General features: G+C 43.3%; 1 protein-coding gene across 1 annotated transcript; it reads right to left on the minus strand.

Moving 5' to 3' along the window:
* Nucleotides 1-23,184: 23,184 nt before the first annotated feature.
* Nucleotides 23,185-55,258, minus strand: LOC306916348 (uncharacterized protein; the record flags this gene model as incomplete). Its single annotated transcript, XM_079494182.1, has 5 exons — nt 55,136-55,258; nt 50,189-50,414; nt 49,484-49,978; nt 23,592-23,607; nt 23,185-23,227 (listed from the first exon to the last, which is right to left on the minus strand). The coding sequence occupies exons 2-5, from the start codon at nt 50,352-50,354 to the stop codon at nt 23,185-23,187; spliced, it is 720 nt and encodes a 239-aa protein (XP_079350308.1). The 5' UTR covers nt 50,355-50,414; nt 55,136-55,258.
* Nucleotides 55,259-72,089: the final 16,831 nt, after the last annotated feature.

The raw sequence follows: 72,089 nt of genomic DNA on the forward strand, positions 1-72,089 counted from the left end.
GTAGACGTGCTGCGGCGCGACAGCTTGGCTAACAACACTGCAGAGCTCAAGAACCTGATGTTGGATAGGAATTTGTGGAGGGCAGCGATCCAGGAATCCCGAGTTGGTGTTGGCTAGACCTCACTCTCGCAGCAACTAACTACTATACTTATATTGCATTTAAAATGCATGAAGTTGTTGGTAAGTATGTATAAATATGTTGGTTTCAGATGTCTTTGTTTGGCACGAGCCACCATTGACTCCCTTTTTTTCCTTTTTTTTAACTCACAAAATGGCCTCTTGAAAATTGCAAAGTTGCAATTTAACATCCGTTTCAAAATAGATCACAAATGTGGATTTCCCCAGAGACTGCTAAGAAATCAAAACCACAATTTTCTAAGCCTAATAAGGAAGGCCTCCCTTTTCCTTTAAGGGGGAGGACAAAGGATCCTTTGAGCACAAACTCTTGTCCACATACCTATGAAGTATTGTATGACAAGATACTAAAGCCTATTTACAAGATATATTGGATTTTTGGTTACACTTATACCACATATCTAGGATTAGTTGAATGAAACTTCCTTTCTGAAATGAAAAACGTACATGTGTGCGCACGCAAGACACACACACACACACACACGCACACACACAGGTTCCAATCCGCTCAGTGGGCTAGAAACGTATACAGTCTGAGTCTAACCTTCTATTCGACATTGCGGTGAAGACAGGATCACATGGATGACTAGATTTAAGTGACACATCCCCCGCAGTGCCTCTGTATCATAAATGTTTCTAACACCATGGTCTTGCTGTAGCTACTGTACATAGTAGGGCTGAAACTATCGATCGTCTCACCGATTATCCTATTGATAACGGTAAATGGTAAATTTATATAGCGCCTTTATCCAAGGCGCTTTACATAGATTGTGCATTACATTCACCCATTCACACACACATTCATACACTGATTGCAGCGGAAGCCATGCAAGGTACCAACCAGCACATCGGGAGCAATTTGGGGTTCAGTATCTTGCCCAAGGACACAACATGTAGACAGGAGGAGCCGGGATTCGAACCGCCGACCCATGGATCATTGGATGACCTGCTCTACCTCTTGAGCCACATGGTCGCCCCGTTTTTGATTAATTGAATTATCAAGAATATATACACACACACACACACACACACACACACACACACACACACACACACACACACACACACACACACACACACACACACACACACACACACACACACACACACACACACACACACACACACACCTATTTTGACACTATTTAAAATGTATCTAATGGTCTCATGTTTGAGGCATTTGTGACCATTGTTTTAGTTGGTGGGGCTTTTCCCGTGTGACTGGGAGGCTATTCCATCATATAGGTTTCCGTTGATGGAGAGGGCATTCTGTCCAAAAGTGGACCTCAATCCCACAGTTTGTTTTACAGCTGCAGTTCCAAAGTTATATTATATTTCCAACTGATTTTGATTGTCCATGGGCTATATAACAACCATTATGTCTTGATTTTAAAAATGTACATTCTTTCACATCAAGATGTAATAATACCGTAATGACCAACAATCTCCTAGACTCTCTCCCAGTCCCCAGTCAGAGTTAGGATTTTGAATGAATGTAGAATTATTATGCAGGACGTGAGGGGGACTTAATTTAACTGACTATAAAACTTTTTTGAATACTTCATTTAAAAAGAAAAACCTCTCTCACACACTTATGCCAGTGTGCCAGTGATCACCCTTCCCTGTGCCAATGTTGGCACCCGTGCCTAAGGTTGCTTACCCCTACTGATTGATTACATGATTACATGTATACGGACGGTACCAGGTCGTCTCGCCCCTTTTCCAACTCGCCCCCGCGAAAAGTGAAGACGGCTCGCCACAGAATTTCGAAAAGTGAAGACGGCTCGCCACAGAATTTCGAAAAGTGATGACGGCTCGCCCCGAGCCGTGGAGACAGGTGGATTTTTGAAAATGACTCAAATCATGAAGGCAGCGTGCAATTTACGTGGAATCTTTCGGCTACTATTGTGAATCAGTGGACCATGACAGCTTAAACACAACTCTTCTTTACTTTCAAAACTCAGTCAATAATAAGGCAAAGCAACATCATCACACATCATGTTGTATGTATGTCAAGACTGAAGGGCGACCGCTCTTCCCGTTGGAGCGACCGATCTTCCCGTTGGAGCGACCGATCTTCCCGTTGAGGCGACCGAAAAAGGGGCGAGCCGTCTCGTATTCATACGGACCACGGTAAGGAAGTAACCACATGGATATAGGAGCCAGCTTATAGGTGGTTCGGGCATCTGGTTAGGATGCCTCTCGAGCTGGGAGGTCCTCGATGCACGTCCCACTGGAAGGAGACCCCGGAGGGATCACATCGACTCACTGGCCTTGGAACGCCTCGGGATCCCCCTAGGAGGAGGTTATTCTAATGTTGCTCTTGGAGAGGGAGCTCTCTGGTAGAGCTGTTTCCCCCACGACCCGATAAGCGGTTGAAGATGGATGGATGGATGGATGGATGTATACGGTACGCCTAATCATGTATGATTATTCTACCATACTGATTAGTGATTCGTTCAAATATCATTTCTTCGTTCAAAGAAGTTCTGGACTGCAGCTTTAAACACATTTTAGAAGTGACAGCTCAAAGTGAGTCTTAACTTTAATGAGTCTTACTCTTAACTTTATAGTCTTAGCAGCAGTGGTGGAAAGTAACTAAGTACGCTTACATAAGTACAATATTGAGGTATTTGTACTTTACTTGAGTGTTTCCAATACTTTTACTTTTAATCCACTACATCTCAGATCCAAATATTGTACTTTTACTACATTTATTTGACAGCTTTTAGTTACTAGTTATTTTGTAGATTTGGATTATTATTACAAAACATGCATTACCCACTTCATCCATATTCAGTATTTTAGCCGTGACGTGAGCGCCCCCTCCAGAGATACTTCCAGGTCCCACTTTTGTGTCGCTTTTGTGTCCCCATAGAGTTATACTGTGTCCCTCCGTCGGACTAAATCTGAGACGAAAACAACCACGAAAGACTAATTTTACCGCTTTCCTTTCAACAACAAAGCTACTGGTCTCCCAAATCTGTCTGTGACAGGCCGTCTGCCCCACACTGAATACTATCGGCGTTTTATTTCATTGTGTCAACTAAATCCTCCATTAGAGATCGTATTAATGCAAACTAGATTCAACATACTCAACCCTGCACACATTCTAAATATGCCCCCAAAATATTGTACTAGGCAAATGGACTGGTACCACCTTCAATAATAATGATAATAATAGTCTTTATTGTCTCCACATCATATATTTTCTTTGTCATGGACACTTGTACAGAACATTAATAATTCTACTCGAGTTGGAAGCATTAAGACGCATTTTAACCATAGAGTATAAAGAAGGAGGGATTTTAACCCTCAATGGGTTAAAATCTGATCTGATCCAAAATGCCGCAGCTCGCTTGGTCTTCAACCAGCCAAAATTCTCACATGTCTCCCCCCTGCTCCGCTCCCTGCACTGGCTCCCGGTCGCTGCCCGCACAGAATACAAAACTCTGATGTTGGCATTTAAAGCAACCAAAGGTATGGCTCCCCCATATCTTGCCAGCATGATTGAACCCTACAAACCCTCCCGCGCACTCAGATCAGCCAACGCAGGGAAGCTGGAAGTACCCTCACTAAAAACGCCGGGACAACGCTCCACACGTCCCAAACTCTTCTCCCTTCTGGCCCCAAAACTGTGGAATGCACTTCCCGTTGCAATCAGAACTGCAGCATCACTCCCGATCTTCCGCCGTAGTCTGAAAACCCACCTTTTCAGACTCCATCATGGCCCATAGCACTTACCCTACCCCCCTTAGACAGCACTTCTTAGACTTATATAGCATTTGAAACAGACTTATAGCATGTCATGTAGACAGCACAATAAGTGCATTGTATGTAGTCATAGCACTTCATAGTATATATGTACAGCATAGTATAGCATATATGTATAGTTTATATGTATAGTGTCATTATATAGATATGTTCTAGTTATAGTTTATATGTATAGTGTCATTATATAGATATGTTCTAGTCACGTTCTTAGCTTACGCATGTTTCGCGATAAATGCATTTTACATATGTGATGTATTCCCATGCTTTTTGTTCTTGCTTAATGTAAGTCGCTCTGGATTAAGAGCGTCTGCTAAATGCCTAAATTGTAATTGTAATGGCTTCCTTGCTGAAAAATAACGTCATTGTGAAAAGATTCACGCGTTTAGATATTCTATTTACAATGAGATGCGGACGGGAGCTGGTGCTACTTCACCCGGACGTATATAGGACTACAAAATGACGTCGGACTTAAATACAGAATATGCATTTCGGCCATTTGACAATAGCCTACAAGCTCACAATGCGTTGCTATGCAACACATTGTGAGCTTGTAGATCTGCTATTTCCAAAAGATTTTTGTACATTTGAAAACTTCAAATGAGCACTTTCTACTTTTGGTACTTTAAGTACATTTTGATATTGTACTTTAACTCAAGCAAATTTTAAATACAGGACTTTTACTTGTAACAGAGTATTTCTATAATGCAATTTTGATACTTTTTGTCGAGTATTTTTCCCACCACTGCTTAGCAGTCCTAACTTTTAGAGATATCGAACAATAGAGGGTATGCGCGTGACATCATCATCATACCCGGAAGTTACGCGGGAATGCCTACACGAGTGGAAAAAAACTACTTTCTGGCCTTGACAGCCCATACATACAAACTGAAAAGTCCTATTTGATTGCATGAATTGACTTTAAACAACATTAAATTAACTTCACCACTCGATTTGCCACTAGATCTTCCATATGCATGTGCATATATACCCTCTATTCACCCTGGATCAGTGAGTGAGATGAAGGTACTGTAACTAACCACAACATGAAGGTGGTTCGCCAAAATACATTGGCATGTTTGATGTTCGTGCCCAAGGGCCTTCGTCCTTTTGAAATCAGGATCAATGCTTAGTACATATCCCTCAAGCTCTGATTCTCGGTTACCTCGCTGGTCAAGGAATTGGGATGCCGTCTGACATACGGTTGCTATCTGATGTTACAGATATAGGGTGGCATACTAACCGAAACGCCATAAGAAATGCTCTACATTCTAGGTTTACTTGCAATATTCATTCAACATGCCCCCCAGCCCAACAGAAGGTAAATTGGGGAAGTGTGCCGTTGAATGTTGCTTCAAAGAGGGAGGGGGGCTAGCTCCTCTTCTCCCTCCACTGCTTCTCCCTTGGGCTCGGAGCTGTCCTCCCTCTCTATATTTACATTGACAGAACACAGCACAAGGTACCGTAGAAAACGCGCACGGTCGCACGCGCACAGAAAATCAGGGAGCCGGAACATGTAAACACACCAGGGGGAAAGATACCTGTCTAGAAATCCCACATGAGCTACTTTTAAGCACAAGTACCCTACTTTTACACTTTATAGTTTAGGCATTTTGCTGATATTCATAGAGAGATCCACAGTGAATGGGCATATTAATGGTTAGATAGATGTTTTGCTCAATACCCTGTGGAGGGTGTGTATAGAGGGTATGCGCATGCATAAAGTGAATGAAAAATCGAGTGGCGAATCGAGTGGCAAAGTGACAGGCAAAGTGAGTTTAACATTGTTTAATGTCGTTTAATGCAATTAGATATGACTTTTCTGTTTTGTATGTATGGGCTGTCAAGGCCAGAAAGTAGTTTTTAGCCACTCAGTAGGCATTCCTGCATAACTTCCTGGTTTGATGATGATGTCACACGCATACCCTCTATTGGTATAGGGTTGTTTGACCTCTTGGTTATGGGTCACTGTGGTTTGACGGTGTGTGTCATGGGGTTCACCGTTGCACTCCCATGTGGGAGGGATGGCGTTCTGGCCAGCAAGACCAAAACAACTTTAGTCATTTCCTGAAACAGCCAAGTCAAGTTTGTCCACCAACCACCAACAGTCATGTGTCCTGATACACATGACACAAATGATACTGCCTGCATGGAATCTAGTCTGATTTGCTACTGTACGTTCTGCAGACTTTTTTTCTCACCTGTAAAAAAAAAAAAAAGAAAGAAAAAAGAAAACGGAACGGAACAGAACATATAAAATCAGTCTGGATTCCAGGCTACACTATAGCCCTATTTTCGTACTATTTCTACTTATTTATATTATTGGATAGCAATTATTGTTAGAGCAATCGCTCATACGTTTTCTTTTTGCAATCATTTTAAGTGTTAATAATTAATAATTATAGATAAACTACTCATCATTTAGCTTGGGACCCCATGGAACCCCCAGGTCCTCTCGTTGTCCCTGGACCCCACTTTGAAAACCACAGCTCTATTAACGTATAGGCTACGGCACCATGGAACAAGACACCGTTTTGGCGGTTACTTTGTATTTAATGACACTCCAAATTGATGGCTCCCAATTTGCACTTTAACCTCATAATCATGGTCGCATGGTCAGTGTTCAAAGATAGGAGAGGGTCAACTTTCAACTTGAGTCAATATACATGTCAATATACAGGATGGAAATAGTGTGGGAACAGATTTAACTTAAAGAGGGACCACTACACCCTCCTTGCAGTAAACTATTGTTGCCTCGGTCTCTAGGTTCAAACATTAAAATTAGGTTGCACTCCAAGTCAGTGTTTTTGGCAGTAAATTTAGATTTTAGTTGTAGTCATAGTCTCTTAAATAGTTTTCATTTAGTCTAAGTCACATTTTAGTCACCTGGAATGTTTTAGTGGTAGTCTAGTTTTAGTCGACTAAATATCATAAGATTAAAGTCGACTAAATCTACAGGTGATTTAGTCGACTAAAATGTATTTTGGCGGGCCTTGATGCCGTCGTAATGACTGATTTTACACTTGCTGAAAATAGCCGATCTATAAGCTTGCGGCGCGTTGTGAGCTTGTAGATCTGCTATTTTCAGCATGTAACCAAGTGTAAAATGACTTATACTGGATCTCTTGTCCACTAGTCCCTTCCTAACATTTTAGTCTAGTTTTTATTTGTTGACGAAATTATCAGTATATTTAGTCATAGTTTTAGTCATCATGGCTTAGTTTTTATTTAGTTTTTATGTAGTTTCTGTCAGTGAAAAAAGGTAGTCGACGAACATTTTTCGTCATAGTATTAGTCGACGAAATCAATCACCACACCCTAATCGTGATAAAATAGTACCTATATTTTTAACATGAAACCTGCTGAAAAAGAATTGAAGGTTTCAATCTGTGGGATGCCAGTTCTCTGCAATATGTGCTAGGGTGCATTTACTCTTAAAAAGAAAGATGTAATTTGTGGGGTGTTGTCTGCTATAGCTCCACATACATCATAAGCAACCTTGAAATTGTAATTATTGTACATTGTTCACCTGTCATATTCGTAATCTCTGGTCTCACCTGTGTCAAAGGGAGCTGCATTGGTGTATTTTAATTTAGCTTTATCAATTATCAAGTTGACAACCAAAGACACCAACACACTTGCATGACAGAAATGTAAATAGCTGAACTTGCAAAATCCCGACTGAATTGATCTGTGACATGTAGTTTAATTGTGTTTGTTCTGGGCGTCAAAAGATTTGCCCACCTCTGCAGAGAGCCTGCTGTTTAACCACACTAATTAAAACGTCCCTATTATTCCCCCCCCCCCCCATCCACACACACACACACACACACACACACACACACACACACACACACACACACACACACACACACACACACACACACACACACACACACACACACACACACACACACACACACACACACACACACACGTAATTATCATAGTGTATTACAGTATGAATCTATTACTCATATAATGTCATTTTGACAATTTCATTTAAACCTAAATGTATCAAGCATAGCATCATGTCAGGGTCCCTAGCACATGAACAGGTTTGAACACCACTGGCTTTGCTGTATGCCTTACATGAATCTTGAATAGAACTTTTCATTTCATTCCTTTCATATTTAACCAATAATGTGAGGTGACAGGGGACAGCACCGGTCTAGTTATAAGCCACCTATTTATAGTCCTGGCTCCCACTCACTGTAACCAGACCCATGTCTGAAGTCACGTCCTCTGCCCTCGTCTACTGCATTACTGCAGCCAGGCAAGAGGCACTCTGCTCTGGGGCGGACAGACTGTCGGACAGGCATACATACTTGAGTGTATACTCTTGGTTTGCAAACACTGGCCTTGTAGGGCCTCGAACATCATGGAGGCTCTTTACCCCCGCATCTGGGAGAGGGATGGGGTGCTGGCAGTGGAAGAGATGGAGGAGGACGAGGGTGGGAAGGAGGAGGAAGAGCGGGAGGAACGCGAGACCCTTTCCTCGGCCATGGGCTCCGAGGAGGAATCGGACGACGATTTGGAGCGACCACGAGTGGTACGCAGGAAGGTGTCGTTTGCTGACGCGTTCGGCTTTGACCTGGTGTCCGTCAAGGAGTTTGACGCGTCAGCCGCAGAGGGCGGCAAGCCCGCCAACGTGGAGGTTATCCAGAAAGAGTTCTACATCTCATGCCTGTTCACGGTGCCCTCCGATCCCGAAGAGCTGGAGCAGCGCGTGCAGGAGCAGATGGCGGAGCTGGAGCACATCGAGCTCCTGCCCGGAACCGCCATCCTCCGAGGTATCGTACGGGTGCTCAACCTCTGCTTCAACAAGTCCGTCTATGTGCGGACCACGCTGGACGGCTGGAAGAGCCATGTCGACCTGCTGGCCGAGTACGTGACAGGCTCCAGCGATAGGAAAACGGACCGGTTCAAATTCCAGTACACGCTCGTGCCTCCTTTCGACAGAGAGGGCACCAGGGTGGAGTTCTGCATCCGGTACGAGACGGAGGTGGGGGTTTTCTGGGTGAACAACCAGGATTTTAACTACGTGCTGTTCTGTCAGCAGAAAAGCCACGTGAAGGAGGGCAGGGAGAAGGAACAGGAACCTGTCTGCAAAGAGAGTCACAACCAGAGGGGGAAGAGGAGCTCTCTCAGATGCTCGTACAGGTGAGACTGCTGACACCAGTCAGTACAACAGAACCTCCATCCAATCTAAACTGTGCAATTATGCCACTGGCATTACAAACAACATTATAATCCTATAGACAAAGTGCAATAAATACTCAGCTGAAATAAGTTCTGATATAAAGCAGCACATCTGGAACTTGTTACAGATTTTCTTTTTCCACCAAATAAGTTGAAATCTGAAATGTAAAAAAAAAAAAAAAAGATATAGCAAACAGCGCCAAGAGGTCTTTGTTGTGGAAGGAAAAGGTTTACATGTTAGGGTAATATTAATTCTTGGCTCAGATGGTAATACCAACTCGATTATATAACACTAAAATGACCATTTGGACCACGACACATTATGATCAACTGGGGTTGGTACAGTAGAGGCATGATAGAGCTACTGTGTAGGCTCCTGTGAAACTCTGTTTATCGGCTCCCGGCCTGACTCCAGGACGATGCTGTTATTCCTATATCAGGACGCTCACTTTTTGCATTTCAACTACAGGAAGGACAGTGCAGAAGAACATGCTAATGACAGCTCAGCCATAACAACCGATGTTTCAGGTGTGTATTGGTGTGCGCGCGCATGTGTGTGTGTGCAGTGGCGTGCACAGATAGACACTAGGTGCACCTGCCCTTTGCCCTCTGGACAGCAATGTGCCCTCTTTGTTTTTGTATGTGGACCATGGTGACATTGGTCCTTTTTTTTGGCGCTTTTTTCACTTGAGCACCTGCCCCTTGAAATGTCTGTGCACGCCACTGCGTGTGTGTGTGTGTGTGTGTGTGTGTGTGTGTGTGTGTGTGTGTGTGTGTGTGTGTGTGTGTGTGTGTGTGTGTGTGTGTGTGTGTGTGTGTGCGTGCGTGCGTGTGTGTGTGTGTTCACTTGTCTGTCTGCATGATTGCACAACATACTTACATGCATTAGTGTGACTGTCTGTGTCTGCTAGGGTGGTTATAGTCTCAAACCGGTACTCTGCTCTGAAGTCTGTGCTTGCAAATCTGAGTGCACACTTTATTTTCCAGAGGCTGTGCATAAAGCTGAGGACAGTGGCAGAAAGACTGTGGACAACAAAGAGATACATTCTATTTTACACCATGAAGGGCACAATGCCTTGGTGAGCATTCATTGTTTTATCTCAAGTCGGATGAAGTGAATCTATTTAAAAGTATACATGAACCTAAGAAAGCATACTCTTTGATTTGACGTGACGCTGAACATAACGGTGCACTGCTCACAAACAATATACACACACAAGCAAGTATGTGCAGTAAAATGTTGCTGTGACATGCTCTGCACAAGGTGTAATAAAAATGATTCACTTAATGAAACAAAGTAAAAGCTAAAACAACTAGAAGCAGCACTACAGAAAGAATATAGCCTACATCTAATAATTAAAAAAAAGAAAATAAAGAAGAATAAAAATTAAAAAAAATAAGAAAGTGTACTCTTTAGTATTTACAGATTGAAGACATTTGACCTGGCAGTTTTGTCATTTTTCCAGGTTTATGATAGCCCGAGGAAATTCAATTCAAATGGCCGAAATGGTTAATGTATGTTTATTTTTTTGTGGCTTTCGCCTTTAGTAAAGGCCGTCGGGATCGGGAGTCGTACCCGCGGCATACTGCCAGACTGGATTACCAGCCAAGGTGCCTGGACCACTGAGCCATGGCCCAGGCCGGTTAATGTATGTTTTGTAATAATAATCCAAATGTACAAAGTAACTAGCAACTAAAGTTTTCAAATAATTGTAGTGGAGTTGAAAGAGATGCCTCTTGATGTATTAGTAAGTATTGGAAATTGGAATTACTCAATTAAAGTACAAATACCTCAGAATTGTACTTAAGTACAGTGCTTAAGTAAATGTACTTAGTTACACTGTTGATTTCGTCTACTAATACTATGACAAAAATGTTCGTCGACTACCTTTTTTCACTGACGAAAACTAAATGGAAACTAAATGAAAACTAAGCTATATGATGACTAAAACTAAGACTAAATATATTGACAATTTCGTCAACAAATAAAAACTAAAGACTGTTACTGAAATGTTAGGGACTGAGAGATCCAGTATAAGTCAATTTACACTTGGTTGCATGCTGAAAATAGCAGATCCACAAGCTCACAACATTTAGTCGACTAAATCAACTGTAGATTTAGTCAACTAAAATCTTATGATATTTTACACTAAAACACTAAAACATTCCAGGGGACTAAAATGTGACTAAAACAAAATGAAAACAATCCGAGGGACTATACTATAAAACTAAAATCAAAATTCGCTGTTAAAATCAACACTGCTTATAGTTGCTTCCCACCACTGTACAGTTCCCTTCAGAACGGCAGCGCTAAGGCAGCTCCCGTGATACGTGAGAACATGCCATACACACTCCAGAAGCAGCCACGTGCAAACTATTAATACTAGGAGATCAGAGAGCCTATGGCTTGTGAGTGTGCAGGAGGGCAGTGATGTAAACAAAATAAGAGTATGGGCTGTGGTTGCAACAGCATTGCAATGTGTTGCATCACACACACACACACACACACACACACACACACACACACACACACACACACACACACACACACACACACACACACACACACACACACACACACACACACACACACACACACACACAAACATTGTATATCAAAAGAATGGATATATATATATATATATATATATTTTTTAGGAACCTCACAGATATGATAATCGGATGTGCTTCTTATGCATAATGTACGATACCGAGGCGGATTTTCGGATGCAACGTACCTGAGATGGCTTTGAAAGATCCTATGTATCATTATCCTCTTAGCTTGACACCCGCCCCTTTCTTTCTGATTGACAGATGGACAGAAGCCAGCGAGGGGCGGCGCGCTTGCTGCACATGCAGGACCACTTCTACCAGATGAAGCCGGGCGCCTGTTTGGTTGACTCGGCGGCACGTGGCCCGCCGGACACCCTCTCCCGAAAATCACACGATCATCATCAGCATAACTATCATCAGCGCCAACCCGGGTCAAACTCATCATATGGCTTTTGCCGCATCCGCCACAAGAAACCAGCCAATGAGAGCCCACGGATCCTCACCTACCATCAGATTCCTTTACTGCCACTGGATTGGAGTGATGATGACAGAACACAGTGGAGGGGCGTGGCAGATGAGAATGACAGTTGGACTAGGGGAAAGAAAAAAACGTTGTCCAAATCTGCAGAGGAAAATGCGGACAATGCGCCCACTGTGAGTGACCTGTGGGAGACCTTTCTCAATGGCAATAACAAGAACACCAATGACAACTCATCTGTGTGCGACGTGTGGCAGGACTTCCTCAGTGGGCCAGATCGAAGAGATCATTCCTCCGTTTCAGAGTCGGATTGGCTGCAGTCAGCCGCTTTGGTGTCACCCTCAAACCACATGTCGCTTCGAACCCCTCCCGCCACTCAGAGGGTCTCAGACACGCCTGCCCGTAGACATGCACACAGCTTAGCTGAGTACCGACTGGTGTCGGGCCCCCATGAAACATCAGCGGCAAACACCAAAGGGTCAGTGCCCACGGGGGGCGGACCAACCGCCTCCCTGAGAGATGACGGCACGTCCCGAAATTCAGAGGGGAGCCCCGTAACAGACACTCTGTGCAAATTCAGCCCCACGGGGCCAACGTCTGTTTCCGGGGGCTCCACTGACAGTCGGTGTTGCCAACACGTGGTGGGGCAGGGGACGGGGAGAGGAAGGGAAATTGTGAAAGGTGGAGGAGATGAGGAAGAGGGGGATCTCACACTCCACACGGCAGTCTCGGTAACAAGCTCTGGGGAGACGGGGACAACAGAGATGACAGCAATAGCGGAATCTCAGAATGCCAGCGCCATTGATAGGATCTCTCAGGGAGCAAGGCCAGACGAGGGTCTTTCTTCCAGTGGGGAAAGGGAGGTTGCAGGTAGCACACACAATGTGGCGTGTGACACGGTGGCATTTAGGGAGACAATCAGACTAGGGACAAAGGATGAGAGGAGGTCTGTGTTATTCACATTCAGACAAGCAGGGGATGAAGGGCAGGCACTGAGCTACACAGAAACGAAAGCACACGCAGGAAAAGGAATATTTAGGCCACGGGAAAGTGGGGAGGCGGCGGCAACATCCCAGGGGCGTGCGGATGTAAAGAAATGTGAGGAATTCAGGCCGAAACAAAACAGTGAAAATGCATTAAAGCGCAACGAGGAGGGAGATCTTGGACATTTGCGTTCAGATGAATTTGGTACAACAGAAGGCGAGTCTAGGCAGGGCCCGCCGAATGTGGCTGCATGCAAATCCAATGAAGCTGAATGGGAAAACGTCATGTCAGATCACTCAGACTCTGACAAATTGAGGGAGGCAAAAGAGGAGGAAGCTGCGTGTGACACAGCAGGTGACAACGCAACCGGTCAGAGTAGTGTCGAGGTTGAATTTAACCAGGACATGTTCAAGGAGGTTATGAATGATGGGGAACAGGGGTGGGGCCAGCCACTAGTGGACGCTGATCTCAGACGAAGGGAGGATGATGCAGGTGGCAACAGTAGACATCAAGAATGCATGAAAGAGACAGTCGCAGAGAAAGACATTTCATGTGAACTCCGGCAGACGCCCGAGACGTCAGAAGGGATGGGGGGCGATATGAGTCAGAGAGACACGGGTGCCGAGGTGAGTATCGGAAAGCAAATTGAAGCGTTGGGGGAGGGGATGTGTGATGCAGAGGACACCCCAGATCAGTGGAAGAAATTGCCCAAAGCGCTGACGGAACAAGACATGTCAGCAGAAAGAGTTGAGTGCCCCCGACAAGTCCAATGTGAGAAATTGTCAGAGGGAACAAAATACCCTATCATCTGCAGTGATATTACAGTCCTCAAAATGGGAGTGAAGTTAGGTGTGGAGGAGGAATTCACAGATATAATCGATCAGGGTATGGATGAGGTGTCAGATTGGAAGGATACTCCAACTGCCTTTGAGAGCACAGGGCATATAGCAGGGGAAATGGGAGGCCTGCTAACAGACACACCTGACCATAATCACAGTAAACAATTGAACAGAGCCGAAGAGCAATTTGACTCAGGTGTATTTTCCCTCGTAGAATTAGCTACAGCTCTAAAGCCTGCTGCAAGTCTCAACGAAGACCTACATCTAAGTTCAGCAGGTTGCAGTGATTATGACACTGCTCAGTGTAGTCAGCTGTTGACTGAAACCGCGCAAAGTCTCATACTCGACGGAAATATAAATTATAATATAGCCACATGTAGCAATGAATACAGCACAGTTGAGAGCAGTTGGTCATTCGTTGAAACAGCACACAGCTCTATCATCTCAACACCTGAGCTAATTTCCGATGTTAAACCTGCCGAGAAGGGTGCCACTGAGTCAGCTATTGGACTCAGGTTGCATCACAGCCCACTGTTGCTGTCTGCGGATCAGGAAAGTGCCAACCAAATCAAACACAGACCCCTCTCCCACCAGGAGATAGGTATACTGTCAGAAGGCTGTTTAGTCACACACCAGGAAATCAATAACCGATCAGCTCCCCCATCTGAGGAGAGTCTCCCTTCCTCCTCAGAACAGGACAATGCCAGCAGAAATGTTCTAGCATGGCGTAATGTGCTCTTCTCAATCAGCCAAGTGCTTCTAATTGCCGCATTAGTTGTCACCACCCTGATATATGACTTCCCTTCATGCTTTGTCTTCTATGTGGTTTCATTGTGCTGGTGGTTTGGCCAGTTCTGGAAGCATCGAGGGAGCAATGCGACAAAGGGATAGGCCATGATTCCTGGGGGGAAGGGGGGAATCACGTGTACCTGTGATTGGAGTTGATATGATTGGTATTTTGTTTTCTGACAGCTTAGATGATTTTCTCAAACTAGTGGCCCATAAGAGGTTTTGTTTTAGAAATGGAAATGGAAATGGAAGTTTGTTGCAAATTGGTTTGCTGCACAATTAAATAACCTCAGCGCCCTTTGGTGGACAAATGTGTGGAGAGACAGACAGACAGACAGACAGACAGACAGACAGACAGACAGACAGACAGACAGACAGACAGACAGACAGACAGACAGACAGACAAAGGTGACCTTCACACCAGAAAGCGTTACTGTGATTAAAATGAATCCTGCTGCACATTGTCAGAAAGTGTGCTTCGTTTGGCAGGTGTGAAGCCTCATTCCAATCCTAATTCGAATGCGGTTCAAAAACCGCATTCTACTCTGACCAAAAACGGGGGTTTCGCTTCGCTTCCAATCGCACTTGATTACGATTCAGTGCAGGTGTGAATACAATCCGCAGCAAATAAAGGAAATGAAGCAAACAATGTGGCGGGTGAGGAGCTAAACACAGTTGGAGACGGAGAAGGCATAATTTACGCATCCACGTGGATACACGTGGTCGAATGAGGACGAGTACATTAATCAATTGCTTAAGGAAACACATAAAAACACTGCAGTGTAGCCTACATAATATTCTGTCTGTCTGTCTGTGCGTGCCGTAAACATGGAGTGCTGTCACTGTGTGGGACTGGGGAGTAGGGACTTTGTCTGTCTTTGCTCAGTGCGCTGAGCGCGCCTCTATGCCCAAAGGAACAGTGCGTGCGGAGAGAGAGAGAGAGAGAGGGAGAGAGAGAGAGAGAGAGAGAGAGAGAGAGAGAGAGAGAGAGAGAGAGAGAGAGAGAGCTGAGTGGTCAAGTATATCTGGATTACACAAATATACAGTTTTTACAATCACATGCCATTAAGTTAATGGACCTCTTGTGGAATACAAGACTACACTCATGTTTAGAGCAAGAAAAAAGCTATTGCCCCTGGGTAACATACAAAAATCACACCTGTGTGAAGTGAGTGGTGCAACTCCGTGTGGGGGTCCCCGGAAGTTCCAGTCCCACAGGACCACGGCCAGGGTGCCAACCCGGTTCCGGTGAGCCGCCCCACGTAGAGAAATGAGAGAGTTACCATGTGGGGATCTCCGGGGGTCCCCAGGAATGCGCCCATGTGGCCGGGCCGGTTCCGGCGAGCCGCCCCACGTCCGAAACGGTTGAGAAATTAAAGAGTTACCGTGTGGGGGTCCATCTAATGTACCCTGTACTGTACTGTACTGTACTGTACTGTACTGTACTGTACTGTACTGTACTGTACTGTACTGTACTGTACTGGCACACCCGCAATCATCATATATACAGTTAATATATGCGTGTGTGTTTGTGTGTGTGTGCTGTTTTCGTGCTCAGACCCACCCACCCAGCCACCCAGCCACCCACACACACACACACATAGCTCCGTAAGGGAGTGGTTGCACCACTCAAAAAATGTCCGGTGATATAGAGAGAGGGGGGGTTACAAAGACGAGAGCTTAATTTCATAGTATGTTGCGTTAACTCAACATTGAAAAGTATGTGCATTTCAGTTCAGTTTGTGGAGTGAATGTGTGGACTGGACCGAGTATGGAGGTGGAACTCGACTCCTGGGAGGTACTTGGACGATGAGGGGCGGTGTTGACCCATTGAGTCAACACAGCTCTGTCACAAGTCTTAGCGTCTCTGTTGCAATGCGGCCCGTCATGGGCCTTTTGGATGTTCTTATTGATTTTATTTATTATTGCTGCGATTGTTTTTATTGTTCTATTTTTTTTGGAGCGGTGCAGCCGCTCCAATGCACAGCTTTGTTGTTGTTGTTTTTTGTTTCAGTTTTGTTTTGTTTTCAAATGATGTTCGAAATAAAAAATGAAAATAAATAAAACGTCATTCATTCATTCATGAATACATTCATTCATGCATTAATTCATTCATTCGTTCATTCAAGGTCAAATTAATTTCTGTCAAGTGGACGATAAAAGAAAATAACTTTAACTTTAACTTTAACTAGATTCATGTGTTTTACGGGCCAATGTCACTTAAAGCTACAATACGTAACTTTATTGAGATTGTCAAATTCCTCAATGGAAGCGTAGGAAGAGCACCAAACCCAGTGGTTCTCAAACTTTGTCCACGTCAAGGACCCCCAAATTGACATCTATCAGTCGGCTCTAGCAGTGTTTTTCAACCGTTTTCATTTCAAGGAACCCCAGTTTGACATGCATTAAGCTACGGACGCCCATTTAACGGCATAGATTCTATCTCTGGGACCCCAATTTATATTGTAAAAACATGTTAATTTAACTCTTTTACAAATGAAACCAAATCTATTTGGTTCCATTTGTACACTCTCAGAGTTACAGTCCCATAAGGGTCCATTTGGTTCCCTTATGGGACCCCCTGGAACTCCCTCAAGGACCCCTGGGGGTCCCCGGACCCCACTTAACCCCACATAACCACTGTAGATGTACTAGTTATTGTATTAACATGCTCTGCTATACATTGATGTATTGATACATACGATTGGTTAAAATAATGTTTTAGTTATCAAAAGTAAGTCCCGGATTGCAGCTTTAACACAAAGTACCAAAGCAATAATGTGTATTATTTAACAGATGTTTTCTACAGTGGGGCATTAGAAGATTATCACTTTGTTTTTCCCATCATCTTGCTTATCTTCAATAAAGAAATGGATTTTGTTCATGAAACAATGTCAACGTCTCAAAGGGTTTCTTCTGGTGTATGACAGCCAGGTATGTCACTCTGCCCCCACATTTTCTGTGGACAGAGTGACTATACAGCATGTATTGTACATAGTGGCAGTGGCAGCAGTGGCCGAACAGATTGCGGAGCGGTCTTGATACCAGAAGGTCGCCAGTTCGAATCAGCGGTCCGACACGTTAAAATTACCACCGCTGAAGTGCCCTTGAACAAGGCATTGAACCACTACGATGAAATGTGTTCTATGAGCAGGGCCTGGCTGGAAACAAGTTCTTGAGCTTAGCCCAGATACCCTGGGTAAATATAGTAATCATTTCATTTCATAGATATTACACGGACGGACGGACGTGGAAGATTGGGAGTGAGGCTGCAGTTCTGATTGCAATGGGAAGTGCATTCCATAGTTTTGGAGCCAGAAGGGAGAAGAGTTTGGGACGTGTGGAGAGTTGTCCCGGCGTTTTTAGTGCTTCCCTGCGTTGGCTGATCTGAGTGCGCGGGAGGGTTTGTACTAGGGTTCGATCATACTTGCAAGATATGGGGGGGCCATACCTTTGGTTGCTTTGAATGCCAGCATCAGAGTTTTGTATTCTGTGCGGGCAGCGACCGGGAGCCAATGGAGGGAGCGGAGAAGGGGGGAGATGCGTGAGAATCTTGGCTGGTTAAAGACCAAGCCAGCTGCGGCATTTTGCATCAGTTGGAGAGGCTTAAGTGCACATGCCGGTAGGCCGTTGTACAACGAAGTATACAGTAGAACTTAACTCATTTACTGCAGAGAATATTTAACCAAGTCAATAAAAAAAAGTTGGGAAGCTCTGATTTAAACCTCAAAGAGCCTTGTATATAAATTAGTACCTTGAAATGAATTGTGTAGTATAGTATATTAGCCACCAATGATGTGATACAAGTGAAGGAGTGGCTGCAGCATTTCTGGATGAGCTGGAGGCCTCCCTAAGTATTTTTGGTATAGCATGTGAATTACCAAGAAGCCTCACTTCTTTACTAATTCAGGGACCCCAATCTACACTGTAAAGTCATCAGTATTCATTGAATTACAGTTACAGACAATTCTTTCACACTACGCGACGCATTGTGAGCTTGTAGATCTGCTATTTTCAAAAGATTTTTATGAATTTGAAAACTTGAAATGGGACATTCTGCACAATGAGTACCAGTACTTTTACTTTTGGTACTTTAAGTACATCGTGAAACCAACAATACTATTGTACTTTTACACAGTCCTGTACCTGCCTGTAGACCTTCTCGCAATTTGGTGTTGGGGGAATTTCTCACTTGAACTGAGTCAATGGGTCCCTAGACATGAAAAATCAACGAGGTGCTCGTCCACCATAGTGCCACGAATGGCGCAATGGCCACATCAAATATGGCCGCCATCGGCTATGATGAAAATACAACTTTTTTGTTTCTGGGTGTATTTGCACATGTAATACCTCCATCCTGACTAATTCAGGTGTGTGGAATTCATTTCTGATAGTATTTTAACCATTGTGGGTGATATTGACCTTGAAAGGTCATGGTCAAGGTCATTTTGCCATTCCGAAGACCTTGGCCATAACCTGGCCATTGTTAGGAGTAAGAACAGGTGCAATAAGTCTAATGCAACTAATTGTGACATTTTCAATTAATTTCTGATACTATTTTGACCATTAAGGATCATCTTGTCATTGAGATATCAATATAAATGTTTTTATTCAATAATTCAATTTCCGATTTTTGTCATTACTGTCACTTTTATTGTATTTTTTCCACAATTTGTATTATTTATAACAAGACATGAACCTAAAAATATAACAATTATAAATGTCCCCCATAAAATCTAAACAAAATCAAACAGTGCACCATTGTGTGCATGCAAGTTAGTGTGATGGTTTTTACTTTTTACATGAGGGGTTTTCCATGGCAAAATATTATGCATGGAACTCCATTAGCACAGCAGCCACATCGTCAAGTGTCACTTCCCTGCACACTTGCATACTGTGAGCAAACTGGGTGGTAAGGGCTTCAGACATTTTGATGGCAGGAGTGTACCAAAGTGCTCCTCCCATCCATGTTCCATTGGCTCTAGTCTTGACTTGGGTTCCTTTGCTGTCTCAAGCAGGTGGCAAGCCCTATGCACCAGAAAGCACCTTGTTGGATGTGACCTCTGATCACACTACTTGTGGGAGGGAGAGCATCAATTTCAGCACTGGCACTGGTAGCTTTCCACCCTGAGGTCATCAAATGTCTCAGCAGTTGTACTTGACCTGGCCCCCGTCCAGACACGCACCAAGTACTTCTCTGCCAACGCTGCATCTTGTTCTGTAAAGGTGTCAGTTAGTTAAATATGTTACTGGGTCAGAAGCCATAGCTGCATGTTTGGTCCCCACCTTGCTCATGCAGTCTTCTCCAGTCAGGATATGTGCCTTGATCACTGTCTTTGCTAGTGGTGGTCCAAGACGAGAGACTGCTTGATGCAGTGGAAGCATGCACAGCTTCTCACCAGTGCAATGCTGCTGCCAGATCTCCTTCAACCCCAGTGATTGGACATATGGGGTGTAGTGTAGCAGTAACAGGTGTCTGTATGACAACTTTCTTGTTCTGCTTCACTCGAACAGCCCACTCCACATGCACCACCAATCTGGTGTCAGCCTCCTCAATCCAGTTCAAGAGGTCTGGGAACTCTTGCTGGGAGCACCTCATCATCACAGAAAACAAAGCTGACAATGATGGTAGCATTGCCAAATTTGCCATAGACTTGATGGCACACCATATCCCGAACTAGCAGCTGGAGATTCCGTTTGTTTTCCTCAGACACCCAGAATTTGTCAAGTTGCTGAGGGATAGTCTCTGTTCATGCCAACAATGTCGATTCCTGTTCTTGAATCTGTGCGCCGCATGCGCACCCCTTCCTTTAGAGACATCTCAATGTAAGAATCGAGTATGATATGGATGAACTCTGGGATGATGTTCACCTGATGATGGTATTGAAGACAGCACCTAAAGTAGGGAATTGTGCTAGTGGCATCTGCTGCATATTCGCCATGAAGTCTACTACAACATGAGTGGCAAGAGTAGACTTTGGACTCCATTGGGTGAGGTCAAGTTCAGGCTCAATCTCACTGGCAGGTTTTGACTTGTCGACATGAGCTGGAAGGTCACCATCAAGCAGCGGAAATGCTGAGAGCACATCATGAGTAAGTATCTCCTGGATATTCATGCCCCGCTCCTTAGCGATGTCCATACTCCTATGTGCCTCGGCCATGTATTTGGACGAAACTAACTTCTACTCCTTCAGAATGGTTGTTGGTGTCTTCTGTGGTTGCTCGTTGAAATCAGGTATCTTCCGCTTTGGTATGGTTGTGCTCAATGTCTTGGTCTTCCCAACTAACATTTCCTGTCTGTATGAGCAGTACACACGCTCCCCATTTTTAGACAGTTTAGCAAGCGTGCAGCAACCCCTCGGTCAACAGCCTGCTTTGTGCACAGATTGTGCAGTGTCACAGGCACATTGACCGCTATCGAGTGCATGTGGGAGATGGCATTCTGTGTCTTTCATGGTGTGGTTGTTGGTGAGAATGTTGAGGACATTGGTGCTTGACCCAATCTTGTGGAACAAGAGCTCAAATTCTGCCACAGAATTTGCATTGTGTGTGGCTCCTACTACATAGTGACCACCTGGACCCTTTGACACTCACTGAATGGTCTGCTCAACCTTCATGTCACCTCCTACAGTGCAGAACCAGCCTGGGTGATCCTGAACAACTCAATGGCCTACAGAGAAGCGCCGGTAGAGCTCAGGATGTGTGAACTCTAGAACCTTTATTTGTTCAAGATACCATGAGCCATGCCAGGTACTTTATGCAGTCACATTCTGCAAAGATTGGCATAGAGTCGTTGATAGTAGCCACATGTATATTCCAGTTTCCATCTCTTTTGGAGACTACAGCATTCTTGATGATCTTGATGATCCAGCCAAACTCCAAAGAATTGGCATGCCGATGTGGCTTCCGTGCTGCTGGAGTCTCATGCATGTAAAACCCATCACACTAACTGGCATGCACACAATTGTGCACTTTGAGTAAAAGTGTTATTTCATTTTGTGTTATTATTTTGTTTGTATACAACATTTATTTTCTGCATACTTATATTCTAATTAAAGCACTCAATTAAAATAAAAGTTAAAGAGGGACATTTAGAATTGTTATATTTGTATGTTCATGTATTTTGATATAATAAATAAGACAAATGATTACGAGAAATACAATAAAAGTGAAAGTAAAGACAAAAATCGTAATTGAGTTATTGAATAAAAAGATTTATATTGATACCTCAATGATAAGATGATCCTTAATGGTCAAAACAATATCAGAAATGAATTGTAAATGTCAGAATTAGTTGAAATAGACTTATTGCACTTATTTTTACTCCTAACAATGGCCAATGTCTTTGGAATAGCTAAATGACCTTGACCATGACCTTTCAAGGTCAATATCACCCACAATGATTAAAATAGTATCAGAAATGAATTCCACATGCCTCAATTAGTCAGAATGGAGGTATTACATGTGCAAATACACCCAGAAACAAAAAAGTTGTATTTTCATCATAGCCGATGGCGGCCATATTTGATGCGGCCATTGCGCCATTCGTGGCACTATGGCGGACGAGCACCTCGTTGATTTTTCATGTCTAGGGACACATTGACTCAGTTCAAGTGAGAAATTCCCCCAACACCAAATTGCGAGAAGGTCTACAGGCAGGTACTGGACTACAAGTAAAAGTAAAACGCTTGAACAGCGTGCTTCTACATTGCAGCATTGATACTTTTACTTAAGTAAGAAATGTGAGTACTTTCTTCCACCACTGGTGCGGCTGCATATGACATATGCCCCTGCTTGTCCTCAGATCAACCCCCCCAACGGGAGCTGAATCACGAGAGTAGGGCCACACTCTAGTGCCACATGAGAACAGCTGATCGGCGCGGTGCGCGCGTACATCATGACTCATGAGGCACGCATTACAGTCATGTTCTGCCTTACAACTAAGTGCAACCAAGGTGTTTAAATCATGTCATTATTGACCTACTTAGCATGACCTACTTAGCATGATGGACAACAGAAAGTGGTTGAGCTTATCGATTATTTAGATTTTATTGACTATCACCTGCAATGAATAAACTGTAGCCGACATTGCCTGGCTTAGACACAAATGTCTACATTCCTAATGCAAGGGTTCATGTCACAATTTCTTTGTCTGGGAACCCAATCTATATGTAAGATCTACTACGCCAAATCTTCAGTAGCCTATTCATGTGACTCAGAGTGCACACATGGAAACAAATGGACCCATAAGGGCAGGGACGAAATGTTCTTATAATCGTCGTGGGGGCACGCCACGCACCCCCCCCACATGCCCCCCAGACACCCCCCCCCCCCCCCCCCAAGGTCCCGTTTTCGCTGGGTCATTTATTTACAGTTTGGACCGGCCGAGCATGCCCAGGGGCGGGGGGAGGTGTTAGAAATCCCCTAAAGTCATCAAGGGGGCTCGAGCCCCGCAGCCCCCACGTAGTCGTCGTCACTGCATAAGGGTCACGTTCACATAAGGATACCATAATGGGGATGAGATTCATTCTACTATTATGCCGCCATAGTATAGTATCGTATGTCTTTATGAATTGAATACACAGGACCAGAATGGAAACAAGCCATCAGGACTTCGTGTTATCCTTTTAGCACTCAATCAATCACCTCAAAGACTCCAATTGGGATCTCCGAACCCCACATTTAGAACCAGTAATGTAGGAAGTGCAACAATGCCGCTGGAAGGCACGTGGCGTCACCACTGCACGTCAGTGAAAATGACAGATCATCAGGTTCCCAACATTGAACATTGCAGCATTGTAAGCTTGGCTATTTTTGGTGCGCGACACCGGTGGCTTTACCCTGTCCTTCCCTGTGCTGCACGCACGCGCAAACGCAAAGGCACACCCACGCACAAGCACACGCACACGCACACAGGCCTGCAGTATGAGTGAAACTGCAGTTTGAAGGAAGTCACTTGATCCCGTCTGCTGCATTCTGACCTTTTGCAAACCCATGGCGTCAATCCCATGCTGGCACCTTTAGTCAGCTGGCCGTGGGCCAGCGTTGTTGGCACGGGCCGGCCTGAGCTGGTCCAGGTCTATTATCATTTCTATCTCCCTCTGACTTGACAAAAGTCATTCACGCATTCATATTCTCACGCTTAGACTACTGTAACTCTCTGTATACCTGCCTCACTAAAAAATCTATTAATCGTCTCCAACTAGTACAGAATGCTGCTGCTCGTCTGCTAACTGGCTCCAGGAAATTTGACCATATCACCCCCGTTCTAGCGTCCCTGCACTGGCTCCCAATTTCCTTCAGAATCAATTTCAAACTCCTTCTCACCATATTCAAGGCCAGGTCCGGTCTCGCTCCACCCTACATCGCCGATCTTATCTCTCCCTATGTCCCAACCCGCTCCCTGAGATCCTCATCCAATGACCTTCTTAACCCTCAAATTTGTCGGCTAAAGTCTAAAGGAGACCAGGCTTTCAGCACCATAGCGCCGCCAATACTTTGGAACACACTGCCCCTACATATCAAGCGTGCTGAATCAGTGTCCTCTTTTAAATCCCTTTTAAAAACACACCTTTATAGATTAGCTTTCACTCCCATTCAAATATTTTAGTATATATATTTTTCCTAATTTTTGTTTTATTTTGAAATGTCTTGCGGTCATGCTGTATATTTGATTTGTTGTTGTAAAGCACTTTGTAATGAAAATTTGAAAAGGTGCTATATAAATAAAGTTTTATTATTATTATTATTATTATTATACTATAGTATGCAGGCCAGGCAGGTTATTGTAGTGCACTGGTTCCCAAACGGGGGGTCGGGACTACTAGAGTTCTCAACGGGCCTGAACATGAAGGCCCGGCCCTAACTGGGCCTTAACTGATCTGGCCCAAGGCCCGGCCCGACTAATTAGCATCGATTTTTAGGTCCGACACGGCCCTAAAACATCGGGTCGGGTCGGGTTTGGGCAGAATTTGAGAACTCTACACAGAGTGAAAAAAGTGAAACGCCAGTCAGCTCCATCTTCTTAATAGATAAATACACAAACAGACAGAACAGAACTATTATCTATCTAATAAAGACAGAACTTCTTCTTTGGGGAAGCATCGCGCCCAACGCGGGGGTTGCGTGGCACAGGCACCTGAAAGCCAGCTCTGACAGTTGGACGGGGGCATGTTAACGTGAACACACAACTTCACAATCACAGTACACTGTGTGGAGGACTTTTGGATCGCATCGTGTGTGTCTGTGTGTGTCCGTGTGTGTGTGTGTGTGTGTGCGCGCGCGCAACAACACATAATAATGAATAACCCTTTACCATATATTCAGAACGGGTATAGGACTAGTGTATATAATTATATAAAAAAAATCTATATATACTTTTGGTTTTCATAGAGCCCGAGGCCCGGCCCGGCCCTACTGATCGGGTCGGGCCGTGTTGGGTTCGGGAAGAATTTGAGAACTCTAGCCGGGAACCCCCATGGGGGGTATATACCCATGCTTAATGTCCAACATTGTTTTCTCACTCAACATCTGCACATTTCTAAATGTTCAATTGAATGACTTTTAAGATCTTTTTAATACCAAATTGGCCAAATTGTGAGAAAGAGGCAAACATTGTGAAATAGACGATCTACTGTACACGCTCTAAACTAAATATGTCTGCAATTCCACGTTTTTTTATCAGTATGTGATTAGACTGTGCGCGGCTATGGTTCGCTGTAAACAAAGTTGCATGGCCTTTGGGAGTTTTGTATAGCTTTTACCTACATATATTTAGACGGATTTGCTTCCTTTTGTGTCTGTTTTTTTATTTATATATTTGTAAGTGGTAACCAATTACAAATATCTTGGGACCATTATCGACAATCGTCAGAAATTCGATTCCAATACTGAAATGGTGTGTATAAGAAAGGTCAGCAGCGCCTCTTCTGTTTAAGGAAGCTAGCAAAAGTTCAGGTGGACAAATCATTGATGTTTTTGTTCTGCAAAAAAAATGCCCTTAACAGGGTTGATAATTGGGCTAGCTAGCAAGATTGTGGGAGTAAAATTCAGCTGTCTGAGTCATATAATATATGACGAGCAGGTGCTCAAAAAAGCATCCTCAATAAATTAGAGCAGACAGCTCTTACCCTCTAAACCGTGAATATGTATTACTGCCTTCCGGCCAGTGGTTAAAGAGTGACCCCTGTAACCAAAAACAACCTCCATTCGGGCCGTCAACAAGGGAAGTAGGAGGAAGTATAGCTGCCGTTTAGTTTCAGGGGTGGGTGGTGAGGATAGTTGTAGTTACACTTGGTGCACTTTGGTTCTAGTTGCACTTTATATTTAAATGCAGTGGTTTTCAACCTTTTTCATATTATATCAAGGCCCATTATTTATTGTGCATTTGAGCCAGGGCAGGGACCACCTTTTGATGACATTTAGCCTCTCAGACCCAAAAGTAGCTAAATAATATTTTGTTATCGTTGACACACAATTCCATGTCGTTGGCAAACGTTGATCAAAATAACACTTCTTCTACTTACTGTAATTGTGAAGTCTTTGTGTAAAGTAAGTAATGCAGATATTAAACAATTCATTATTTAACTCTTGAGAGCGTAACATGAAACCAAATGGACCTTTGGGTCCATTTTCTATATTTGGTTACAACTCTCCATCATTTAGCTGGGGACCACCTGGAACCGTCTCAAGGACCACTAAGCACTAAGTTTAAATGTAATACAAATATGTATCTTGTGATAATGTACGTATGTCTGTTGTTGTTATGTATGTTTTACTGTTTGTAATGTGTTTTTAGAGTTTTTATCATCTGCTGTAAAATGAATGCACAGCTTGGGACATATAAATAAACTTGACCTTAACCTTGACCTATATACCTCTGCCAGCGACAGCTTAGGCCGGAGGCATTATGTTTCTGGGTTGTCTGTCCGTCTGTACAGTTCAGCCTACAACGCGATATCTCAGAAAAAGCCTTGAGGGAACTGTGACCTCTCAAAACACTATACTATGTGAGTCTGGACAGACATGAATGTAAACAATAACTGGTTGGTGGAAGCATACAAACCACGGTGCAGTAGGCTATATCGTTTCTTATTGGATTTCTCCTGAGGAAATATGAGGATCAGTACATTCAAATCTAGCCACTTTAGTGTGCTGGAGAAATGAGTTGGTGAATGGCAAGAAGTTGGGGAACTGCACTGATTTTTAATTAGTTTCATGGCTACTTGGGTTACCACTACCAGCCAGCAGCAGATAGATGTACACCATGTGAATGGACTAATTCAGACAGGTTTGTGAATTTGCCAGCTTGCAAACTAGTAGGCAGTGAGAGTTTCATCTACTGTAAAGTATAAATGCGCCATGTCTCTGTCTGCGTGCGTGTGTGTAATGCACGTAACTTGAGAACCGTTCGCCCCACCGACTTCAAAGTCGACACACGCGTTCCACACCCCCGCAGGGAGTGCAGTGCCCGGCCTCGAGTCGGTCGGACCCACGGTTCTCCAGAACCACCACAAAAGGCTCTGGTCAGGCTCTGCCAGTGGGCCTAATCAGCCTAAATCCTCCCACCTGTGCAATTTCCAGCCTCTGCCTCAGCCAATTGATTGCCATGGCAACCCCTGGTGTTTTCTGGCTCAAACAAGTGCTCTGATTTTCCTGTGGACTGTGAGGTAAGAGTCCACAAATCCCATATAATATTACATAACAATTTGCCAGCAGATGTCACTGTGGGGTTATTGTCTGTTTTCATTGCAGCTCAAAAGGGCCTCAGAACACACAACCGCAGGCAAAGAAAATCCATGGAATGTTAAAAGTTCAGGTTGTGTGGGTGTAATTGAGGTCATGGAACCTAAAATAAAAATAAATGAAAATTAATGTCATGAAACCTTTAATGGTTTATGTCCTCTTCCCCATGTACCCTTGTGGGGTTATTTTCTGTTCTTTTAATGTACATTTTTCTCCCCAATTCTTTTTCTAATACAAGCTTTAAAGCAACTCTAAAGTAAAGAGTACCTCCAGACCAGAAAGTTGAAGTATACTCTATGGCAAAAGACCAGATTTAGTTACACTATAATAGGCTATTAATGCTTTTGGAGTTATGTAGAGTGCACACAACTACCAGAATAGTATGAGTAAGCATGTGGTTTATGCCCTTGTGCATTCACACATTTTGTTCGGCCTGGCTGTATAGTTTACTTCGCAAAACCCTTGCATTCAGTCTTATTTAGTCTTCAGTAAACCTTTGCAAATTATATCCCGTTTCAAGTGAGAAAAAAACTGGTGGGTAGATACATTTGCACTTTTCAATGTAGGCAGTCTTTTCCCACTGCAACGGAACCTATTTGCCTAATTGAAATGAGGCAGTATATTGAATTATAGCCTGACACTATTAACATCCAGATTACGTAACTTGACTCAAGGAAATTCTTGAAAACGGAATAATTGCATTGGAACAGTACAGTAAAGTATTGTAATGTATCTTCGTGGGAGCTTTTGACTTGTCGGGAGAGCCCTATAGATGCATTCAACGCAGGACGGAATGGCTACGCAAGACCAATCCCTTTCTGTGTTAATCATAGGATAGCTTTGACCCTGGTGCATATAGGTCACATGGCCTCCAGAGGTGGGCTAGGAGAAGGAGCTAATGAGCCTCTGGATCTCACCCTGGATACTGTGATACAGGCCAGCGGGACTAAAGTTGAAACTGTCGAGGCGGTGTGATTGTGCATGTCATGTGTATACTGTATGTGTGTGTGGTGCACATGTCTTAGTGTATAAGAGTGTCAAATGACTGAGAGTATGAAGTGCATGTGTGTGTGTGTGCGCGCACGCACGCACGCACGCACGTGTGTATGTGTGCGTGCGAGTGTATGTGTGAAGGAGAGCGCGAGCTAAAGAGAGAGCGGGGAGTGTGGCAGAGGGGTGAACTATAATGAGACTCCTGCTATCACATGATGATGAAGGATATTTTCAGGGGGCTCGTTCCTCTGACGAGTATTACAGATGAGTTTATAGCGTGGCCTCATTCCTATCGTCACGGTGTCACGGGATTAAACTGTTTATTGAACACAGTTGCTGCCTTGAGTTTGAAGTTCATTCTATCGCTCATTTTATCAAAACGTATATGTATGTATGTATGTATGTATGTATGTGGCTCTCTCTATTTATGTATGACTGTATGTATGTACACACACATTACGTAATGTTGTAGTTACAACAGTCTCTCTCTCTCTCGCTCTCTCTCTCTCTCGCCATTCTGTCTCCTTTCCAGCAGGTGGCAGTGCAGCTTCAGTTTTGAACCATTATTATTAAGCCTTGCATGCTGGGCTGTACTGAAACAGTCTTCCAAAACAACACACACACAATTATGTGACACTCGCGATCACCTCCAGCAAACATTTGGCATCATCTGCATAATCCTTAAATTTTAGATGGAATTCTGCATGATAAGTAGCCACTGACCCAGAAAGCCTCTGACACACACACACACACACACACACACACACACACACACACACACACACACACACACACACACACACACACACACACACACACACACACACACACACACACACACACACACACACACACACACACACACACACACACACACACACACACACACACACACACACACACACACACACACACACACACACACACACACACCAACTTTTATGTTCCCAGTAATGTCTTCATAGTTTTTCCTCCATCTTCCTGTGGCAGTGTCACAACTGATGGGTGTCCTGGGGACAGATAGGAGGGTGCGCGAGGACACATGTCGAGAGCGAAACGGAGGCAGAGGCTTGTTTATGGGCCTGGGTGCACACGTGGTCAGACTGCAGAGACCTGACAGATCACTGCACAGCCTCACTCTGGCCCCATTGTGTGAGGAGTGGGAATCAACGTTTTATTCACCCGTCTCTCAATCTCAGTCTCTCAATTCTGTCTCAGCATTCCGCCTTGCCATAAATCTTCAGCGCTGCTCTCTCTCTCTCTCTCTGCCCCTTTGCTCTACCTCCCTTTCTGTCTCCTCTGCTCTCCTCCTCTCCCCTCACATCTCTTTCGCTGTAAACATCAGCTCCCGCCTCCCTCCTTTCACCTCAGTCACCCCCTATCATACTCCCCCCCTTCCTAATGCTGTCACACTCCTCCTATACTTCCCTCTCTCATGCTCTCATTTGTTTTACATACTCCACTTTTAATACTGCAAACTGAACCCTCTGCATCAATCTCTCACTTTTTATACCCTCCTGCACTCCCCCTCTTCCTCCTCCGAGCATTACCCTCGGTGACTTGACATTCCCAGATGTCTGTTGTGGCTTCTTACGTTGGTGAAACAGCCTGGCTTGGCATTTTGCGGCTGCTGTGTGTGTGTGTGTGTGTGTGTGTGTGTGTGTGTGTGTGTGTGTGTGTGTGTGTGTGTGTGTGTGTGTGTGTGTGTGTGTGTCTGTGCTTCACAAAGTGATTGAGCGTTAACTGTAATGTCACGTGCTGACTCACGTCATAGGCTTGTGTTTGGTACGATAAGACAGCCTACACATGATAGGCAAATTAGATCTGATATGTGATACACTGCAGTAGTCTACAATCGACTGTCAAAAGCAAGAGGTGCATTCATCTGGGTTGGAGCTCCAACAGCATCACAAGAAGAGAAGAACCAAGCTAAAACTGTACAACACGGTGTACACGCTAGTGATGCCAGTATTGCTATATGGATGTGAAACAAAGGAGACAGCAAGGTAGTTGATGTGTTCCATATCAACTACCTACGAAGAATACTCTGTATACATTGGCAAGGTAGGGCCTATACTCAAGACCTGATAGAAAGAGCTGAGATGAAGCCGCTGAGTGAGGAAGTGACGATGGAGTGTAGATGGAAGGTGATTATTGGACACATACGACAATTACCACAACAATGACTGCAACATAGCAATGACATACATGAAGGCACCAGAAGGGAAACGACACAGAGTACATCCTCAAGGAGGCGCAGCAGCGACTGTACTTTCTGATGCGCCTTAAAAAACATTGGCTTAAAGGAGCATTCAGTGATTTGGGTGATTTGGAAAACCACCCAGTCCGCCCCGGTAACAAAATGTGCACATGCACGCTCTACAGTGGGGGGGAAGTGCAACAGGCCAACAGCATGTGCACCAAGGCCCGCCCCCACTCGATCATGATTGGAGGAAGGCCCCACTCATCCTGATTGAATGAAGGTTTTGCCACCCGCCACCAAAACTGAAACTAGGGTTTTTTGACCCCAGGGGCTCACTGGGGACAGGGAGGAACTCCTTATATGGTCAGCACACTCTATAGTAGGGAGGATTATCCAGAAAAAAATAAGTGATATTTGAATTAAGTCAAATCACTGAATATACCTTTAAGTACCAAGTGAACTTTTATCGCTGTATAATTGAAAGCGTCTTAACTGGCTGTATCACAGTGTGGTACGGTAACACGACTGATCAGGATGGCAACAGGCTGCAGAGGACTGTTAAAACAGCAGCTACAATCACCGGCACAGCATTACCTAGTCTCCATAACATCTACACCACTCGCTGTACGAAAAAAAGCCCACAACATCATTAAAGACACCAGCCATCCCGCAAATACCCTGTTCCAACTACTCGCTTCCAAAAAACCAGAGCATATCAAATCTCGTACCACCCGTCTCAGTAACAGTTTCTTCCCACAGGCAGTCAGGCTGCTGAACAGCTGACCTTGAACTGTATTGCACTTTGGCACTTTACTCTGCACTTTTTTGCACTATAGCTGTTTGTTTGTTTGTTTTTGTCCCGTTTACACTGGTGTATATAAGACTGAGAGTGCTCGAAGCAAAATCATTTAATTGTATTTATAAACCTGAACCTGAAGAAAATGAAAAGCAAAGACCACCTGGAGGCGTAGCGTTGAGAAAGAAAGAAAAGCAGGATGGAAATCATGGTCTGAAGTGAGGAGCAGCAGCTAGAATGAATGAATGGATGGATGGATGGATGGATGGATGGATGGATGAATGGATGAATGGATGAATGGATGAATGAATGCACAGCATGCATCAGTCAGCTTCTGGTCATACAGTCTGCGATAAAGCACCCGCGTGCGACGCCTCCTCCCCACTTCCGTTTCATCTTTATCCAAATATAAATCTAAATAATCTAAGCATAAAGCCTATAGCTTATTGTGGCTTAGCAGAAATGGAAAAATGTAATGTAAAGATATTATTAAGATACACTTTCGTGACGAAAAATTTACCCAAGGTTAAATCTAACCCGTGGCTCCCGACATGCGTCCAGGTTAAAACAAACCCGTGGCAGGTTAAAACTAACCCTTCCTGTGAGGTTAGGTTTAGGGCTTGGGTTTTGGGTACGCCGGTGTCGGACTAACGATTGTTAGTGCGTCGGAAAAAACACATACAGTTGGGTGCCACCGATATTGTCCCAATTTGACCCATTTAGGCCTGACCTCAAAACTTTTAAAAATCCTTCTAAATCCTGAAAAAAATCCTTCTACATTTTCACGATTTTTCAAAAATAGCAGACCTACAAGCTCCTACGAGCTTGTAGATCTGCTATTTTTCAATAGCTAAATTATAACAATGTTTAAAACACCAAAAGGGGTTCCCGCCCAAAATGGGTTAACTGTCCTTTTGCGCAGATCACGCAAACCTCAGCAAAAAGAAAAGGACAATATAGATGGCCTCCAACTGTACCTGATTAACATCGCATAACATTGTGCCGCATAGTAGCAGTATTAGTGGAATGACTCGCGTCGTTCCTAATAGGCCAATGCATTTAATTACATTTATTTTAATTATCCCTCCATCATATCTTTATTATTTTATATATTCCTAATAAAAAGAGAAATGAAGTTGGGAACTTCTCCTTTGGTCCACCCATTCCTGGGACATGTGAGAATGGTCCAGTGAAGAAAAAATAAAGAAAAAAGTCCATTGTGGGTGTATGGGATTTTTCCTCTATCACACTATCACTAAACAAGGGTGAAATTCACCCAAACACCTGCCTGTAGAAAAAAAACAGGAATGTGCAGGGCAGGGAAACTGGGGAAACAAACCTACCTTCTATGAAAATTACAAAACAAAATTGTCCGGGTGACCCGTGTTGAGTGTTCTAGGGTTAAGAGTAAAAATGTAGCCTACTTAGTTACCTTCCACCACTGGTCCCAGCCTTCCCAGCCTGCTTCGCTTGCATCTCCAGCATTGCCGTGGGGCTGACAGCGTTGTTTGTCATCTTTAGTGCTGTCAAGCTGGGCTTGTTTCAAGTCACGTCCAGGAGGTGTAAGGGCCAGGAGGAAGCGGAGCGGAGCGACAAGGAAGTGGCGAGGAGGGATGGATGAGTCTGTGGCGAACGTAAATGGTAAATAGTGCCTTCATCCAAATCGCTTTACAACGTGCATTATATTCATTCACACACACACACACACACACACACACACACACACACACACACACACACACACACACACACACACACACACACACACACACACACACACACACACACACACACACACACACACACACACACACACACACACACACACACACACACACACACACACACGGCCATCCTGCTCACCGGGCGGTTAGGCGTTCAGTGTATTGCATGCTCAAGGACACGGGGACACCTTCACAGGGGGAGTCAGGGATCCTTTTTTTTCCCCAAGCGGCCACTCTACCTCCTGAGCCGGTCCTCATCCTCCTCACCAGCTCATCATAGTGGGCAAGTTTTTAACTTGGTTAAAAAATTAAGCTTATAAGATGTGAGTTATTACCTTACTTCGCTGTGGTTTGTACTCATACAATTCTTCTAGATTCACACATTTCCTCTCTCTGTTCTGTGCATGAGAAGTGCACTGCTGTCTGTACTGTGGCTTTTTTTCTGTCTCTAACCTCAACAGCTGCACTGACTCAGTTCAATTGGGCTTGATTAGTTCAGGGCTGCAGGTATGAGGGAATCACTGCTTCAACAGGTTGCTGTGTGGCTGGAACAGCATATCAGCCAGGCCTGAACTGACTGCTGATTGGTAGAACCACATATCACTCTGTCTCTAATATTTAGTGATTATTAGATAGTTTAACAGGTCTCTGCACCACCCAGTGGTTAGGTTTTAGACAAGATCACTAAACATAGTAACTTTAGATTTAGTTCTTGGGCAAAAGTGAACATACAGTATGAGGCAACTGTATAGTTTGTCTCTATATGTTAGGGTCATAATTAATCCACTAAATCATGCGTGTTACATAAACATTTGAAATATGGAGATATGAGATTTCTGCCCGAAATTATCGATTTGTGTGTCACAACCCGGTCTCACCCAAACGCGGTGAAATAGCACGGATTGGCAATTCTGCACGGATTGGCAATTCTGTACATACACGCCTAGAAAACCCCAAAATCCATACATATTACACTGAAATCTTCCCCATAGATAGACCGCGACGTTCGACACGGCAACTTGCGTGTTTTAGCGCGCTCTGTGGTGTCTCTAGTGGCTCAGGTTCGGTAGGGGCGACTCCGTCGGCCCCGTCCGAGTTGTAACCCAATAGTGCAGAATCGTAAATAATGTCAAAATGATCTCACCCAAGCACAGTGAAATTGGCGGATTGGCAATTCCGCACATACAGCGAAAGCCACGCCTCCGTCGCAGTCAAAACAGTAGTAGTGTAATACAGTATGTACGGATTTGGGAGGTTTCTAGGCGTGTATGTACGGAATTGCCAATCCTTGCTATTTCACCGTGTTCCCGGGCTGGGTGTCTATAGTCTGGTAATGTTTTTCAGTGCTACTTTGTTTTGCTTTGCAGCACCCTCTGGTGGACAGATTTGCAGACAGACGGACATACAGCCTACTGTACAGATGTATAGACAGATACTGAATGTGTATAGGCAGTGTTGGACAGTATCAAAGTACATTTACTTGAGTAGGAGATTCTGTACTTTACTTTTGTATTTGTATTTTTTGAAACATATGACGTTTCACATTTGTAAATGTAAACACACCAATGCCAAAAGTACTTTTGAATAGGCCTCCTTAAGTGTTTTTAAAATGAGGCCTACTTTTGAACACTAAGCAAGTACTCTTACTTATACGAGGAGTATCTATTCTATACAGACTAGAAAAGAGGAGTTGAGTACTTAATTTGTCCACCACTGTAAGATAAGATAAGATAAGATCTTTATTGTCACTGTATGAGACACAACGAAATTCCGTTTAGTGCAGCACAACATATAACAGTATCAAGAGAGAACACAAAAGACAACAAAAAAACACTGATGGGGCAACTTCATGGCATACAACTGTTAGTCCGTCATAGTCCAGTCCAGTCAATTAAGTCATCTCAATCCATTAATAAATATTCTAATGCACTGTTAAAATAGTAAAATACACCAATAAAATGATAAGATAAAAGAAGGGGGACCACACAATCACACATTTAAATAGATGGAACAGAGTCCGAAGTTCAAATTCATCATCAGTAGGGGGGACCATGTAGATATGTCTGTCTGTCCAAAGTGCGGCCCGTGGGCCAAATGCGGCCCTGGGGCGAATTTTATACGGCCCTCAGCTTCATACCTGAATTGTATTATGAACGGCCCACCCAACAGTATGGGACATAATTGTATTATGAACGGCCCACCCAACAGTATGGGACATAATTGTATTATGAACGGCCCACCCAACAGTATGGGACATAATTGTATTATGAACGGCCCACCCAACAGTATGGGACATAATTGTATTATGAACGGCCCACCCAACAGTATGGGACATAATTGTATTATGAACGGCCCACCCAACAGTATTATGAACGGCCCACCCAACAGTATGGGACATTTTTACATGAAAGGTTTTTTTTTTTTTGCTTGCTTGATTTCATTTGGTAATCTGACATAAGGCTGAATTTGTGTTCACAGTACAGCACACGAGCGGACGTAGAATACGCACATCAACAGGCTGGGTGCTGGGCTAAAGAAACTTCAGTAGGTATTGGATGGAGCCCGCACACCATGGGTATAAGAAAGACGTTCTTTATTGAAAATTCTGACAACGTTTCGATCTATTTGATCTTCATCAGGTCATGTGAACATACACAAAAGTTTGTACTTTTATACTCAGGGAGTGCCCCCACAGTACAGCACACACCTGACAAAAGAACATTGATGATGATCATAGTTAAATAGAATCGTTTAAATCCGATGGTACATTTTGTAGTTGGCCCTTGGGTGGGTTTTCTTTTTTGTCTCCACCAGGCCGAAGGCATGGGGAGAGAGTATGTTTTGCACTCCGTCCGTGTGTGTGTGTGTGCGTCCGTCCGTCCGTCCGTCCTTCCTTCCTTCCTTCCGTCCGTCTGTTACCAGCTAATCTCCGGCACCGTTGGCCCGATCCATGCCAAACTTTGCACACACACTCCCTGGATGCCAACGACGAACCTCTGCCCCAAATATTCCTCAACGGCCTGTTATAGCGCCACCATGAGACCGATTTAGGCAAAACACATTTCTGTAGATTACTCGTACACATTTTATCCATACATCACACAATTCGGTATACACTATCTCCATAGTCATGTGATCAACACGGATCTGCACCATTTCCCATCTTCCTTCCTGATTGGCTAAGATTCGCTTCCAAAGCTCACATGATTGGTCCATTTCGAACAAAATGCCACAAATCACAAACACAGTGTGCAATTTCCGTGAAATTATACATTTCCACTAGGCTGAGGACGACACGACACAATTTATTTTCCAAGCCAGCCTCATGGTGGCGCTATAACAGAGCAATTCCTGTTTTACCTATAACTGCATCGTTCTGTGTACAACTTTGTATGCGCACTCCCTAGAGGCATGGAAAAACATTTTCCCTGCATCCCTCCACATCTGCCGGTTAGAGCGCCACCATGAGGCCGATTTCTGCAAAACACATTGTTATTATTGTAAGTCGCTTTGGATAAAAGCGTCTGCTAAATGACTGTAATGTAATGTAATGTAATGTATATTAGTCGCACAGATTTCATCCAAATCTCATGCAAATCGGTATACATGATCTCTGTAGTCATGTGATCAAGACGAGTCTGTTTGATTTCTCAGATTCTACACTGATTGGCTAAGATTGCCTTCCAAAGTCTTCAGGAGTGGCCCGTTTTGTACAAAATGCTGCACATGTCCTGCTCATCCAGAATTCTATCCTTGCTATGAGTGATCTGACTCTGCATTTCCTCAACACAATGAAGAAAATTGTTGCAAAAAACAATCAAACGTGTTTATATCACTCCTAAACATTTTTCCAAACATCACACACATGTACTCCTATCCTCCTGGTGGAGACCTGTGCCCAGAAGGGCACTTTTTCTAGTTTTTTAATGTTTTTGTTGTGGCTTTCGCCTTTATTTTATATTTTTTTCATGGAGGGACAGACAGTAGGCTGACAGGAAATGGGGAGAGAGACAGGGGGAAGACATGCAGTGAAGGCCGTCGGGATCGGGAGTCGAACCCACCGCACACTGCCAGACTGGATTACCAGCCAAGGTGCCTGGACCACTGAGCCATGGCCCAGGCCTTGGGTGGGTTTTCTAATATGGACCCCTTTGAAAAGAAAGTTTGGACACCCCATGCAAACAGACAGCTCAACTAACAAGAGATCTTAAGATACTACACTGGATGAAAATTACCGCTACTGTTGGATACACGTTTTTATTTTTCTTCCAGTGCAGAGTGAATCATGATTATCTTGTTTCACTGAGCTGTGCTGTGACTCAGTGCCCTAATGCAAGGAGACAGGCCATTCCTCAGAAAATGTCCCACGGGGTGGGTGGGTGTGGGGGAGTCTGTCCGTCCTGGTGCCTGTGTAAAAACCACAGAGTTTGCTGGGTCTTTCTGTCTGCAAGGCAACCTGGAAGCTGCCAAGCCGCAGAGCCAGTAGTGACCAACACTTTCTCATGTCAGAAACCATATTACTCTCCCATACATGAGCAAATAATGCAGTGCAAATAATGAGCAGTTCCTTTGACTCTCATCAGCAATCCCCAAAAATGTCCATATAGTGGCCACAGACATCACAGTGTGGAGGAAACTGAGGCCGCTACCCAAAGGCACGATGACCTGGCATCCCTATTTTGGGCATGTGGAAATGTTCACCAACCGAATGTTTTCAAACTAACATTCTCTAATGCATATATAGCAGATTGACAATCTCACAAGTGTGCATGTTATGTGAATGTGTTGTGAGCTTGTAGACCACCATACAAATTAAAGTATAAAATAGAGCTTAAATGTTATAAATAGCCTAATAACATTTAGGTCAATCCTCAATAGTTGAAAAGATTACATTGATTCAATCCTCTGTACCTTTCATCAGGTGGTTCTGCCAGGCATGTGATGAGAGCATAACTAAAAATACATTGCATGGATGCACCTGGGACATATCCTCAGTGATGTATCCTGAGGTCAACAGGGTTTCGGGTCTACCAACATCATACCCCTCACTCAGGCGACCCAGCCGGGGTTGATCAAATCCCGATTTACGTCCCAGAAGCTACCCTCGATCAGTCCATCAGGGAATGAGCAAGGCCACGCAATCCGTTGCTCCGGAAATACTCTGCCCGGACTGGGAGAACCAGATTCTGGCGCGTGGAAGGACTAGGCTCTGTGGGTTGACTCCTGTCCGGGCCCCTCCTACGTCTCACCAGGTCCACTCCTGCTCTCACCAGGATCTGTGCGTTGCACAACTATAGGGCCACTATTCTGACATAAAATGACAATATTACATGAGAGGGTGTCCTTAATGTAATATTGCAATTATCCAACAGTTACCCTTAAAACTAAGATAATCGCTGAAAAGTAATATTATTTCTTTAATGACAGATGTAGCCACTACGACCACACATGTCCCAAGAAACTAGCTAGCCTAGCCACCGAGTCTGCTGCGCTCTGGGAGAAAAGCACGGCTGAATTCTTTGTTTTGATTAGCACAAAGCTGTTTCAACCAATCAGATTGATTCCTCGAAACAACCTGTTGTACAATTATCATTATCACATAAATAAAACAACCAATATAAGTCTGTGCTCACAACATGTCCCGTGACACGATGTGAGCTTGTGTAGCATTACGCGGAAGCGGGGATTGAACCCGGGGCTCCCACTCGCCAGACCAACTCGCAACCTGTCGTGCAAATAGGGCTGAGCCCGATTGGCAGGGCTGTTGCAGGCTGGGTCTTGGCTGGGGGCTACAATCACCCCCCTAGTCTTTGAAGCGCGTCCTCGTGTTTCTCACTTCACACCGCGGACCGCCGCACACTATGTCCCTCATGTCCCTCACGCGAGGAGCCGAGGATATCACGCAACACGTCCTGCCGACTACGCCAGATTGTAGCATTACGCGGAAGCGGGGATTGAACCCGGGCCTCCCACTCACCAGACCAACTCGCAACCTGTCGTGCCAATAGGGCTGAGCCCGATTGCCTGGGCTGTTGCGGGCTGGGTCTTGGCTGGGGGCTACACTTGCATGTCGGCTGTTCTTGATGTGCGACATCTCCGTGCGACGGCATACATTATAGTTTATGTCACCCAGGCCAACAGCAGAGGCCAAATTGGACTTTTAACATTAAACACAATTAGAACATTTTGAGTCAAAGTCAGTAGATTAGGCCTATATTAAACCAAATGAGCCTTTAAAAAGAAATAATACAAGTAAACTGGACTACATTATGTTAGAAAGCCAATGAATGCAATACACATTAAAATAATACAACAAATAAAAACATTTCACTCTAAATGCATTGCAGTAGACTACATTGACTACATTACTACAAGTAGTAATGTATACATTACTACAAGTAGTAATGTATTCAAATAATGTATTGTAATGTATTCAAATAAAAACATTTCACTCTAAATGCATTGCAGTAGACTACATTGACTACATTACTACAAGTAGTAATGTATACATTACTACAAGTAGTAATGTATTCAAATATTCAAGACATTGACAATAGGGCTCAAATATCCATTTGCTTTCATTTTACACTCTCAAAGAGTTCAATTATTGTTAAACATCTGCATTACTTAATTCACAACATTTGCCTGTGTACCACAATAAACCACATCGATACATCATGGAATTGGGAGGATTTTCAATCAATCAATCAGTCAACAAAAACTTGTGTAACACATTTGAGGGAATGTGCTTTCCGTATGATATTAAGTTCAGCGCAAGTGCTGTAGGTAGCTCGCCAGTGCCAGACGTTTTTGACCAAACAGCTAAAATGGTTCCGGTTCAAACTCTAGTAAACATCCGCTTGTTTTTTCACAGGACAGCAGCAGAGGTGAATGATCTGGGCGATCCGAGTTTTTGGCCTATCTAAGTCAAATTAAGCTCTAATCAAGCCCAGAATATCGCATTTTGAGCAGATTATGAGCCATAATGCAAGTAAAGACAGCGTGCGTGCGTGTGTGCACACAAGGATTTTGGCCGTTTTTAGGTGGATGTGATCTGCTAAGTTAAAAATGCTGTCGAGTGCCTACTTGCTTTTTGCACACAAGTAGCCTACTAGTGCGCAAGCAGAGCGCGCAACTACTGTCGACTGCTACAAACTGTCAAATCTCAGCTTCTCTGTGAAAGAACGTTTGAAATATTGAATTATTAGGTTTAGCTATTTGCTACGTACCTAGTTTTTGGAGGTAAAAAAGTCTGAAATCAATTGAATAAGGAAGGACTTTAATAACTGGAGACCTATAGTCCGGCAGTCAGGGGTGGGGAGTGGGAAATGTGTTTTTATTGGCCTAAAATATTGCCTATATACTTAAATTAATGAGTCCACTTGCTGACCGGCTGTCGGTATTGAGCAATTTATTTGATAAGGTCTTATATGTAACCTACCTATATATGGCAAGATGTTAACTTTCCAACTTTCATTATGCTTTAACGCTTAGGCCGCCAGCATTTGATAACTTGTGATATAATTCACGCCAGCATTTTTCCCTGTTTAACTCTTATCTTGAAGAGCAAAAAACCCAGACCGGAAGTTATGATCTTATGTTAGGGTGTGACAATGCATCATCATTCCATGTTTACCACGGGTGCTGCTAAAAAACAATGGAGGCGCATCACAGCGTCTGGGCCGTGGAATAAACCTTGTTTGGACCAAAAATGCCATCTGGGACAAGGAATAGGGGATACAGGCGAATGAAAGTAACAGAATCAAACCCCGGCCCTGCCCTACCCTAACTGGGTAGGCCCGAGGCTCGGCCAGACCCTAACAATTACCATAATGTTAACACTTTCATCGCCCCTTTGGTGTCCATGTGAAATTACGGCAATATCTGTGAATAAGCGCCAACTACTTCCGGCCCACACAGCCCAATACAACGAGAGGAGGAGCAACAAGTGTTTTACGAGCAGCAGCCGACATGTCTTAGTTTTCACCACAAGCGGTAATATGGCTTGCGCGATGCGATCAGAAATCACTATTTAGATCTGAACGTTGGGCGGATTGGACTAAAACAACAACTTTGGACTATTTTTCGAAGACAACCAGCAGCGAAGAAACGACAATGAGCAACCCGATGCATAGCATTATGACTTGATCAATCAAAAGCACTATAAAAGACCAATTGCCGTTGATCTACGCCGGCAATGGTGGACTACGTTTTAAGTAGCATGTGATGTGTCAAACTAGGGGGTTGTCATGATTCTGAATCCATTCCAAGCATTAGTTTTGCACAAAAAAAACTCATTGGGCTAAAAACGGCCATAGCCGTCATCATAATTGTAATGAGGTCAGCACATCTTGGGCACATTTGGACAAGTGGCTATTGCCGTTTTTAGCCAAGGAGTGTTTTAGCGGATGGAATGGATTCAGAATCCTTGCCTTATATAGGTTGTTAATGGTATGGTCAATCTGGGTTCCTTGATGCTGTCTCCATGCTGGAAAGCTGAACATCTAATTCCGTTTTCTGGCTCATTTCCTCGACCTGCTGTGGCACTTATTTACTGAGCAAGTCTGCACCATTGTGAGGTCAGTTTAAAAAAAGAACGTATACAAGCACACGGATATTCGCTCAATGTAAACAAACCAGACAAGCCAGCAAGTATGGCGGCCGCTACCACGTGACACATATGTTGACGCCCCCTCCAGGAGTTTTGGTACACCCTATATAGGTTGTTAATGGTATGGTCACATATATGCTCCTATAAAAAACAATTGCTCATTACCGTCAGCCGGTCAGCAAGTCGACTCATGAATGTATGTAAAATGTATGTAAAAAAATATATAAATTTCCCACTTTAAACAAAAGAAGCCTGTTGGCTGCCAGACTAATGATGCAGCCTGCGGGGTTAGTTCAGGCAGACATACTCGAGGGGGTTCATGCCATGCTCAAGGCGCATACTATACTCAAGGGGTTAACATGCTGCATTACTATGTGGGTGTATAAGCGTGTGCAAGTCCCACACGTCATTCGCTGATGTGGCAGTCAGCTGACCTATTGGGCGGGCTACTTAAGCTCACCAGTCTGCATGCTCTTCCTGCCTTCCTCTGCATATGGTTCCTGGTTGTTATCTAGGACAAATAAGAGGATAGAGCACGGAGGTGCGGCCAGGGCTCCTGCGGGGCACCTCCGTGCTCTATCCTCTTCATTTGTCCTAGGTTGTTATTTGATGTTTGCTCCCACCACCACCGGTGGGCTCTGTTATTTATGCTCCCCATGGGGGTTTTATTGTATATCCATCTCCCTGCTCTTAATGTATTACGATGTTGTTTAATCGCGCCGAGCAGGGAGAAAATGCAGCAGAGCCGAACGCCATGTCTAATATTGTATGCACACTTGTATTCTCATTCTCTAATAAATATTGGTTAAATCTATTCGTGAGTTGTCTGACTGAACTAGTGGTGTTAGCCCAACTCTCCAACATTTACATTTTTTAATTCAGGATTCCAAGTGTGTGAGTGGGGTGTGTGTGTGGAAGCACTTTGGTTTCAAGGAGTGTGGTGAGGAACAACAAACCAATACCGTGTTAAGGTGTGTTACAATGGTGTGTGTTAGGGTTACATTTCAATGGTGTGTTAGGGTTACATTTCAATGGTGTGTGCACCACAACAGGACAGTAACCACAACTCGACTTGCACCAGGAGAAGTCGAAGAAATAATTAAACTAGAAAGTGCCCCTCGGGGCACAGGTCTCCACCAAGCCAGGTCAGGTTGTGGCCTCCTGGTGGCGCTATAACAGGCCAATGTGAAAAAGGTGGGATATAATCCTCAGCCTAGTAAGAAAGTGTGTGAAAGATGTCACGTAAATTGCATGCTGCGTTCATGATTTGAGGCTTTTTGTTCAAAACGGGCCAATCTTGCAAACTTTTAAAGCTAATTATAGCCAATTAGGATGGAATATGAAATATCGGACAGATCCGACTTGAGCACATGACTCAAGTACGACGGACGGACGAACACACACACGGACGGAGTGCAAAACATACTCTCTCCCCAGCCTTTGGCCTGGTGGAGACAAAAATCTGATTGACTAAGATGTATGTGTTAACATTACAGTGGACAGAGTACAAATCCTGCTCATTTACAAATACGTTTGCACCTTTGACAACCTGCAGCTTGAAAAGGCCTTCAGCTCAGCTCTGAACTCGGTAGAATCCTAATATATTCCTAATATATGTAAACGACATGACATCAGCTTGTGACTGCAACTTGTTCCTGTTCGCAGATGACTCAGCACTGCTGGTCTCAGACAGGAACAAACTGCAGGTTGAAAAGACCCTCAGCTCTGAACTCGGTAGAATCTGCACCTGGCTCGCTGATAACAAACTAGCCTTACACCTGGGAAAAACTGAATCCATTCTGTTCGGATCAAATAGTAATCTCAGCAAGACAGATGGCTTCTTGGTTAGAGTGGGTGACAATATTATCACACGAAAAGATGAAATTACCTACCTAGGTTCCATCCTGGAGGCTAATCTTTCCGGTGATAAAATGGCCACCAACATAATCAAAAAAGTAAATCAAAGAACAAGATTCCTTTACAGGATCTCTTCACTGGTCAACAAAAACACCTTGAAGACCTTAACAGGAGCCCTCGTACAAGGTTTCTTTGACTATGCATGCACCTCTTGGTACCACAGCACCTCAAAGGCCCTTAAAACAAGGCTCCAGACCTCCCAAAACAAACTGGTCAGGCTCCTACTTGGCCTCACCCCCCGAACCCACCTCACCCCTGCCCACTTTGACAGGCTGGAATGGCTTAGGGTCGACGACAGATGTTATGGGAGAACTATGGTCTCGAGTACAGCATCTTTCAATGGGTCTGGTTCACAAGATTCGATACACCACCAAGATACCCATGTACCTGTCTAAATACTTCCTTAATGTTAACGAAGTCCACACCCACAACACCAGAGGGAGTGCAACAAACCATGTACAACCCAGATTCGGCACAAACAAGGGACTAAATTATTTTCGCTCCAACAACCTATAATTTAGGCGTGTAGCACTGTTTTCATAACAAAGAGGAGTTCATGGTCGTCGTTAATGTCTGCTATAAAGGGGACTAAGGTAATTATGATTATCAACATGACATGATAGTAGGTTATTACTCTGTGGGCTCCTTTAGGAGGAGCTGAGGGGAGGAGAGTGGAGCGTTCCACTTACACATCTATAAAGGCGCCTTTTCTCTTATGTAAAAATGAGTAGACATATGCAGGCAGGTGTCCTTCTTGCGATGAGGTTGCTTTCATCTCAGGTCATATAACTGGTAGGGCTCTGAGCGCTATTGTTACTGTCATTGTTATCAATTACGATGCCCTGGATCGCAAACCTATGCTTCCCTTATAATCTCTTATATAGATTCCTTGCGCCCTTGCCTTGTCTCTAGTTGTCTTAATTCAGTCCCTTGCGAATGGTTTTGCATCTGTTGATCCACTTCAAGGTCATTTCACCTGCTAAAGACGGACCTCTGCTGACCTGGATCTGACGGACCCGGTCCACTGGTTCCTCCTCCTTCTGCTCCTCCTCCTCCTCCATCCCTACTCCTACTCCTACTATTCCTCTTCCTCCTCCTCCTCCTCCCTCTCCCTTGAACTATCGGTTGGTGCTTAGGAGGTCATTGCACCTGCTAGGACGGACCTCTGCTGAGTTGGATCTGACGGACCCTGTCCACTGGTTCCTCCTCCTCCTTCTGCTCCTCCTTCTCCTCCTCCATCCCTACTCCTACTGCTACTCTTCCCCCTCCTCCTCCCCCTCCCTTGAACTATTGGTTGGTGCTTGGGAGGTGAGTCCGCAGGGTTTTGTGGCGGTCGGTCCACTGTCAGAAGGGGTAAATGTTAGACTACCAACAGTCATTAAGACATGTGAATGCCTTGACTCCTTCAAAGGGCACCTACGGACGGCTGCAATTCGAAACTGGCCCCCGTAAAATCTGAATCCCCACCGCCCCCCGTTTTAAGCATTATGTTATACTTTAGCTATTGAAAAATAGCAGATCTACAAGCTTGTGGCGTGGCACCGAGTGCCACGCTACAAGCTTGTAGATCTGCTATTGTGGTGCAAATCTTTGAATATTCTTTCACAGCGAACGTTTTTAACTTGAATCTTTGCTCATGGGGGGTACCTGGAACAACATATTTTCAGATGGGGGTCTACATGGTTAAGAGCAATGTAAAGGGTGATGCATTCACAATAAAAGGACATTTGAATACAATCAAAACTATTGGTTTAGAAAATTAAAATAATAATAAAATAAAAAGCAAACTGAATACAGACCCACTCAGTAAAAAGCAGCAGTAAACAGAAACGTCTTGGGCTTTGATTTCAAACAAAGTGTTGTAGATGTGACAGGAGTTGGGTTAGGTAGAGGTTCAGCCACACTGTTGAACACTCATTGTTTTACTTACTTTATTTTTTAATTCAAGACATTTTTCCACACATTGTTAACAATACAAAGTATTTTATCTAGGGATGGACAATATTTTATCAAATCGTTATGGGTCGATGTTGGCCTTAAAATGCAATATTGGTATTAGCCGATGTTTTAAAAAAAAAATACTACATCAAAGCTGTTTATATTCGGACATGGGCTAACATTTCAATAACTGTGAATCCCTATAGTATTTGGAATAAAATTCACTGTTTTCCAAAATGTCAGTTTGTCACTTCCCTCTTCAGATTAAATAGATCCCGTGATCTTTTGTGGCCAGATGTAATTTCCTGGGGTCTAGTAGGACTATAGAAAACAATAATTAAGAAATCGCTGTACAATTTGGTAAAACAAATACATTTACCCACTTGTTTGAATGCCCCCGCCCCCTGCCAAAAAACGCTAAAAGTGTTTAAACGAAATAAAGCAGAAAATGAAAATATATATAACACTCATCTTTTACTTTCTCTAATAACCTAAAACATGAACCTTGGTTGAAAAAACCCCAAAGTTGTCCTTTAAGGGTTCAGTCAAACACTGATTCCAAAAGGGAGAACACAAAAACAAAGTCCTGGCGGTCTTGTTTCCATTCAGGCCCTATGCAATCAATTCATAATAGCAGAACAACACAAATCACACTTTGTGTGAAGTGAGGGGCGCTCTTATCACATCATACATCACATTCCATGCTCAGCCAATCAAATCATCACAAATGTAATTCCGGCCAATCACTTTTTTCACTTTTTCTGCCCTCACTTTTTATCCTCAATATGTACATCAACCAATCAAATCATCGCTATGGGATGATGATCAGCCAATCAAATCATCGTGTTTGTGTTCACACAAAGACAAAGCCCAATAGGAGGAGCTAGCGCCCCTCAACAATAATTCAATATCATCAAAAAATATCATTACAGGAAATAATAAAACACTAAATGTACAGAGTGGGAGAAAGTTAGGAGGGGGCGTGGTCACCTGTTTAAAGGAGAAGTGATCATTTCCTCTCCATTGGGCCTGCTGAAAGGTGGACTTTCAGGCCTGTTTCAAAAGATGTAAGTGATCTGCATTTTTTGAGGGAAGGGGTCAGGGCATTCCATGCCTGGGTGGCCGTGCTGTAGGAGAATTTAGCCATATTTGTTTTGAAATATAGGAGCAGTATAATAATCCATAATATTGTCCTTGTCTATCGACCTCCCTACGGACATACAGCAGTTTCATTTGATCCTCCCAGTGAGCTCATTTTTCATTCAGTCAAGTTTTGTTTATTCTCGAAATTACACTGAGTAATCAAACTAATTTTCAGTGTCGTCCAGTAATACAATATCATATAGAAAAAAACATCACAATACATCAGAAGATCAGGAAAAGAAAAAAAACACAACATGTGAATTATATAGGTTTACAAATAAAAAGCTAAGACAAATTTCAAAACGATCTAAAAACAGTTACATATTGTGGGGATCTGTATGCTCACCAAGGTTTTAAAACGACTTAACACTTTTATGCCAGCATTTTCCCATTGAACTCTTATTTTGAAAAGCCACATTTCCAGACTACCGGTACTGAACATGAACTAGGAAGTCAAACGGGTGGGTGATTATGGCCACGATGATTTTAATGCCGCGATCCTGTATTATTGAGAGCACCAGCAGCAACCAGATGCTAACATAAGTAGCATTATGGCTTGATCGATCTAAAGCGCTATAAAAGCGCTGAGGGTTTTATTAAATAATGAGCTTTAATTGACGTAGATCTCAGCCAATGGCGTTCTAAGTGTTAAGGGTACCAATGTCAGTTCCAATGTCGTTTGCAGGTCATGCCATGTATTAGGGCCACAGAAGCCAAAAGCAAGTTTAGAGCTAACTTTTGGTACCTTGAATTTGGGGAAACTACTTGACCGGGTGTACTTCAGAAAAGATGAGATGTATTTAGGACAATCTCCAAGCATGGCTTTATACAAGAACAGGTGACAATGCAGTTTTCGTCTCTCTGTCAGGGAGGACCATCCAACCTTGTTATATAAGATACATTGGTGAGTACCATAGCTATCACCCGTAATACATCTAATCAATGAGTGATAAACAGAGTCTAGGGATTTAAGAGTGGGTGCTGCTGCAGGAAAGGTTTTTCTCCAGTGTGGACACGAAGGTGTGTTTTCAGGGAAGATGATGCAGTAAAACTCTTGTCACAATGTTTACATTGGAAAGGTTTTTCTCCAGTGTGGACATACTGGTGTGTCTTCAGGGAACGTGACTCACTGAAACTCTTGTCACAATGTTTACATTGGAAAGGTTTTTCTCCAGTGTGGTCACGAAGGTGGGTCTTCAGGAGAGATGAGATTCTGAAACTCTTGTCACAATGTTTACAATGGAATGGTTTTTCTCCAGTGTGGACACGAATGTGTGACTTCAGATTACCTAACTCACTGAAACTCTTGTCACAATGTTTACATTGGAAAGGTTTTTTTCCAGTGTGGACACTCTGGTGTGTTTTCAGGTGACAAGACTGACTGAAACTCTTGTCACAATGTTTACAGTGAAAAGGTTTAACTCCTGTGTGGAAACTCTGTGTTTTCAGGCCAGATGTGCATGTAAAACTCTTGTCACAATGTTTACATTGGAAAGGTTTTTGTCCAGTGTGGACATGCTGGTGTTTCTTCAGTTCATCTGACTGACTGAAACTCTTGTCACAATGTTTACAGTGAAAAGGTTTTTCTCCAGTGTGGACACGAAGGTGTGTCTTCAGGATAGATGAGTCTCTGAAAAACTTGTCACAATGTTCACATTGGAAAGGTTTTTCTCCAGTATGGACAAGAAGGTGTGTCTTTAGGGCACTTGAATGACTGAAACTCTTGTCACAATGTTTACATTGGAAAGGTTTTTCTCCAGTATGGACAAGAAGGTGTGTCTTTAGGGCACTTGAATGACTGAAACTCTTGTCACAATGTTTACATTGGAAAGGTTTTTCTCCAGTATGGACACGAAGGTGTGTCTTTAGGGCACTTGACTGACTGAAACTCTTGTCACAATGTTTACATTGGAAAGGTTTTTCTCCAGTGTGGACACGAAGGTGTTGCTTTAGGTGACAAGACTGACTGAAACTCTTGTCACAATGTTTACAGTGAAAAGGTTTAACTCCTGTGTGGAAACTCTGGTGTGTTTTCAGGCCAGATGTGCATGTAAAACTCTTGTCACAATGTTTACATTGGAAAGGTTTTTGTCCAGTGTGGACATGCTGGTGTTTCTTCAGTTCATCTGACTGACTGAAACTCTTGTCACAATGTTTACAGTGAAAAGGTTTTTCTCCAGTGTGGACACGAAGGTGTGTCTTCAGGATAGATGAGTCTCTGAAAAACTTGTCACAATGTTTACATTGGAAAGGTTTTTCTCCAGTGTGGACATACTGGTGTTTCTTCAGGGAACTTGATTCACTAAAACTCTTGTCACAATGTTTACATTGGAAAGGTTTTTCTCCAGTATGGACACGAAGGTGTGTCTTTAGGGCACTTGACTGACTGAAACTCTTGTCACAATGTTTACATTGGAAAGGTTTTTCTCCAGTGTGGACACGAAGGTGTTGCTTTAGGTGACAAGACTGACTGAAACTCTTGTCACAATGTTTACAGTGAAAAGGTTTAACTCCTGTGTGGAAACTCTGGTGTGTTTTCAGGCCAGATGTGCATGTAAAACTCTTGTCACAATGTTTACATTGGAAAGGTTTTTCTCCAGTGTGGACATACTGGTGTTTCTTCAGGGAACTTGATTCACTAAAACTCTTGTCACAATGTTTACATTGGAAAGGTTTTTCTCCAGTGTGGACACGAAGGTGTTGCTTTAGGTTACCTGACTGACTGAAACTCTTGTCACAATGTTCACAGTTAAAAGGTTTTTCTCCAGTGTGGACATGCTGGTGTTTCTTCAGGGAACCTGAGTCACTGAAAGTCTTGTCACGCCGTTCGTCATCATCGTCTCCACTGGTCTCCTCCCAATCATCACTGTCTTCAGTGACTTCTGTGTCAGATTCAAGTTCAACTTCAATCTCAGAGCAGTGGGAAGATATGTGTTCTTCTTCATCATCATAATTTTCTTCTTCACCTTTCACTGCTAGTAATGTCAACGTTGACCCAACAGGTTCCTCTGGTCTTTGAAGTAGTTCCTCCTGTTCCTTTTTAAGCTCCTCCTGTTCATCTTTAATGTGTGGAGGCTCTGGTTCCTCCTGGAGCAGACTGGGGCTCCTCTCCTGTTCAGGAGAAACCTCCTCTTTACACACAACCATGTGCAGGACGTCTAGGAGCAGAAACATAACATGATGGTCAACACTGGATTCCTAAAATGTAAATCCATTCTTCTTCCATGTTCCATGTACAAAATGAGCTATTACCTACCAAGATAAGATTGACTAAACCGTTACTAACTACAGGTTATTACTGTTCTGAAAGATTTTAGCAAAATACATTGTTTCTTCAGGAACAATATTTTCTTTCACATGAAACTTACTGAGGCGTGGCTGGTCTTCAGCTTCCTGTTTAATAGAAACGTCTTCAGCTTCCTGTTTAATAGAAACGTCTTCCTGTTTAATAGAAACGTCTTCAGCTTCCTGTTTAATAGAAACGTCCCTGGCTGAGTCTGGAGAGTTCATCTTCACCTGGGAGTGATGCATCATGGGTATTGTAGTTATTATGAGTCTGGAGAGTTCGTCTTCACCTGCAGTCTGGACTCCGGTCTGAAATCAAGTGAATAAGGAAGGACTTTAATAACTGGAGACCTATAGTCCGGCAGCCAGGGGTGGGGAGTGGGAAATGTGTTTTTATTGGCCTAAAATATTGCCTATATACTTAAAAATACTTAAATGAATGAGTCCACTTGCTGACCGGCTGTCGGTATTGAGCAATTTATTTTATAAGGTCTTATATGTGACCATACGATTACCTATATACGGCAAGATGTCAACATTTCATTATGCTTTAACGCTTAGGCCGCCAGCATTTGATAACTTGTGATATAATTCACGCCAGCATTTTTCCCTGTTTAACTCTTATTTTGAAGAGCAAAAAACCCAGACCGGAAGTTATGATCTTATGTTAGGGTGTGTGACGATGCATCATCATTCCATGTTTACCGCGGGTGCTGCTAAAACATAATGGAGGCGCATCACAGCGCCGGCTCTGGGCCGTGGAATAAACCTTGTTTGGACCAAAAATGCCATCTGGGACAAGGAATAGGAGATACAGGCGATTGAAAGAAACAGAATCAAACCCCGGCCATGCCCTAGCCTAACTGGGTCGACCCGAGGCTCGGCCAGACCCTAACAATTACCATAATGTTAACACTAACACCGCTCCCCTGGTGTCCATGTGAAATTACTGCAGGCAGCCAGGCAATATCTGTGAATAAGCGCCAACTACTTCCGGCCCACACAGCCCAATACAACGAGAGGAGGAGCAACAAGTTTTACGAGCAGCAGCCGACATGTCTTAGTTTTCACCACAAGCGGTAATATGGCTTGCGCGATGCGATCAGAAATCACTATTTAGATCTGAACGTTGGGCGGATTGGACTAAAACAACTTTGGACTATTTTTCGGAGAAAACAAGCAGCAAAGAAACGACAATGAGCAACGCGATGCTAACGCGAGTAGCATTATGACTTGATCAATCAAAAGCACTATAAAAGACCAATTGCCGTTGATCTACCGCAATGGCGGAATCAATTCCAAGCATTAGTTTTGCACAAAAAAATGGCCATAGCCGTCATCATAAATGTGATGAGGTCAGCACATGTTGGGCAAGTGGATATTGCCGTTTTTAGCCCAAGGAGTGTTTTTGTGGATGGAATGGATTCAGAATCCTTGCCTTATAGCGTGTGAAAACGTGTACGTCACCAAGAGGGGGCATTCAATTCTAGCCCACATCACTCAGAATAGAGTGACGGTGGTATGTTTTTGTAAATATTGAGCTCGTTCTTGGCGACAACATAGTGAACCAACACCAGCATGGATAGAAAGAACGTCGGGCCCAAATACATTACAAGGACAAGGAAAATGTTGTGAACAAACACGGCTGTGCTTAGATACTGTTGGAACGTTATGTCTCTGCGCCCGTGCGCCGTACAGCCGAGATCCAAGCCATTCTACGTCTTTTTGTAAACTCGTCAATCTGGGTTCCTTGATGCTGGAAAGCTGAACACACACCTGCTGTGGCACTTATTTACTGAGCAAGTCTGCACCATTGTGAGGTCAGTTTAAAAAAAGAACGTATACAAGCACACGGATATTCGCTCAATGTAAACAAACCAGACAAGCCAGCAAGTATGGCGGCCGCTACCACGTGACACATATGTTGACGCCCCCTCCAGGAGTTTTGGTACACCCTATATAGGTTGTTAATGGTATGGTCACATATATGCTCCTATAAAAAAAACTATTGCTCATTACCGTCAGCCGGTCAGCAAGTCGACTCATGAATGTATGTAGACAATAGACAATATTTTAGGCAAAAAAATAAATCAAAAATAAAAGCATATATAAATTTCCCACTTTAAACAACAGAAGCCTGTTGGCTGCCATACTACTAGTGGTGTTAGCCCAACTCTCCAACATGTGAATGTGGAGATTATGGGATTCATGCATTAGTGAAGAAATCACACTTAACCTCAGTTTACACAAGGAACAATGGTGTAAAGTGAATAAGGTGAAAGTAACCAATGTGTTTTTAATGTTCTGCCTCAGTTCAAGCAGGAGGGGGCGTACAGTGCAACCATTTATGCAAGCGTAAATTGTAACAAGTAGGGATGGAAGATAATATTTGATCACATAGCCAGCCTCTATTTGACCTCGGTGAGGAGAGTGATCTAAGTAGGGCTGCTCAATTCAAGTGTGTGTGTGTGTGTGTGTGTGTGTGTGTGTGTGTGTGTGTGTGTGTGTGTGTGTGTTAAGTATATATTTTGAAGCATTCCATGTAACAATGATGCTCCTTGTTTTGTCTTGTGTTTTGTTATGAACACCCTCTTTTGCCGCTCCCTAAAAGCTCAGTGAGATGTTTAGTTCAGATCTAGCCCAGATGAGTGAAAAAGCGCCACCCTTTGGTCAACAAGAAAAGTACAACAAATTAATCTATTTAGAAGCACTTTGGTTTCAAGGAGTGTGGTGAGGAACAACAAACCAATACCGCGTTAAGATGTGTTACAATGGTGTGTGTTAGGGTTACATTTCAATGGTGTGTGTTAGGGTTACATTTCAATGGTGTGTGCACCACAACACAATAGGGCAGTAACCAAAGTCGACTTCATTGTCACAAGTCAACTCCCACCAGAAGAAGTCAAACAAATAATTCAACGAGAAAAAGTGGCCCTCTGGGCACAGGTCTCCACCAAGCCAGGTCAGGTTGTGGCTATAATCCTCAGCCTAGTAAGAAAGTGTGTGAAAGACTTCACGTAAATTGCATGCTGCGTTCATGATTTGAGGCTTTTTGTTCAAAACGGGCCAATCTTGCAAACTTTGAAAGCTAATTATAGCCAATTAGGATGGAATATGAAATATCGGACAGATCTGACTTGAGCACATGACTGTAGAGATACTGTGTAACGATTCGCAAGATTTTTAGAGACAGAATGACGAGTAATATAAAAAAATGTGTTTTGCAAAAGTCGGCCTCCTGGTGGCGCTATAAAAGGCAGATGTGAAAAATGTAGGTCAAAAGTTTGTCCTTGGCCTCTAGGGAGTGTGCATACAACGTTTCACGCAGATTGGTGCAGTTATAGGTACAATTTTGAAAAGCTGCCTCATGGTGGCGCTATAATAGGCCGTTCTGGAAAATGTGGGGCAGAGGTTCATCGTTGGCACCCAGGGAGTGTGTGCAAAGTTTGGCATCGACCGGGTTAACGGTGTCGGAGATTAGCTGGTAACGGACGGACGGACACACACACGGACGGAGTGCAAAACATACTCTCTCCCCATGCCTTTGGCCTGGTGGAGACAAAAATCTGATTGACTAAGAAGTACGTGTTAACATTACAGAGTACAAATCCTGCTCATTTACAAACTATCTTTGCACCTTTGACAACCTGCAGCATGAAAAGGCCTTCAGCTCAGCTCTGAACTCGGTAGAATCTGCACCTGGCTCGCTGATAACAAACTATCATTACACCTGGGAAAAACTGAATCCATTCTCTTTGGATCAAATAGTAATCTCAGCAAGGCAGATGTTTTCTCAGTTAGGTTAGAGTGGGTGACAATATTATCACACGCAAAGAGGAAATTACCTACCTAGGTTCCATCCTGGAAAAAAAAGAATTAAACAAAAGTCAACCAAAGAACAATATTCCTATACAGGATCTCCTCACTGATCAACAAAAACACCTTGAAGACCCTAACAGGAGCCCTCGTACAAGGTTTCTTCGACTATGCATGCACCTCTTGGTACCACAGCACCTCAAAGGCCCTTAAAACAAGGCTCCAGACTACTTGGCCTCACGCCCCTCACCCACCTCACCCCTGCCCATTTTCATAGGCTGCCGCTGGAAGGGCTTAGGTTGACGACAGAGTACAGCATTTTGCAATATTCCTGGCCTACATAAATGAAGTCCACAATCTCAACACCAGAGGGAGTTCAACAAACCACATGCAACCCAGATTCGGCTCAAACAATGGATTAAATTAATGTTGCTCCTATGCCACTAAAATGTGGAACGCCCTACCAACAGCAATTAAGAAATGTGAATCCCAAATCGCCCCCCCTCCCCACCAAAAAGTTACCATAGTATTACTGCTGCTACTATTAACTACTGCTTGTTTAGGATCATTTATAACGAACTGATTGATTGATTGATGTATTTATTAACAGTTTGCAGAATTACAGTACATTTCAAGTACAACTCAATACAAAAACTGTTGACTGTGGACGACACCAGAAAGCATTACTTGTTTACAATCGGGTCCACCCTTTTCAATTCATCAGAACATGTAGAGACGTACAGAGATACACTTCTATAATAGTAACCAAAAACAGGAAATCATCATAAAAGGAGGTAAAAAGGGGAAAACATCTAGGGCTCCATCTTGCGCCACCCTTAACCCTAAACGTATTCGCCATCTACATCGAGACATTGTGAGCTTGTAGATCGGCTATTTGAACTATTTTAAAAGGTAGTAAGATATACCCCATAGTGAGGGGGAAATTAAGGGGTCCAGTTTCAAATTGCAGCCGTCCGTAGGTGGCCTTAAAACAAGTTACAATAGTATTACTGCTGCTAGTATTAACTACTGCTCGTTTATAACAAGTTACAATATTATTACTGCTGCTAGTATTAACTACTGCTTGTTTAGGATCATTTATAACTAACAAGCAGATATGAGAGAAATGCTCGTTGTGTTGTTCCATGTTAAAAGATGAGTCAATAATATAAAAGATAAATGTAGTAAAAACAAGGTGAATCAGTTCATCTTACCTGCTGTGTTTCAGGGTTGAGCTGCTTAACGACCACACTGTTTTCAAACTAGCACAACAATATACTTCCCAACAACAGTATCTGTCAATCAAACAACATGGATGGCTAATTTAGTGATTTATATCTATTATTCAGAGAGGGTGGATTTCACTCCTACCTCGCAGAGAAACAACATTGTGAACTAAAATGGCCGCCCCCACCAATGCGGTCACCACAAGGGGCCAGTGAGGCTATTCAACGTTGAAGCTCTGGGTCCTAGTGGTAGGAGGAGGGACTACAGGCGGACCCGTGGATTCATGACCGGGAAACCCATAGACATATATACATAGACGCCCCTTCCGGCTCTGAGGCGTGTGTCAAAATTGAAGGCACAATTTTCCCGACATTCCTTGCGAAGAATAGCGGAAGCAAAGCGGAAGCTTGTCAAGCTTCCGCGTGCGTAACATAAGTCCCGGAAAAGACGCGCTGTGATTGGCCAGTAGTCACTTGAGTGACAGCGAGAGACATGGAGGAGTCACATGAGTGACGTCAGTTGGGGAGCGACGCAGTCGCCTTCAGCAAATGCCTTCAGCACTTCTAAGTTGCGGAGAACTGTTGCTTTGTGTTCACTCTTTAATGTTTTCTGTTAGTAATCTAATCCCCCTGGCTCTGATGTTGTATTGTTAATAACTTTGTTGTTTGTGTTTGTTTGTTTGTCTTGTTTTGTATTGTAATGTATACGGTCATGACTGTTATAAAGATTTGTTAAAAAAAAAAAAAAAGCCTTCAGCACTGCACTTCCGCCTTCATTGGGATACACGTCGCTCCAATGAACTGCAGCGGCAAATGAGGCATCTATTTCTTAATATCTATGGGGAAACCCCGTGCAGCTGGGCTTTAACGTTGAGCGCTCGGTTGCCCTACGTCACTCAGGACCTCAAAGTTGAGGTCCGGGGAGGGACTTCCGGAAGTTCCGGCAGTCTTCCGGGTGCTTCAAAACGCCACTGAGCAACTTCCACTGACATGAATAGCTGGGGGGGCGGAGCTTCGCGCCAGTTCAGTCTCTATTATATACTCTATGGGTCACCAGCTGCACAGAACAGAAACAATGGATAATACCACAGTGCCCTCTGGTGGCAGCACCAGTCCTTACATTTGTATTGGTGTAGTTAAATGAGTTGAGATTAACTTTATAAACCCCACAAGGTTTTCTAAATCTCACCTGCACAACCCTACAATATGTTGTTCTTCCAAATGGGTTGTTTTTAAATGTGCACATAATAAATACATAATCTATGCAGCATAGGAATTGTATTATAGCGAATACATTACACCAATATTTCCTTTATTCTAACTCCATCTAATCCAGCTCTTCCTCCTTTCTTCTGTATACTTCCTGAGAAAAATAAAGGGAAGCTCCGCACACTCAGATCTGCGCACAATCAATTTATTTAGCAAGCTTTCGGTCTACTGACCTTCTTCAGGCATAATCAAAAAGTGACATACAGTGGGGTCCCATATCTTTCTTCCTCAATCTCAAAATAGTCTCTATGGGTCCCCAGAGGTACCTCTGTTAGACACACCCACAGACACACCCCCAGATTCTCAGCCACACGCACAGGTTTATTTTAATATGTGGAGTGGCTATTCAACCACCAGGTGGCTTCAACCCATGATGAGCAGAGCTGCACTGAGTCTTAGCTTCTAGCAATATGCAGTGGTGGAAAAAGTATAACATTTTGTACTTGAGTAAAAGTATCTGTTAAATCAAGCTAGCGCATATAGCGTCAAATCAACAATAGTTCTGAGCTAGCCGGAATACATACTAACAGAGGATGAACAAATTGACACAGAGAATAGATATGCCTTTGCTCTTTAGTCCATGGCCGAGAGCGAGTGTGTTTATTTCACGTCATTATATACACGCCAGACACAATTGGCACATCCGGCATCCGGTCACATGCCTTCAGTATAAAGGTATATATATATAATAAAGGTATATATATAAATACACATACAACGATATACATATATACACAGGCAATTAATGATCATCACAATACATTCCAACACCCCCACTTGATCGTGAATTTGGTACACATAGAAATAACACACAAAAAAAGAACCCTTGAAAGAGAAACAAAAAACAACTTTGGACTGTATGTTATTCTCCAAACATGAAACCCTCAAAATTGTTCAACTGACACAGCTTGGCTGGTTTTGTCATAACATCGGCAACCATTTGTTCAGTTGGACAATACTCGAGAATCACTTTACCATCATTGACAGTTGATCTTACAAAGTGGTATCTTATGTCAATATGTTTTGACCTCTGTCTCTGTACAGGATTTTTAGCTAACGCTATTGTACCTTGATTGTCCTCGTAAATCATTGGCTGCATGTAATGAAATCCATCAATACATTGTAACAATTGAATCAAATACAAACACTTAATTTTCCCATAGGGTGAAACATCGGCAATGTACTTCTCTGTAGCTTGGACTGTGTCACTCTTAGATTTCAAGAAATAAACAAAAGTAGCTCCTGAATAGTCGTCAGTAAATGCTAAAGCATATTTGAATCCGTCTTTAGCCGTTGGATCAATTGGTCCAGATAAATCAGTGTGTACAAGTTCTAGTGCTGCTTTAGCTCTTTGGTCTGGTTCTCTATTTCGGCTCTGAGCAAATTTACCTTCTATACACACATCACATGACAACTTGGAAATATCAACCTTGCCTTTAATTTCCATACCATCAGTTACATTCTGCAGTTTTAACACATCTTCGTAGTTGCAATGTCCCAGAATCTCATGCCACGTCTTGATGTTGTGGAATCTGAGAATCAATAATTCTTACAATATCTCATGTTCGTGGGCCTAGCATATGGGTGATCCTGTTTATTCAGTAGGTATAGTTAATTGCACTAGTCAGTTCGTCTCCAAAGTATGTGACTGTCTTTCCCACACACCCGATCCCATGTGGTGAGGGCCTTGCCATTTGCCTTCCTGTGCTATTTGTATGACAAAAGGAGTTTGTTGACATGCTAAAACAGTAGATCAAAGGGCCACAGTGATCCTGATTCTACCTTCTAGGGGTGGCCAGTGGCCAGCTGTCTGGAGCTATGTGTATTGTAAAACTGTACTTAAGCTAGTTGATTTCTATGTCATTTAGTCAGTCAGTCTGGGACGGCGTAAGGCCGCCGGAGGAGCCTGTATGCTTTGCTGTGTACTCCGAATTAAAACATCTCTGAGGAACAACATCACTCTGCTGTCTGCTGCGTCTCACAATTATCTCCGCTCTCCCGTTTTGGTTAAGTTTGTATGGTCTCGTGTCCATAAGATACGACATGTGGTGCTTCGAAACCGGTGTCTTTGGTGCGTTCCAGCGCCAGGCAGGAAGGATCAGCGGCTTTTTATTCAGTCTAATCAGCGAGTTTTTGTGGACGACGGCGTGTTCCAGCGGAACGAGGCGGGGGATGGCGACGGACCACCGCGATGAGGAGTGTTGCGCAGCGGCGACGTGCGTCTCTTTCCACACGGCCGGTGGACAGCGGTGCATTCGACGAGGCGGACAGCCACACGGAGGCCTTCAAACATCAACTCTACGCGGGGGACGGCGGGCGGAGGAGCGATGCGGCACGGCACGGGGACGCCAGCGGAGGTCCACGGCGGGGAGAGGCGACCACTCGACGCTTGGCGCGGCGGTTTCCACTTTCGGGAATTCGTTTCGGAATGGACGGGAGGACAGTGTCGAACGGCGGCCGTGTAGTATGCGGTGTACTGATCACACATTGCACGCACGACACGGGCCGAAGAAGGACACGTCTCCGGCGCGGCGACGGTTTCCACTTTCCATGGCCGACTGACAACACAAGCTGAGGGCCTTCACGGACCTGAGCAGGGGTCTGTGATGAAGATGTTGCCTTTTCTTTCTCGTTTTCCCGTCTCTGATGTTTCAGAGCTGGGAGGGGGGAGATGATGATGGAGAGAGTTTGCTTCGAGAACTTTCAGCGAAAACAGCGGTGAACATTTTCTCAACTTGATCCATGGCTGAGCGAACTTTCGAGGTAGCTAGAAGAAGCAGCATACAGAAGAATTTCTTTGTTCATATTGGAGGGGAGATGGACATTCCTTCTTTCTGATTACAATTGTGCGTCGTGTTCGTTTTGTACTAATCATTTTACCATTATCCATTGTTTAAGATTACTTGTCAGGATAGTGCAATTGGCAGCCGTTTAGTGCCGACAGTGTTTAAAGTCAGGATAGTGATTAAATTACAGGGTAATTAATTGGCAGTCGTGTAGTGCCGACAGTGTTTAAAGAGGGTTTAATTTGACTCTTTGGTTCTCTAGGGCTTAAAATGCGATTTTCTTTGCGGGATGGGAGTTATTAGTGAGGGGTTTAAATTTCTGTTGGCTTCTGGGGTAACGTGTTCTTCCTTACTTTTTCTTATTTTTTCATGTGAATCTCCAAAAAGAGGGGTTTATGTGATTTGGTGTGTTATTGGTCCTGTGAATCTCCAAGAGAGGTTTATGTGATTTGGTGTGTTATGGTCAGGATAAGTCTAAGACTTATTTTGATTTCGGTCCTGTGAAACTCCAAAGAGAGAGTTTCATGTGATCTGGTGCTTATAAACATGTTATCCTAGATTTGAGTAACAACAGGGAAATTATCCTCCTAATGTTCTGTAACATTTTTAGCCATAAGAGTTTGAAATAACGCAAAGAGAATTCTCCACTGATACGAAATTGTATTTGTAACCTACTGTAATGGAAATCATTTATGAATTCTCCACTGATACGAAATTGTATTTGTACTTACTGTAAATGAAATAATTTATGTCGAGTTGTGTAATCTTGAATGTCTGTTTGAAAACCATGTTGGGGGGGAGATTCTGTACTGAGGTGCTGTTATTCTGGTGTCTTGAATGTATTGTTAAGCTGAGGATCAAGGGGGGTGGAAACTGGTAGGAGAGAATTATGGTTTCTTCATATTCTTTTGCGACAGACGTTTGTCTGTCGAGGGGGGTTGTGTGGAATCTGAGAATCAATAATTCTTACAATATCTCATGTTCGTGGGCCTAGCATATGGGTGATCCTGTTTATTCAGTAGGTATAGTTAATTGCACTAGTCAGTTCGTCTCCAAAGTATGTGACTGTCTTTCCCACACACCCGATCCCATGTGGTGAGGGCCTTGCCATTTGCCTTCCTGTGCTATTTGTATGACAAAAGGAGTTTGTTGACATGCTAAAACAGTAGATCAAAGGGCCACAGTGATCCTGATTCTACCTTCTAGGGGTGGCCAGTGGCCAGCTGTCTGGAGCTATGTGTATTGTAAAACTGTACTTAAGCTAGTTGATTTCTATGTCATTTAGTCAGTCAGTCTGGGACGGCGTAAGGCCGCCGGAGGAGCCTGTATGCTTTGCTGTGTACTCCGAAATAAAACATCTCTGAGGAACAACATCACTCTGCTGTCTGTCGTGCCGTCACAATTATCTTGCTCTCCCGTTTTGGTTAAGTAATTTGTGGTGTTTCGTGTCCATAAGATACGACAATGTCATAGCACCCATGACATTCATCAACATCAATACTCTCATCAACGGTGTTTACATAAAACAACCTGTCATGTACCTTAATGTCAAATGTCGTGCCGTCTCTCTGGATGAACTTGTTCTGTCCCTCTTTGAAGATGAATGTGGCTCCATTTGATGTTGCTGCGTTGACTGAGAAAATGTCTTGGGGAAAGGATGGAACATACAGCGCCCCCTTCAGCATCGTTTCCACCTCTCGACCCTTGGTATCTCTCAGGTAAAACACTTCAGTACCTCTCTTCAGCGCTACGCCAGAGGCCCTCACTCCATCAGCCATCTCCAGAACATTCCTCCGTGGCTCGAAATTCTCATCGAAGTTTCGGAACTTCTTCACGTCGGTCACAATATGTGACGTAGCCCCGGTGTCGACCATCAGCCCTCTGATCAGAGTATTACTCCGACAAAGTCTCTGCTTCGGTCTCCCGGCGCCGTCCGAGTCGCGGTTCACCTGGCCCACCTTGAAGGCGAACGTGTGCTCCTCTTCATCCTGCGTCACCTTGATGTTGTCTTTTCGTCTTCTCCGTCTACAGTTGGTGTCGTTATGTGTTGGACTTCTGCAAAGTCCACCACATCCACATCCACCACACCACAAAGTCTCTGTTCTCTCTGACCAGCAGCATCTCCGCACTCAAACGATTTGTGCCCCCTCTGGCCGCAATTATAACAGGACAGTCTGTCTTTTCGTCTTCTCCGTCTACAGTTGGTGTCGTTATGTGTTGGACTTCTGCAAAGACTGCACCACTGTCTCTGTTCTCTCTGACCAGCAGCATCTCCGCACTCAAACGATTTGTGCCCCCTCTGGCCGCAATTATAACAGGACAGTCTCATGTCGTTGTCCTTGCTTCTTAGTCTCATCACGCTGTCATCCCCGGAACTGCTACTGAACCTTTCAGTGATCTCGTAACTCCTCAGTTTGGCCTTAAAGTCGACAAAGGTGATCCTGTCGTCACTTTGTGTGATGTGGATGGAAAATGGCTTATACGATTCTGGCAGCCCCTTCAGATCCATAGCTGTTAGCAAGCCATCATTCAAAGTCTCTTCCGCATTCCTCAGTGCCGTGATCAAAGTTCCTTTCATCTCCGTCAAAACGAATTCGGCTCCATTGGCTACTGTTGTTTGTAATACTGGGCTCCATGACCTGTTAAATCAAGCTAGCGCATATAGCGTCAAATCAACAATAGTTCTGAGCTAGCCGGAATACATACTAACAGAGGATGAACAAATTGACACAGAGAATAGATATGCCTTTGCTCTTTAGTCCATGGCCGAGAGCGAGTGTGTTTATTTCACGTCATTATATACACGCCAGACACAATTGGCACATCCGGCATCCGGTCACATGCCTTCAGTATAAAGGTATATATATATATAATAAACGTATATATATAAATACACATACAACGATATACATATATACACAGGCAATTAATGATCATCACAATACATTCCAACAGTATCAATACTGCAATATAGAAATACATTGAAATACATACTGTTACAAGTAACAGTCCGGTATTCAACATTTACTTGAGTAAAAGTACAAAAGTATTGGTATCAAAGTGTACTTAAAGTACCAAAAGTAGAAAGTACTCATTGTGCAGAATGTCCCATTTCAAGTTTTCAAATGTATACAAATCTTTTGAAAATAGCAGATCTACAAGCTCATAATGTGGCACATCACGACGTATTGTGAGCTTGTAGATCCGCTATTTTTAAGTCCCTGGTCATCATTATTTTAGCTTAAAGGTTAAGTATGATTACATTTTTATTTATTTAAAGGCGAACATTGGTTCAGAACAGTGCTTCTTAAATAAATAATCACAGCTTTAAATAACAAGCACGCTCTGGTGCTTGGCTACTAGCGTTTGGCTAGCGATATTAGCCGTGGCCAGCGTTGGCTGTTTAAACAATGTACTCTGTCAACTAACGTAGCAGACGATAGCGTGGTAAATGGTGGAGGAATCCTGCAGTCTATGCTGTTGCGTGGTGTTGTTTTGTGAGTTTATATCCATGAAGACGAGTCACGTTGGTCTTAACACACGTATTGTTAAGTATGGTAAGAGACGGCTTTCGATGGTGATGGTATATGTCGATCAGTGTCGGGTGGATTAAAGGAAATGCCCATGTGGCTGATGAATGAATATCAACATCCTAATACATCCTAATAATCCCAGTCAAAAAACACACAAATAGACACTCATGCTTTCTAGGGTGTGATTTGGGGTCCTAATCACACCTATGTATATGTATGTATATGTATACATATGTATATGTAATTTGTAAGTTGATTAGCGGTATACTGTGGTTACTCTGTGCCCCGTTTGATGCGTATGTATCGTTGATACATAAATAATGTAGATAACAGATAAGGGAAGGCTCGAAGACCACTTTGTTGGAATCATAATTAAGATAAAACCAATTAGTTGCATATAAAATGCAGAAGGGACAATTAATGATTCACCAATGATGTAAAGGACTGTATAATACTGAATTACTGAGCTGCACAGAGCTATAACTATAAAAATACTTTTGAGAAAGTACTCAAAGAGTACACATAAATACTCAGCACCACAATGGTAACAAATGGTTACCAAACCTTTTAGATGACAAAGTTCACAATTAGCTTTAACAGGATTACTTTAAGCAGAAAGATCAACATCCAAATGTTAATCTGAGCAGGAAATACTCTTTTAGAAAAATACCTTAAGTACCCAATTAAAAAGATGAGTCCACCAGAAGAATGATTGTCCAGTCAGAACATTATGGTTTAGTCAATTCATTTTCCAGATCTGAGAGACAGAACAGATACCCACATACAGCCAAATTACAAAATCTTAATCCCTGTGCCACCAAAAAGCACAGGGTCGTCTCCCCTGTGCCACCAAAAAGCACAGGGTCGTCTCTCCCGGACAATTCATGTCACAGGCATTAATACTGTTGATCACGTCAGTTGTTGATAAACTTTCATTGGCTGATTAGACAGTTAATTTCCGCACTATGCCACGCTGGCACTGGTTGTCAAGCGCTCATGGATGATGAGACTGGTATCATGCCAGCTTCCTTGGTTCCGTCATTGAGGGCCATAAACCGGGAAAGCACAGAGGCTGGCGTTGCTATGGCAACCTGAAGATAACATTCTTTCCCTGCTAGCTGTAAACTCTCGACAGAGAGAAATACTCCTATCTTCTTTCTCACTAGACACCAAGGTCAAATACATGCAGTCTTATATCAAAATAGACCTCTCAGTATGCGAGTTTTGTGGCTACAGGCAGACAGTATGGAGACTGAATAAGGAGTCAACAAGATATTAAATCTGAATGTGGCGTCAGGAAATCCATAATATAAGTATGATAAAATAATAAAGGATAATATAGGTCTGAGATAATTAGGCATGTGGATGGTGACATGACATAAATAGGATAAGGAGAACAACCCGGAGTAAACAGGCAGTAGGCTATGAGTAAAATGATGATAAAAGGGCAAGATGACAAAATATGACATATAAGGAACACGGTCTGGGCCAAAGGGAACATTTAGACAATTCCATCCACCAAACTAACAGATCTACCATAACTCAAAATTATCTATCAATCGTAGCAGCATATGACGTCAGGTATAACTGGTATTACTAGCTCTCAATGATGACGTAATAAAGATGTGGATTAATCGGCTTTCGATGGTGACGTATATGTCGATCAGTGTCGGGTGGATTAAAGGAAAGGTGAAAGGTGGAAAGGAAATGCCTCTATGTATATGTATATGTAATTTGTAAGTTGATTAGCGGTATACTGTGGTTACTTTGCGCCCCGTTTGATGCGTATGTATCGTAGCAGCATATGACGTCAGGGTATAACTGGTATAACTAGCTCTCAATGATGACGTAATAAAGATGTGGATTAAAGGACCCAATGCCAGGGTGTAATTGGTTTTCGATGGTGACGTTATGACGATATGTTTTAGTGTCGGGAGGATTAAAGGTAATGCCCCTATGTATACATGTACATGTATACATGTATGTAATCTGACACCACTGCCATATCAAGCACAAGTAGTCATTACGTCATACGCTGGCACGGCGCATACGCATCAAACGGCGACATGGACGAAAACTATTACTTGCGCGCTCTGCTTGCGCAAGTAATTAGTTTGTTTTGTCTAAGTCAGGGGTTCTCAACGTTTTTGGCCGGGGACCCCCGAAAATGCTTTGGCAACGTCTCGGGACCCCCGCCCCGCCCCCTCCCGACCCCCAATATAAATTGACTGCTACAATAACCTTAAACCATTTTGGGCGGGAACCCCTTTTGGTGTTTTAAGCATTGTTATAATTTAGCTATTTAAAAATAGCAGATCTACAAGCTCATAGCGCGCCACCGAGTGGCGCGCTACGAGCTTGTAGGTCTGCTATTTTTGAAAAATCGTGGAAAAAAATAAAAAAATAAACTTTTTTTTTTTGAAAATAATTTGGGGACCCCCTAAAATAATTTGGCGACCCCCCGAGGGGTCGCGACCCACGGGTTGAGAACCCCTGTTCTAAGTCATGGGAAAGTCTTTCATCAGACAGAGAATGTATCACTTGCAGACAGCAGAAGAACAGAAGCCAAAAGGGGTTATAGATAGTGATCTAATTAGGGTCAAAAGAATGAATTACCATTCAGTTCTCACACAGGTGTTCTCAAATGGGATTATCTCACCTCATCAGTGCTCCACCATGAATACTTTCCCACATTGTTTGAGGGGCGCTAGCCCCTCCTATAAACAGCTATAGTGCTTAAAGGGGAAAACCACCCATTTTCAACATTTTACTATGTCATTAATATACCTTAGAGCTGTTGTGTGGAAATAATAAAAAGGTCCCCCCATTCTGTGTTTCCTAGAACTGTAAGTATGAAAAAAATCATTAACATGGTGAAACACATCTTGATGACATCATCAAGATGTGTTTCACCATGTTAATGATTTTTTTCAGACCTCTAATTCTAGGAAACACAGAATGGGGGGGACTTTTTTATTATTTCCACACAACAGCTCTAAGGTATATTAATGTCATAGTAAAATGTTGAAAATGAGTGGAATGCCCCTTTAATGTTTGTGTTGTCTGACTCTGAACACAAACATGAAATGCCATTGATAATGGCAGGTTGTTTGGTTTCTCAAGGTAATACAATGGTTACGGGGCCGGGCCGGGGGGGTAATAATGGGGGTCCAGTGTTTGAAGGCAGAGCAATGAGCTCTGTGTAAACGGTCACCATACATCTTGGACGCCATTTAGAAGCTCATTTCTAGCCTGACCTAAATGTCACTGCAACATTCCATACGGCCACACAGCTCTCTGTCTGCGTCCACCACACCCTCACACTCAGTCACGTGTGCTCTGTCATCTCTCACTCTAACCTCCCTCTCCCTCCCTCTCTCTCCCCCCCCCCCTGTCTGTCTCATCCATCCTACCATCCATCCGTCCGCCCACCTGTCCGTCTAACCCAGACATAGACATTTTCATACACTTTCACTGTTTCACATACTCTCCTCTCCTCTCTTCACCGACCCCCCCCCCCCCCCCCCCCCTCTCTCTCACTCTCTCTGTCCATCACTCTCTGTCGTTTTCACTTGGCCCATCTGTCGTTTACCTCAGATTCTGAGATGCTGTCAGCTGGTTATTCAGGAGGGAAAGGTTGCAAAGTTCACGGATGTTCATGTCTGCTTATTCCAGAAGACCCAGACCCAGTTGGTCTCAAAGTGGGCTAAAGGAACCATGCAGGAGAGGGGGATCCAGTCAGGGGATCCGCAGCCAAATGAGTAACAATTTAAACACGTTGTCGTTAACCCCATTGCACTTCTGCTGTTTCTGAGACATTTAGAAGGGGTGCCTATGGCACAATCCAATTCAAAAGGGGATCCGGGGCAAAGTTTGGTGGTCCTATTACATCATGGGAATGTTTGAGAACCTTACAAGAAATGCTCTAAGGAGAGAATACCAGCACTCACGGACATGTCATTTGGTTTAAGGCACTTTTTATTCTTTTATAATTCTGCAGCATACTGTGCGAATTATAAAAGAATAAAAAGTGCCTTAAACCAAATGACATGTCCGTGACTGCGAGTGCTGGTATTCTCGCCTTAGAGAATTTCTTGTGAAGTTAACTTTCCTCGACCGCGCACCCGGTAAGAATGTTCAGAGAAACTAAGACAGATTGGAGTTGTGAGGGCGTCCTTGCTTCAATGTTTGAGAACCGCCAGCCTATACACTGCAGTCCTCAATATACAACATTTGCAGATTGACAGTCCCTGGCACATAAAAGATTGAGAAACTCTAGCTGTTACACAAGCCAATAAAGCCATATGTCATTTGTGACTTTTAACATAATATAAAAGGGGATGAAATTGATGAGATATACAGTAATTCATGCCTTGGCTTGTATCGCAGCCACGGAGGAATAGTCTACCGATCTCATCCTCGGGAACTTTAAAATAGACTTAATTGGCATTTGAGACGTTTTGAACTTTTGATAGAAGGGACTGATTTCTGAGTGATTCACTGTGTGTGTGTGTGTGTGTGTGTGTGTGTGTGTGTGTGTGTGTGTGTGTGTGTGTGCGTGCGTGCGTGCGTGCGTGCGTGCGTGCGTGCGTGCGTGCGTGCGCCTGCGTAAGCAGCAGAAATCACACAGAGATTCAAGGGTGCTTGATTGGTACGCCATGAATGCATTTCCCACAAGGCATTCAGATGAATGTCATTTAGAAGATAAACACAGCTTCTGATGGGCCAAGGACAAGGAGAGTTAGGTCCTTCTCGGTACTTAAACTGATCTATTCTTTTCTCATTCTTCATTTGTATATCCGTTGCTTTCGCTCCACTTGCTCTTTCGTTTTGACTTAATAAGCTTCCCTTTATCTCCTTCAGCATACTCCCATCCACTCTGTTCTTCTTGTCCTTCAGCCTGTAAAACACATCCCACATTAATCATGCATTTCACAATTACACAAGTAAACAAACAAACTTTCAAGGAGGTGATTTCACCCTAAAATGACATTCGAACAAGTGGAGCAATCTGGTATTTCTAAATACGATTCCCAGCAGTCTTGTAAGAATATCAATGAGGTTAAAGGGACTACACCATGAATTTAGACATTTCCCGTGTTTTTTGGGGCTCCCCTATGTGTCTTCTATCCCCACAAATACCCAATTTGAAACAAGCAGGTTTTCTCTTCATATCTGGGTTTTTATGTGAATTGGTCTCACAACAGGTCAGCTTATTTGCTGAGACACATGTGGGCAGTATTATGCGTGTCTTAAGTACCAGGTCTTATTACTTAACTTAAGACCTGGAGGCGTGGTCAATGCTGTTTGGCCACTCAGAATAGCCAAATGGCATTGATCACGCCTCCAGGTCTTAAGTTAAGTAATAAGACCTGGTACTTAAGACACGCATAATACTGCCCATGATGTCAAAGTCATACGATTTGTCAAACACGTTACCGCAGTGAAATTTGTTCTCCGCATTTGACCCATCTCTTGGAGCAGTGAGCCGCAGCCAAGGAGCGGTGAGCTGCAGCCGTGCCGCGCACGGGAATCATTTGATTAGTAGATTTGACTCCCCAATCCAACCCTTTGATGCTGAGTGCCAAGCAGGGAGGCATTGGGTCCCATTTTTACAGTCTTTGGTATGTGAACCCCGACCTCCCAGTTTCAGGGCGGACACTCACAGGTCTCTCTCTACTTTGTATAATCCCTCCGCCTCTTCAGTTCCAAATTTGCATTTTGTCTTTGGAGACTGTGTGAGGGGAGGGGCTAGCTGGGGCTTATTGCAATGTAATTGTCAAATATGTGGGTGGGGAGTAGCTGGGGTGAGTGTGGGGCAGATACAATATTTTGTGTAAACTGGCTAAATGGCGCCACTTGCCAAATCAGGACAATGTGGTATTGCAGCTGAAAGAGCTTTATAAGGCAGAGGGAAATGACTTGGACTGGGGATATCTGAGTGGTGATTTAAAATCAAACCTTTAGAAAAACGCGGGGATGAAACTGAGCCTCTTAAAGTGGACGCAAGCACTGGCACAGCTTAACTACACTTCTGCTGCCACCTAGCGGCACAGAAAGAGTTAAAGCATGTGTTACTTATTTGATGACAATAACTGTCACAGCCACTGATCAATAATCCACTGGATGGATAACGTAGTAATAGAACGTCCACTATAAGGTTGGGGGTTGTACGTTCAAATTCAAGTCATATATTACAAGTCATATGCGGTGGATGGAGTGGTTTCCCTATAGGCATATAGTGGCGGCCATTTTATGGTGCATGCCATCGTTCCAGACCCCATTCATTTATCCCATAGAGATTTTTAAAAAGTTTGATAGAAAAGAAAAGAAAAGAAAAGAAAGAAAAGAAAACCACAAGACAAAGGGTATTTATTAATTATAGTAACCACAAGACAAAGGGTATTTATTAATTATAGTATATCATATTAAACATTCAAAAGAAAACAGAATTTCTAACAATTTTCTTTCAAATGTTGTATGGTCTTGAATCACCATGCAGGATCCTGGATGGCTTGATTCTAGGCTTGCGATAATTGATATCGCAAGCCTTTTTTGGAAATCTCTATGGGAAAAATGAGTGGGGTCTTGAACGATGGAACCAGAAAATGGCCGCCACTGTTATGCCGATACTAATCATTGTATGTTTCATGTGTCAATATGGCATTGTGGCAGCTTCACAAAATGATTATGTCATCATCATCATCACTCATCATGTCATCATCACTGTGTGATGATTATGTCATCATCACACACTGATTATGTCATCATCACACACTGATTATGTCATCATCACACACTGATTATGTCATCATCACACACTTTTTTATCATTGTCCAAGATATGTTTCTGTAACTGAAACTGGAAATGTATTCATCAGTTATTTCCACAAAGGGACAAGGTGTACACACAGAAGACAAGATTGAGGGATTGGTAGCACACGATGGTTTTCTGTACACAAAAAAATCCTTAGTTTAAAACTGAGAGTGTACAAATGGAACCAAATGGACCATTACGGGTCTGTAACTGAGTGTGCAAATTGAACCAACTCTGAGAGTGTGGTACACAGTGTTCAAAGTGTTCCACGTCTGCCCTCTACTGTGCTTATACACTGGCAGCTAGCTACACAGGAAGCTGCCGTGGAACTGTTTATCAACGGGTACGTTCACTGACGTCAAACAAGCGTTCGATGCAGTGCACCAGTGTTGTTTTTGTCAACTAAAACTATGAAGAAAAATGTTCGCCGGCCACCTTTTTTCAGATACGGGCATCCATTTTTCAAAATGAAATAAAAACAAAATAAGAGCTAAGCTATATGATGACTATCTAAGACAAAAATATATTGACAATTTTGTCAACATATAAAAACTCATTCATGCATGTTTGGTTGCGCTCGAGAGTTCCATCCATCCATCCATCTATCCATCTTCAACCGCTTATCTGTAGTCGGGTCGCGGGGGCAACAGCTCCACCAGAGTGTTCCAGACGTCCCTCTCCAGAGCAACATTAGTGACTTCCTCCTGGGGGATCCCGAGACGTTCCAAGGCCAGTGAGTCGATTTGTTTCCTACAACTGCGCCTTGGTCTGCCCCGGGGTCTCCTCCCCGTGGGACGTGCCTCGAGGACCTCCCTAGGGAGACGCCCGAGAGGCATCCTGACCAGATGCCCGAACCACCTAAGCTGGCTCCTTTCCAGGCGAAGAAGCAGCGACTCTAGGTCGAGTCATGCTGTGATGCGTTGCGAGCTTGTAGATCAGCTATTTTCAGCAAGCAACCATGTGTAATATCTGCCATGACGACGGCATCAAGGCCCACCGAAATACAAAACTAAATAAAAATGTACTGTCAAATTCAACACTGCAATGCACCACAAAACATTTAAGGATTTTTTTTAAGAATATAAAAAAAGAAAAAAAGGACCGTACTGTCGGAAACAAGAAGTTCCCCCCGGATAGATAGGGAACTTACCGGATTTCAGATTCGGACCCTGGCAGATATTGGCACGTCAAAAAAGCAAAGAAACTCCATTCACACTTTTTATAATTCAGCTTACTGTGGAGACACATGCTGGAACTTTTTACTTTGAAATGATTTGTAGTTTCTGAGTTATTTAACGCCCAATGCATTCTCAATGGCACTAGCACAAATTTTGGCATGCTGCTAATCCTACATACTTACACCTAGAAACCCCATTCAAACCTAATTAGGTTCATCTTACGGTGGACATGTTTGCCTGAAAAGAAATCTTTGAAATGTTTCATAGTTTTAGAAATATAGTGCTTTCAAATTTGAGAAATGTATAATGGGGCTCAATGGCAGCTCTATGGCACGTCAACAAAACACTTTCACCTAGAAACTCCATTCACACATTTTATAATTCAGCTTACTGTGGAGATACATGCTGGAACTTTTTACTTTGAAATGATTTGTAGTTTCTCAGTTATTTAACTTAAACGCCCAATGCATTCTCAATGACAATATCACAAACTTTGGCATGCTACTAGTCCTACATCAGGGGTGCCCATACATTTATGACGTGAGATCTACTTTCAAAATGACCAGCTCAACAAGATCTACCCACTGAAAAAATAAGTGTACCATTGCTGAAAATAGTTTAAATATATAATGTACCTGGTGGGGCTTTGGAATAGGGAGGGGGGAGAAATTATGACAGGCAGTTTCTGCTGTCAAAATATGTCCCCCCCGTATTTAACTTAAACGCCCAATGCATTCTCAATGGCAATAGCACAAACTTTGGCATGCTACTAGTCCTATACTTACACCTATAGAAACCCCATTCAAACCTATTTAGGTTCATCTTACGGTGGACATGTTTGCCTGAAATAGAATCTTTGAAATGTTACATAGTTTTAGAAATATAGTGCTGTCAAATTTGAGAAATTTATAATGGGGCTCAATGGCAGCTCTATGGCACGTCAAAAAATCACTTTCACCTAGAAACTCCATTCACACATTTTATAATTCAGCTTACTGTGGAGATACATGCTGGAACTTTTTACTTTGAAATGATTTGTAGTTTCTCAGTTATTTAACTTAAACGCCCAATGCATTCTCAATGGCAATATCACAAACTTTGGCATGCTGCTAGTCCTACATACTTACACCTAGAAACCCCATTCAAACCTATTTAGGTTCATCTTACGGTGGACATGTTTGCCTGAAAAGGAATCTTTGAAATGTTTCATAGTTTTAGAAATATAGTGCTTTCAAATTTGAGAAATTTATAATGGGGCTCAATGGCAGCTCTATGGCACGTCAAAAAATCACTTTCACCTAGAAACTCCATTCACACATGTTATAATTCAGCTTACTGTGGAGACACATGCTGGAACTTT

This window comes from Electrona antarctica (genome assembly GCF_951216825.1).
Source record: "Electrona antarctica genome assembly, chromosome: 23".
In the NCBI taxonomy this organism is placed as follows: Eukaryota; Metazoa; Chordata; class Actinopteri; order Myctophiformes; family Myctophidae; genus Electrona; species Electrona antarctica.